This window comes from Phacochoerus africanus, chromosome 13, assembly GCF_016906955.1.
Source record: "Phacochoerus africanus isolate WHEZ1 chromosome 13, ROS_Pafr_v1, whole genome shotgun sequence".
In the NCBI taxonomy this organism is placed as follows: Eukaryota; Metazoa; Chordata; class Mammalia; order Artiodactyla; family Suidae; genus Phacochoerus; species Phacochoerus africanus.
The window spans coordinates 76,939,744-77,010,013 of record NC_062556.1 but is presented as its reverse complement, the minus strand read 5'-3'; the positions used below and the strand labels follow the sequence as shown (position 1 = coordinate 77,010,013).

The 70,270-nt window shown below is 50.7% G+C and overlaps 1 protein-coding gene across 3 annotated transcripts; it reads left to right on the top strand.

Moving 5' to 3' along the window:
• Positions 1–31,487: 31,487 nt before the first annotated feature.
• Positions 31,488–64,146, top strand: ANKRD10 (ankyrin repeat domain 10). 3 transcript variants are annotated; one of them, XM_047756329.1, is made up of 6 exons: positions 31,489–31,847; positions 35,083–35,235; positions 38,911–39,002; positions 49,749–49,984; positions 59,271–59,366; positions 62,580–64,146. In XM_047756329.1, exons 1-6 carry the CDS (start codon positions 31,638–31,640, stop codon positions 63,053–63,055), a joined length of 1,263 nt encoding a protein of 420 aa, XP_047612285.1. In that variant the 5' UTR covers positions 31,489–31,637; the 3' UTR covers positions 63,056–64,146. The 3 variants fall into 3 exon arrangements, with proteins under 3 accessions (XP_047612286.1, XP_047612285.1, XP_047612287.1); XM_047756331.1 differs by lacking the exon at positions 31,489–31,847 and adding an exon at positions 32,166–34,184; XM_047756330.1 differs by lacking the exon at positions 35,083–35,235 and having other exon boundaries at positions 31,488–31,847.
• Positions 64,147–70,270: the final 6,124 nt, after the last annotated feature.

Here is a 70,270-nt window from a genome sequence, read left to right as displayed (position 1 = left end):
GGCGGGTGTGCGTGTGTGTGTCCACATAGGTGGGTATGTGTGGGCTCACGTGTACACATGTGTGTGCCCAGCGGCAGGCCCCATGCGTGTGCGCTGGATCGTCAGGAAGAGCCGGACTGTGTCGCTCACGTGCCATCAGTCCCCTTTGTCAGCGGGCGTGTGGCTGAATGCCACGAGCTGTATGACCACAGGGAAGAGGTGTCTCGGTTTGCTTTCCGGTGACATATCTAATCTTTGGAGCGCAATCAAAATCCTTCACGGGTTACCTGATGTTCTTTTTGAAAATTAAGACTTCTGCAGGGTACGTTCGTCAAAAACTATTGCGACATGCAGCTAGTGACTGCTTTGAAGAATAAACACACCTGCTGGAATGAGGCCATCGTCATGTCCGTATCTAATTAACTGATTGCTGACGGAAACCACAGCATTTCAGTGTGTAACACGCCCGATGCTGAAAGGTTACCCAGACCAGGCCAAGCCTCATCATTCTAACATCGTCACTCAACAGATTAGATTCGTCGCATGGATATAGGGGGTTTTTGGTTGTTGTGGGGGTTTCTTTGCGTTTTTTGGTTGTTTTTTTGTTTTTTGTTTTTTTGTCTCACCCAAAATATGTGGAGGTTTTCAGGCCAGGGATCAAACCTCCATCACAGTGGTGACAACACTGGGTCCTTAACCCACTGAGCCACCAGGGAACTCTGCATATATAGTTTTTATCTGCTTTTCACTGAAACAGAAGAGCTGATTTCTACAGACAACACAATAATTTATCCTAATACTTGGAATGCAGCCAAATTTTTATTAGTATGAACAAGAAAATTTAATTTACTTAATATCAAAAACTCAGGCATTCAGTGACCTTTAGACGTTATGGCAGGGTCCCTGCGAGGCAAAGCAGCACGCAGTCACCCTGCTACCAAACATCTAGAAGCGACACCAAGAGGCCTGAGCACACATTATAATATGCAATTAATCTTGCGAGAAATACAGTTACAGAGGAAACGAATCAACGTCAGAACATAACTGCAAACGCTTTTATCTTATCGACGCATTTTCCACTCCAGGCTCTTTAGTTTTCAGCATGTGTCAAACACAGAGAGAAGTGAGGCGGAAAAACAAAGCACAGTTGAGCCGTGATTTCGCGCTGAGCATTGGACCAAAGGGCCCCCGACCAAAACCAGAAATGAAGAGGGTAATTTCCTTAGCAAGCGACTTGTTGTCTAAGAACCAGATCCATTAATTCTGCACAAAGGACCCCACCTTCCACGGGTCAACAGGCAGGCCACCCCCAAGAGAGCCCACCCCGGCCACACCTAGAGGAGCCGGAGGCCCTGGACCAGAGGAAGGCGAGAGGGAGCCGGCTGGGCAGCCGGCCAGACGGCAGGTCTCAGGGGCAGGCACGGAAGACAGGTAAACTTTTAAATCCAGTGATTCCTGGCCTACGGGTAAAAGGGACGACACAGCAGGAGTGCTGAGTGGTCCAGAGACATCCCCAAAGGTGTCACCTGCCTGCCGGCTCTAGTTAGTTCACTGACCTTCCAATCCAAGGATGCAGGTGTGAGAGCGTTGCTAGAGCGTTTCAGGAACTGCTGGCTCCCGTCCCCTCTACCACCGAGACCGCCTCGCAGCCTCGGCACGCAGATTTGTTCACCCGGTCGGTTTAGGGGGCCAGGAGCCCTGTGAGCCACACAGAAGCATAAGGTACAGCTTTTCTAGGTGTTTTAGTAACAAACAAATAAGAGAAAATGTGGTTTTCTTACACAGCTTTGATTTTCCTTCCCAAAATAGCGAGAAACTTCTTCCCAAATGTGCAGGTACCTTCGACGTCAATCACTCAGCATGGCCGTAAGTTCTTACGGGCGTTGCTCCTGCCTGCCTTTGCCCTTCACCCCATGCAAGATAAACGAGTAAGGCTGGATGCCCGCGCTGCTGGGCTAGAGGATGGTATCCCCTACCAGTTAGAAGGCGAATCCCAGCTGGTGGACCCAGGGGCCGTTTTAAGGAGGCCACAGAAAGAGCAAAGCTCAGAGGCCACTGGGAAGTCTCTCACTCAGTCAAAGGACTGCAAACTCGTCCTCAGGTTGCAAATCTGCCAAACCCAGAGGCGGCCAAGTTGGGGCCTGCATATCGCGCAGCAGAGGGAGGTGGAGGGAAAAGCCTCCGGAAGGACCAGGGGTGAAGCCGCATTTCACAGAAAGTGAGCTCTGAGCAGCCGCCAGTGCAGGAACGCTGCTGAGGAGCAGTGGACGGCAGGTCCGAGAAAGCAGGTGCAAGAACCCCACCAGGCAGACAGGACAGCGATGGCCTGGGTCCCACGCTGCCTACCCTCGACCAGTGCCCTGGAGGACCCTAGACGCTGTGCACGTTCGCACCACGCTGACCTGCCCAGAGCCCGCCGCCCGCCCGGCCCGTCGTGGAAGGGCCAGGGCCTCAGTCGACTTGTGCGTTTTGTCCTCACTGGGGGTCTCCTGACCTGGAGTCCAAGGGCACAGCATGGAGAGGGGGCTGTGAACGTGGAACCTCTATTTTCGCTAACCTCTCCCTGAAAGGTAGCTTTTCGTTCTATTATCAATGCCAACAGGAGTTCCCTTTGTGGCTCAGCAGTAACAAATCCGACTAGTATCCATGAGGACGTGGGGTCAATCCCTGGCCTCATTCAGTGGGTTAAGGATGCCACTGCCGTGAGCGATGGGTGTAGGTTGCAGACGCGTCTCGGAGTCAGTGTTGCTGTGGCTGTGATGCAGGCCGGCAGCTGCAGCTCCGATTCGACCCCTAGCCTGGGAACTTCCATGTGCAGCAGGCACGGCCCTAAAAAAAAAAATTTAAAATAAAATAAATGCCAACTAACCTCAATACTGTGACTTTGTCACCAACAGGAGTCACGTATTTTCACATCTCCGCATATGACATCACCAGGAAGCAAGGCTGGAGGGCTGAGGCGTTCTCAGGCCCGTGGACCAGACCGGGGTCGGTAATGAGAAGGCTGCACGCTGCGGAGCCAGGACCCACGTGCGGGAAGGGAAGGGGCTGTGCCTCTGGGGACCAAACATCAAGAGTCCAAGGTGAGACCAGAACACCTGCAACTCCACCAAAAGTTTTTCCTCTCCCCAAAGACATCACAGCTCAGCCAATACCACAGCCCCTGACCTCGCTCAGCCACACGCCCAGAGGGGCATGATGGGTCCTTTGCTCACCTGTCACTCCAGGACACTGAGCAAAGGGACATTTCCTGATCTGGAGGTTGCAACTCATAGGTCCTATTGCAACCAGCCAGGGAAAGTTGCACAAATAGAGATATGTTGTGCGTTATCTATCAGGGAGGGAGAGCATTTCTCTGTCTGGGAGGTTCAGTACCTGGAGCCGGCAAATAAAACTGACTGAAGACGGGTTCACGGAGAAAAGGCACACAAATTCTACCAATGTTTTTAATTTTACATGCACGAGGGCTCCGCAGAGAAGAAGTGAAAAAGCCCGCTGCAGTGGTTAGACTTGGGAGCTTCCGTACCATTTGAGCCGGGAGGTAAATTGTGGAGAAGAGTCGAGATGTGTGGGGAACAAACGGAAGATAAGGTGAGAGCTTTCGAAAGATCTGCTTCCGAGGACCCCTCCCACGGCTGCCTCTCTGCCTCTGGCGACAGGGCTGCCCCTCCTGCTGGTGCAGGGGCGGGAGGGGTGTTGTGCCAGCTTCACCAAGGGAGACTTCGGCCCTGCTTCTAGGCAGGAAGGGGGAGGGCAGAGAACTTTTCCTGTGTGGCCTGATTCTCAGGTGCCTCTAATTGAAATCATCCTCATGCCACAGTGGCACAGGGGCATCTTTGGGGTGGCAAATTCTGGACCCTCTTCTGCATCTTCTCCTGCCTAAGACTGCAGGTTCTTTACGCCCAGCTGAAGACATTGGCCTGTGACCTGCTTTTGGTACAAACTTGATCTCAGAATAGAAGGAGGCCTCAATCCTCATCCCTTGGAAATTGTGTGGCCGTCCCTCCCCTTTGTTTTCCTTTTAGGGCCACAACTGCAGCTTATGAAAGTCCCCTGGCTAGGGGTTGAATCAGAGCTACAGCTGCGGGCCTGCATCCCAGCCACAGCAACACCAAATCTGAGCCACATCTGCGACCTACCCGACAGCTCACAGCAACACCGGATCCTTAACCCGCTGTGTGAGGCCAGGGATCAAACCCGCATCCTCATGGATACTAGTCAGGTTCATTACCACTGAGCCACGATGGGAACGCCCCAATTTTTTTGAAGAATTAAAAATCACAGTGCTTGTCTTACTGGCTACGTCTTTTCAAAGCAGGACTGTGGCTCTAGCAGTAACCCAAAGGCCCACCTTCCTTCTCACCTGAGTCAAGGTGCCTGCAGGTGCGACAGAAAGTCAGATACTGACAGGAACTGTCCTGCCCGTGGGACAAAGAGAAAGGTTGAAGCAGTAGGTTTGCCCTGGTTCTCTGATAATAGGGGAACTCGATCTGCTTTGTGAAAGGAAAGCCAAAAGGGCGCCAGTATTGCCCACGGGGAGCCTCTGAGATGAAGCCGGAGCCTGGAGGAGGCGAGGCTTCTGTGTGTCTCAGCCCAGGCGGAACCCAAACTCTGACCACTTGCTGTCTTGACGCAGCACCCAAAGATCTGCACAGTGTCCCAGAAACCAAGATACTTATCGGCCCTCTGCCCTGAATAACTTGTGACAGCCTCTCCCTTACGGACAAATGCTGCTTCTCTTCCGTCAGAGTCAATTACGATTCTTGCCAGACCACTTTAACAACCTCGTGGCTTTCTGCCTTTAGACGCCCCTGATGTTCTCTTCCCTGGAACAGTCTTTCGGTTTTACGCGGATCTGTTTCTCCTAAGCAAAGGTCTTTGCTCTGGCCCGCCTCGGAGCTGATCACTGTCGGACGGCGTCTGTGTGTTTGTGTATGTTGTGCTTGTCTCGAGATGATACTGTCAAAATTATAAAATCTCTTGGAGAGCTCTATGTGAACTGGCTTAGAGAGAAATAATCATTTCTACAAATTACATGTTCTTAAAATCCTTAGAAATCTGGGAACGGACCCAAGTGTCTGTCAAGTCCACGTGGTCTGGGACAGCGGTGTCCTGGCTCACCAGGCTGCGCCTAGTCAGACACTGCGAAGGCCTTGCTTAACCTTGGGGCTGTGCCGCCTGGGGAACAAAGGTTCTGTGAACTTCACGTTCTCTTTATCATGTCTTTGGTTATTACAGGAAGAAGCTGAGTCTTCCCAATATTGAAAAGGCAAAGGCTTTTTGTGTGATCACATGATCGCCTATATTTGCTTTGGAAACCTTTTATTGTCACTTTAGTTAAATAAATAACTATTGATTCACATTGATCTGTGATCCTATTTAAACCAAGTATTCAAATTTTTGACATTTTGGGCAACTTCCCCAAATCGAATTCCAAATAACATCTTCCTGACCTTGGAGATCCCGTCATGGCCCAGCAGTTAATGAAACCGACTAGCATCCATGAGGTCACGGGTTCGATTCCCTGGCCTTTTCCTCTTTTCTCTCAAGCTGTCTACAACTTAAAGCACTTTGATGAATCCTGTCTTTGCAAACAAAATAGAATCATGTATCTTTTCTTCCTATCTGATATCTCCAGGATTGGAAACTCTTCGTGAGTATTCTTATTTTCATGGCACTCTGGTTACTTGCAGAAGTTCAATAAATATCTGTTCTCCTTGTAACAGACACAATAGGAAACCTTGGTTATAAGCCCAAAGCCTTGACTGGATGTCCTATCTGAGAATGTAAATTGTAGGGTAAGTTCCTGGCAGTAAGTGTCTTCGTTTGTCCTGTAAGTGCATGACCCTCGGATTTTGATTGCCAAGGCGTCCACTTCAAAGTCATCCATCTCAGATAAACATATCACCAGCCACATGACACAGTTACCAGCTAAACAGCCAGAGAAGGGGCCAGGCCGCCCCACCCATGAAGCTTCCCTATTAGAAAGTCCTGGGTAACCTGGAGAGCTGACCTTTTTTTTTTTCTTTTTCCTTTTAGGGCCGCACCCGGCACGTGGAAGCTCCTGGGCTAGGGGTCAAATGGGAGCTCCAGCTGCCGGCCTACGCCACAAAAATTTTATTTATTAATTCATTTATTTTTTGTCTTTTTAGGGCGACACCCGCAGCGTATGGAGGTTCCCAGGCTAGGGGTCCAATCGGAGCTGCAGCTGCCAGCCGACAGCACAGCCATAGCCACACCAGATCTGAGCCACATCTGCGACCTACAACACAGCTCACAGCAACGCTGTATTCTTAACCCGCTGAATGAAGCCAGGGATCGAACCTGCGTGCTCATGGATGCCAGTCAGATTCATTTCCACTGTGCACAACAGGAACTCCTTGGGTAGCTGACCATTTGAGGCACTTGCTTGTCCCGTCTCGAGCCCTAACCCCACTCTTGTGTTTGAAGTCACCAGTAAAGCATAAACACAGGAAACCTTGGCCCCTAGCAAAGGCAGAGCCCCAGGTTTGTCTGTGCTCAATTTCTCCCCCTTTCTACCCACGACTTCACTGAGTGGCCCTGGGGACCACATGTGGCCATGTAGCCTCCAGGACCCACAAGCAACAAACCTCGTTTTTCCAAGTTCCCTGATGGGTTTTGCTGAAATGCATCCCGCAACTGTAAGACCCACAAGGGCCGGTCTAGCTCTGACACTGGCTCCAGTCGGGGGAAAAGGTCTGTCTGTGGGAGTTTTGCCAAGGGGGGCGTGGGCCCAGGTGAGTGCTCCAGGCATTCGTAGCCAAGAGCACCACTTTCAATAGGCAGAGACTCACACGAAACATATGTAGACGCAGACACAGCGAGACAGCAATAAGGAACGAAGGCTTGTTTTATGGAGCCGTTAAAGGTCCTTGGAAAATGAACCCTGTCTTTCTTACAGGGTTTCCAGCAGCCTGACTAGGTGACTAACGAAGGTCACTTCCTCGCAGGCCCAAGAACTTTTACAAAGTGGGGAACCTCTGGAAGAGAGGTTCACCTAAATTACGGGAACTGCGGGCAAAATCCGAAGGCGAGCCTTGGCTTGGCTTCTGACCCTCAGGAAGCTTTACTGATTTATTTATTTGTTTTGCTTTTTAGGGCCACACCCACGGCATATGGAGGTTCCTGGGCTAGGAGTCTAATTGGAGCAACAGCTGCCGGCCTATGCCAAAGTCACAGCAACACAGGATCCGAGCCCCGTCCACAGCTCACGGCAACGCTGGATCCTTAACCCACTGAGCAAGGCCAGGGATCGAACCCAAGTCCTCATGGATACTAGTCAGATTCGTTTCTGCTGCACCACGACGGGAACTCCATCAGGAAGCTTTTAAAAGTCCAATCTGAGATCCTTTTTGAAAAGTTCCAACAAAATGAATCCCTATTCCTACCGCACTTCTGCCAATAATCAGGCCAAGATTAATGAGACTAGACTTACCTTACAAACAAATTAGGCTCACTTTGATTTCTTTGATAGACACGGGAGTGATTATGGAAATGAAAATTACGTTTCAATGGAGACCAATAGCACGTTGCTATGTGTATTGACGTCTGGTCCTTCACTGTCCTTAAGGATTTTTTACCCACTTGCAAACTGCGCTGCATGCATATATAAAATCTAAACTTACACAGTGCTGTACGTTAGCAACACCCCAACAGAGCTGGAAAAAAGGAAAGCTGCATAGCCCTGGGAACTCTACCTAGTCACTCATGATGGAGCAGGATAATGTGAGAAAAAGAATGTATATACGTATGTGTGACTGGTCACCTTGCTGTAGAAAATCAACACAACACTGTAAACCAGCTGTGATGGAAAAAGTAAAAATCGGAGTTCCCTCTGTGGCGCAGCAGTTAACGAGCCAACGAGGATCCATGAAGATGCGGGTTGGATCCCTGGCGTGGCTGTGGCTGTGGTGGCGGTGGCAGCTACGGCTCTGATCTGACCCCTAGCCTAGGAACCACCATATGCCACAAGTGCGGCCCTAAAAAGCAAAAAGAGAGAGAAAGAGAATAAAAACCATTTTAAAATAAATACGTAAAAATAAAAAATAAATTTAAAAGAGGAAAAAAACAACGGGACTGGATCCTGAATTTTTCTCATTTCCTCCAGTATCTGGCTGCAACCCTCCAAACGAATGCTTCCATTCTCTTCCTGTACGTCTGACTGGAATCCCTAAAAACGGAAACCCTGGCGGACCCAGCGTCTTCCGCTGAGGAGTCTGAGGAAAAGGCCTCTGGCCCCCTCGCCCTTCTGCTCTGCACCACGGCTCGAATCTCCAGCGAGAGAGGCCCCCCCACCCCACCCAGCCCAGAGGAAAGGAGATTGTCATCTCTGGAGACAAAGGCACCGAAAGGACCCGAAGGACAGGCCTGTGGCGTTTCCCTGTTGCGGACACGCACCTCCTGCGCCCTGAGCATCCGCCGTCCTCCGGGCTGTCCGTCTGCATCGAACCCGCAGCGCAAACGCTCCGTCTCTCCCGTCCGCTCTTCGCGGCCTTGGCGAGGCTTCCGGGTCAGGCCGAGCTTGTGTGAAATGTGTGCCCGCGCCCCTCCTGTCCGTCTGGCTCCGGGGGTCTAACCCGCCGACTCAGCCAGGCCCCGAGGAGCTGGAAGGAAACTCCTTCCTCCCCCAGAAGGGCCACTGTGGCCCCAGAAAGGGTGCCCTGTCGCCACCGCACACGCGGATCGGGGGAGGAGGCCGAGTCCGGTTCCGGAGGCCCGGGCTGGTGCTGGGTTCTGGACTCTGCGTCTTGACAGGTTTCCAGGTGGCCGTGGGAACAGCCGGAGGGTCTCCAGGACGAGCAGGGAACCGGAACAGGAAACAGGCTGGGAAGAGGCGGTTCCACCGCAGCGAGGCCACGGCCAGCGCCTCCCTCCCAGGCACAGGCCCTGGGCACGACCCCCACGGGCGGGACCCGGCGGGCTTCCGGCCGTGATGTCACAGACCCTGGTCGTTCCCGTGTCCTGGAGACCAGGGAGAAGCCCAGGGGCCCCCTCCTTCGGCCGGAGGAACATGGCAGCCCACACAGCAGCCACCCTCTTGGTCCTGCTGCTCTGCTGCTGGCAGGGAGCGGACCTCCAGCCCATAAGACTGCTTCCAGGTCAGTCACGGGGTGGTGTGGCCGCCCCCCTGGGCTGAGTCGGGGGGCCCGGCCTTCCCCAGGGTCTCTCGTGTTTGTGCCTCCCCGAATTCACCATTTATTCCCGGGGAATGGAGCAAGTGTGAAGAACGTTTCAGATCCAATACTCCATGGGAGCGTAGCATGCATTACATGTTTTAACTTTTAATTATGGAAAAGTTCCAACTTACATGGTTCGGTCCCTGCCCTTGCTCAGTGGGTTAACGATCCGGCATTGCCGTGAGCTGTGGTGCAGGTTGCAGACGCGGCTCGGATCCCGCGTTGCTGTGGCTCTGGCGTAGGCTGGTGGCTACAGCTCCGATTCGACCCCTAGCCTGGGAACCTCCATATGCCGCGGGAGCAGCCCAAGAAATGACAAAAAGACAAAAAAAAAAAAAACTTACAGGGAATAGTGGAAAGAACTCCATCCCCCCATTTCAATCATAAACCTTTCCCACCCTGTTTTTTCTACACACACACACACACACACAATCTCACACACACACACATTACACAGGCACACACAATCACATGTGCACACACACCTGGGTTTTTTTGGAGTATTTTAGCATCGTCCAAGATATCCTATCATTTCACATAAACGCTGTCTTGCTAAGATAGGGGCATTTTTCTTCGACATATCTACTGCGTCCTTAAAACACCAACAAAATCAACACAGAGCCCGTGCAGGGCTCACAGCGGCCCAGGCTCAGCTCGCCCCCAGCTCTCAGAATGTCCGTAACTGGTGGCCAGGTCCAGGGGAACTGATCAGCAGCCCAGGGCCCCCTGAGGAAGGAGGTCACAGTCCTGTTTCCCCAGACTAAGCAGAGCACAGGCGCAGAACTCAGTGCGAGCCTGTCCTGGTGGCCAGGAAGCGCACTGTGCAAATCCCAAGAAAGACCCGTCAGTTATCACAACGCGGACGCGGGGCAGGTGGGAAACTGAGTCGGGAAGAGGCGACCACAGGCAAAGCCCGGCGCAGCAGCTACACTCGACGACGTGCTTCAGAAACCGGGCGGATGTCACAAAACAGATCAGCAAACATAAATATTTTTCTGCACACGCTCCCTGGCGGGCTCCTGCACAATGCCTCCATCATAATTAGGGACAGACACAAATGAAGGGAACATTTTTAACAAAGTGCTTGCGCCAGCAGCTGTATCCATTCGTAATGACTCATTAATGTCGCCTGGAAGAGAACTGTACTTTTGTTTGCTGCGTTTACGAAGGGCAGCACACTGGGAGGCGATTGTCATCGCAGCGCAGGCCTTCTGGCGCGGCTTCCCCGCATTGTTCTAAGCCCCGCGCCGCAGATGAGGCGATTGGTATGCAGATTGTCCATCATTAAAACCATTTGAAAATCAGCGCCGTCATTGGTTTAGTGCTGGAACTTGAGCGTCTGCAGACGCCACCTGAATGCTCTGCCTGCAGCGAGGGGAAGGTGGCCCTGCCCGCAGGTCACGGGGCGGCTGTCCGCTCCCTGGTCGGCCTGCTGCTCCCCAGGGGCTTCAGGAAGGGACTGACCTTGACCTGGAGAGGAGGAGATGGACCCGGACACCCAGCCCGAAGAGTGGGAGGAGCCCTGAGGGGTGCTGCCTGGGTGGGGGACCAGCGCTCAGAGGCCCCCCACGCCGCCGGCCCAGGCGCACGGCCGGCGCACATCTGCGAGGCCAGGAAGGTTTGAGGCCGGGGTCAGGGATCCACGGAGGACGGACGTCTGGCGGCCGGCTCGCCACCCCCTCTCCCGGGGACTCGGACCGCCCGGCACCGCTCTGCTGGTGGAGAGGAGCCAGTGGGCGGCCCGACTGGGTGCCCCCGGTCCGCTCACTCGCTCTCCGAGCACGTGCAGGGACCCAGCGGTCCTGGGAGCCGCGCGCTTCCTACCCTCCCCGCGGCCGGCAGTGCAGGGTCACTCTGTCCTCCTCTTCCCCCGTCTCTGTATTTGAGCCCAGAGTCCCCGGAGCCCCGTGCAGGGTTCCTGCCCCTGCAGCAGGCAGGTGGGCCCCCCAAACCGAGTCTGCTTAGAGAGAAGTAGGTGCAAATTCAATGACCATTACTAAACTATTAAGGTTCTTTTTTTTTGTCTTTTTGCTATTTCTTTGGGCTGCTCCCGCGGCATATGGAGGTTCCCAGGCTAGGGGTCAAATCGGAGCTGTAGCCACTGGCCTACGCCAGAGCCACAGCAACTCGGGATCCGAGCCGCGTCTGCGACCTACACCACAGCTCACGGCAACGCCGGATCGTTAACCCACTGAGCAAGGCCAGGGACCGAACCCGCAACCTCATGGTTCCTAGTCGGGTTCGTTAACCACTGTGCCACGACGGGAACTCCACTATTAAGGTTCTTTATTCCTCCCCTAGTTTCAAGTATTGAATTGCCAGCAAAGTTAAGAAAACTGAATGACAATGCCCACCTAGTTTCAAGCACTGAATTGCCAGCAAATTTGAGAAATCTGAATGATGATGTGGCTACAGTATTTGGTAAGGAACCTTGTCTTATCAAACATTTGGTCAGGATCTGGAGGAGGGCGGGCGACTGTCCCTGGGGGTCTCCCTGGTGACCTAGCTCAAGTCGCACAAGGTGGAAGGAAGTGGTTTGGTTTGAGGCTAGAATCACACTCCTGGGCCCCGCGCAGATGTGAGCTGAGTGGTCTTAGACCCTTAGCACTGCTGCGTGAGGATAGTCAGTCAGAGGTGCAGGAACTCCAGGGCCCGCTGGAGGTCAGGTGGGCGGTCCAGGAAGAATCCAGCTCCTCCCGGCCAAGGTCAAGGACTCACACACTCCCGGCGGGTCTGACAGCCCCCACAGCGCAGAATTATAGCCCCCACTCCAGCACCTCCTCCATCAGGGCCACCACCCCAAGCGCCAGCCACCTATGGGAAAAGGTCAGGAAGGAGGGAGTCACTGGGACTTGTGATGATTTTCTGGGTTCAGCAAGCTGACCCTGCAGGGGAACTGCACCCGCACCCCCCAGGGAGAAAGCAGAAACCTAAAAGTGAGAAATACGTGCATCTGGGTATAAGCCCCCACGAGAACAGCAGAGACTGTTGATTCAGAGCTTCAGAGCTCCATGCACAGGGTTCAGCCACTGTCACTGCATGTGACAGAAACTCAGAGAGGCGGGGAGGGGAGAGCTCATGGTGGGAGAGGGGGTTCCCCGGTGTCCTGGGGTGGGCAGCTCAGGTGCCCTGGGAGAGGTGCTACGGGGGGCAAGGGGGACACCTCAGACGTCCTGGGGGAAGTGGTCGCCCAGCTGGGGATCAAGTCAGCACAAACCCGTTTCGTGTACAGGCTGGTCAGCATGACCACTGGGCGGCAAAGGTGGGACTCATTGCCACGGGGTATTCATTGAGCCCTGGCCAGGGTCCCAGACGTGCTAAGTGCCTCCTACATTCACTGTTTCATTTGAGCTTGTAAAAACCCTGGGGAGTTAGACACTGGCCCCATTTTACAGATGGGAACACCCAGGTCCAAGGAGAAGCCCTGCAAGACCGCATCTGGCAAGAGCAGAACCAGAGTATGGTCCTGGCTCCTGTGCAGAAAGCTCCCAGGGGGTCAGAGGGTATAAGGGAGAAAGCGCTGCCGCGTGAGGGAGCCATCAGGAAGGATCCTGGTGCCTGGGGACAGCTGGGGGCTGAGGGGGGGAGCCCAGAGACGGGACAGGAGGCAGTGGGACCGGAAGGGAGTTGTGACCTGCCCGGGGCCAGGCTCCAGGTCCTGTCTCTGGGGACAGTGTTGGCTGTGCCAGGAGCTGATGAGCTCAGGCCTCAGAAACTAGTAGGGGCAGCGGTCGCCCCTCCCCAGACCAGGGTCTTTAGAAACCAAGTCCCATCTCCACGGAGTTCCGGGAGCCCCTGTTTCCATCCTGCATCCACCGGGGGCCTTAGGGGAGCAGCAGGGCTGGGTCCTGCAGGGCTGCTTTAACTGTGCTGTGTGCTTTTTCCCAAGATGAAATCCTAGTCCAAGAGATTCTGGAACCCAATAAATCAACATTTCTTGAAACACAAAGACCACTAGCAAAATCAGCAATGACCACAACGAAGGAAAAAAGCAAGTACACATTTTTTTGTTTAGTGCGTGTCCGTGTGTAAGGAGCATGCCTTTTACTTTTTATTATGTACTTATTTATTTTGATCTGGACAATTTACCTTTTTTTAATTAAAGTGTAATTGGTTTAAAGAAATCAAAGTATACGCTTGGAAAGCCTTCATCGCACGTGTCCCCAGAGTCTGCGCGTATGCGCACAGGCCCGTCCCGGCAGCTTTCTCGGAGGCCAGCTCTTCTGGGACAGCGGCAGGGACGTGGGAAGGAAACGGCATCCCAGAGGTTTCTGTGCTCTCCGGAGACTCGGGGAGTCAAACCTGGAGATGCAGAGCCAAGCTCCCTGGATTCCGTGGGGTCTCTGGGTGCAGGTGCAGGAGAGGGGGATGCAGGGGTCGGGGTTTAGCCTCCGCAGGCCCGGGGCCCCCAGAGACGGGTGCATCCAGCTGCCCAGCCTGTCTGGTTCTCACCCAAGCCTTCGGAGGGCCCCCCCCGTGACCGCCACCCCATCTGACGGGGTACACGAAGGTCTGAAGAGGCCTGGCCCCAGGCCACAGAGCTGGCGGCCACCACAGCGAGCTTTCCCGGGGCAGCCCCCTGTGGCCCAAAGATACACAGATACTACAACAGCCCCTGAGACGCAGGACAGGACGCTCCGTGGGCCTCGATAGGGAGAGAGCCGCGGGTGGGCATCACCAGGCAGCGCCTGAGCCTGCGTTCAGCAGCGGGGAAGGTCCGCATTTTCTCCACGTTTTGCGTCCAGATGTAAATTCCAGTTCTTAGGAGGAGCTCGAGCAACGTCTGGCGAGGCCCAGACAGCGGGGTTCGAGGAGGTCAGCGGACTGTTCAGACGCCGCAGCACGTGTTCCGGAGCCGCTGAGACGCGTTGGCGCCCAGCCTAGTGCGTTAGTCACGGCGGGGGTGGATCACAGTGTCCCTAAGCTGTCCGCTTATGGTCCCTCGTCTCTTCCATGCTCTTCCTCAAAGAAGCCCGTATTGAAACGAATTATCGGACTGACGCTAAGACGACGAAATATGAAGTTCAATTCTCTGCTGAGAAAGAAAACAGACTCTTTGTAAATGGTAATTGCAACCCGGCAGGTCCCGGCCTGAGCTCAGACCTGGTGGGAGGACAGGGGACGACGCAGGGGACACAGGGGCACCTCCCACCTCCCGTTGGGCAGATTTCCGGCCTCTATCCGGGCTCAGGGACCCAGCTCCTGCCCCTACTGATGGGTCTGACCCTGACGGCAGGCTCCAGGAGGAGCACTGCAGGGGTGCTGTCGCACAGTCAGGCGGCCTTCCTGGCAGAGGAGGATGCCGCCGTGGCGCTGTTCGGTCCCTCCTACTCTTTCCGTTAAGTCATTGCTCCCCCTGGGGCGGGCAGGCTGGGGGGAGCCCACGGTAACCCCAAGGGTGCCCCCAAGGAGTAGAGAAAAGCGTCGTGCTGGAAGAAAGACCTGTGTGCCAAGGCCCTGCCACCGAGGACCCAGCATCCTGCCCTAAACACCCAGCAAAAGACAAGGGGCTCCTCCGAGCTCCTGGGGCTCCTGAGTGAGACCCCAGCTGGGTCCTGGAAGTGGGGCCCGGGGCCGGGTCCCAGGGGAGCGGCACTGACTCAGATCACATCCCCCAGCCCCACCAAACATCTCTGCAGGCCGGGCCCGGGAACCTGCATCTCAGGCAGTTCCCAGTCTCTCCAGCGAGCCGGCCTCCGGTATCTGGAAGGTTCCAGTTGCAGTTGGTGTTTTCAGCACCTCTGGGTGTGTCTCTCTCCTTGACTTCCACACGGAGCCTGATGGTTTTCAGTTAAATACAGCTGGACGTCTCTCATGTCTTCATGGATACTAGTCAAGTTCCTAACCGCAGAGCCACAACGGGAACTCCTGCACTTTCGTTTTTTTTTTTTTTTGGCTTTTTGCCTTTTCTAGGGCCGCTCCCACAGCATATGGAGCTTCCCAGGCTAGGGGTCAAATCGGAGCTGTAGCCACCAGCCTACACCACAGCCACAGCAACGTGGGATCCAAGCTGCGTCTGCATCCTACACCACAGCTCACGGCAACGCCAGATCCTTAACCCACTGAGCAAGGCCAGGGACCGAACCTGCAACCTCATGGTTCCTAGTTGGATTCATTAACCACTGAGCCACGACGGGAACTACGGGAACTCCTATACTTTCCTTTTTTTTAACCTAACAGCATATATAGTAAATCACTCCTTGTCAGTTAGGAGAAAGCTTCCTCATTAGTTTATTTTTACAGCTATACTGTTCTCCAGGGTGTAGACATAATAGAGTTTATTCAACCACCTTATGCATATGGGCATTCAGCTAATTTCCAATATTTTGCAAACGATGTTGAGATGGAAGACATTGTTGAAGTGTATCCTCAGGGTAGGTAGCACCAGTGAATTGTTGAGCCAAGAGATGAGTGCACATGTGGTTGCATTTGAATGGAATAACCCCCCAGAGGCTGCATCTGCTTGAATTCCCGCCTGCAGTGTGGCCAGTGTGACTCCACGGGGCCTTGGCTGCAGGAGAGGCTATTAAACTCTTCCATCTTTGCCAACCTCCCGAGCAAAAGTAACAGTATTTCAGAGTCGTTGAAGTTCACATTTCTCTCAGTATGAATGAGCCGGAACAGCTCATATGTTTTCGGGTCATTTTTATACATTTTTGTGAATTATCTGTTGACAACTTTTTCTTGTTTTTCCATACCTTGATTTTTAAGAATTCTTTATACAAGAGGGACATTGGTCTTTGGTCTGTGATGTGTGTTGCAAATGCTTTTCTCCCAGTGGGGCACTTGTCTTGATGTTGCCTGAAAATTTAGGAACGCAGGCTGGCGGGGTTTCGAGTCTGAATTGGTCCTTTCTGCGTGTTCTGGTCAAGGGGAGACACAAACACAGCTTTAGAACCCTGGCATTGACACGGCTGAGGCAGCTGGTCGAAGCAAAGGCAAAACCACTTTGAAGGAACATAGCCTCACCCAGGCTACACATGATTTCCAGCCAAAAGCCCCGCCAAAGAGGAGCCTGTAATTCACATACAAAGCGCTTAAGGAGACAACGCACCACGAGATGGAATAAAAACAGCAGGGGTAGGTGAGAAACTCAAACAATGGAGCAAGCTCCCAGTCTAGAATAAGCATGCTTCAGAACTTTTTCTGCCCATCCGAAGTGGGTCTTTGTCACATAACCAGGTGATATTTGGCTGGTTCCCTATAAGCTGAGTAATTTTGTATCACGTCCTAGACACTGTAAATGCTGCGTTGTTCCGATTTAACCCTCTGGGGAATGTTGGCGTTTCTATTTCAGCAGCCATCAACCTGCTTCAGTTCACAGGGTCATTTCGTCCTGCCTTTCAGAGGCGGGGGTACAAATCTGCCTCTTTTCAGCATGTTGGTTCTGCTGGTTTGAGTTTCCAGTGTATAAACCGGTTCCGGGGTGAGGCTGGGACTCCTGGCGTTTCGTACCTAGAATTGGGGCATTCATTACTACTTGCCATAAAAAAGAACAGAGTCATGCCATTCGCAGCAACACGGATACAGCTAGAGATTGTCATATTAAGTGAAGTAAGTCAGAACGAGAAAGAAATACCGTATGAGATCATTTACATGTGGAATCTAAAGTATGGCACAGATGAACCTGTCTACAGAACAGAAACAGACTCACAGACACAGAAAACAGACTCGTGGTTGCCCAGGGGGAGGGGGAGGGAGTGGGACGGACTGGGAGTTTGGGGTTAGTAGATGAAACTGTTACATTTAGACTGGATCAGCCATGAGGTCCAGCTCTACAGCGCAGGGAAGCCTATCCAGTCACTTGCTACGGAGCAGGATGGAAGACGGTGTGAGAAAAAGAACGTACATATGTGCATGACTAGGTCACTTTGATGTACAGCGGAAATTGACAGAACATTGTAAATCAACTGTACTTAAAAGGGTTTTTTCGGTCTTTTTTTTTTTTTGTCATTTTAGGGCTGCACCCTCGGCATATGGAGGTTCTCAGGCTAAGGGGTCGAATCGGAGCTGCAGCTGCCGGCCTGCACCACAGCCACAGCAACGCGGAATCCGAGCCGTGTCTGCGACCTACACCACAGCTCACGGCAACGCCAGATCCTTAACCCACTGAGCAAGGTCCGGGGTCAAACCCACAACCTCATGGACCTCATGGTTCCTAGTCGGATTTGCTTCTTCTGTGCCACAACGGGAACTCCAAAATTTTTTAACGAAATAAAAAAAGAGTCAGGACATTTGTTTCTTCAACATTCTCCCCTCCTGAATTCCCACATGCACGCTCCTATTCTGCCTCCTACAGCCAGAAAGATGCAGTTTCTATTAGAGTTTTGTTTTTGTTTTTGTTTTTTTGTCTTTTTGCCTTTTCTAGGGCCATTCCCACGGCATATGGAGGTTCCCAGGCTAGGAGTCGAATCGGAGCTGTAGCCGACGGCCTACACCAGAGCCACAACAATGCAGGATCCAAGCTGTGTCTGCGACCTACACCACAGCTCACGGCAACGCCAGATCCTTAACCCACTGAGCAAGGCCAGGGACCGAACCCACAACATCAGGGTTCCTAGTCGGATTCATTAACCGCTGAGCCACGACGGGAACTCCTCTGTTAGAGTTTGGGTTCCCATGCATCTCAGCACCACTGAGGCTGAGCCCTGGGCAAAGCCAGACAGAAACACGCACAGACAGGTGCCCTTCATCCCGCCGTGGATGACATTCCCACACCTGTTCTCCTTTCCAAAGTCTCGGGTGGTCCCCGCGTGAATTCTGCGGAGTTTGGTTGTGATCAGCGGGAGAGATGACGTTGGACTTGCACAGAGCTTACACCACCGAGAAGACACAAGAATTCCCTCCTGGGCTTTTTTGAAGTTTCCCAAACTGCAGACCTCCCACCCATGAGCGAGTGCTAACAAAGCAGAACCTGAGCCATGATCGCCCCTTAACCTGGTCTTTTGAGCCAAAGCTCGGAGTTATGAGGCCAAGAGCTTCCAAAGCAGGGCCCCCAGGCTGGCCCTCTGCAGTGGAATCCAGGCCCAGCATGAGGAACCTCTTAGAGACTCAGCCACTCTGCTTCCCTGGCTGGAACTCTTTCCTCATCCGCTAAGGGGCGTGATGGAACTTCCAGTGAAATTTCTCCTCTTCCTCGTGTTTGATCTGTTTTAAAGGGCTGTGTCGTATTTGGCTTCTTAATGCTGCCTGTCGTACTCTGACAGATATCACCGGGGATGGGGGGGGAGGAGAAGGACCTGGAACACCAGATGACTCACCAGAGGATGTGCTGACCAAGGAAGCCCAGCTGAGGCTGAACCGACGGGGAGGGGACTGAAGGGCTTCCATGGGACCTGGGGACTCGGGGGACAGTGAGAGCTTGGGTGCAGCGCCAGACAGCCTGGAGTTTGGAATTAAACCACATTTTGATCATTGTGCTTAATTTTTTCCTACAGAAGAGGACAGAGAAATACTTTATCAGATTAAAAGCCTGGCGGCTCTGGAAAGAATCATTGAGAGTCTTCAAAGGGCTTTAGGTAAAGAGAACTTGGGGCGGCCTTGGCCATGGGCCATGGATAAGTGTGGAGGGCGGGTCCTCGTGCTGGACCGTCCTCCTGCGGGGAGGGAGGTAAAGCATCCACTCCAGGGGCTCTTCCGTTGCCTGCTCCTCCGAGTCCCCGTCCTCCCCAAATCAGCAAGACCGCCCTCTGGTCCTGGGTTTAACCACAATGAGGACGGGTCCCAGGCTCGGCGCTTCGACCCCCCATGGTTCTGATGTCATCCAGTACAGGCCAGGAGCCGCTCTGAAGGGGGGCCTCCCAGCCTCGGACTTTGGGGCCAGAGCCCGTCCTGGGGCCCCTCCCCCACTGCAGCCGAGGCTTTGCTCCCCAAAGCTGCTGGGTCCCTCTCCTCCCCTGAACCCACACCCCGCTCTCCCTCTGTGCAAACACGCCGGGCAGCCCTGACCGCTGGGACTCTGACCTGCGTCTGTGACATCCCCTGAGCCTGACTGGCACCTGAGCTCAGGACGCCCCCAGCTGGACTCTCTCTTCTCCCGTCTCCCTCCTGTCACCTGGCTCCTCTGGTGACACTGGGAAGGACACTGACACTCACCGAGGTGCTGGTCTGGCTCCTGGCTGGAGCAGGGTGGGGCAGGTCGGAGCTGAGAGTGCAGGATTTGGAGCACCAAGACCCTGGTTCAAATCTCCACAGGTCGCCAGTGAGTTATGTGACCTTGGGGTGGCCTTGGGCAAGGGACAGCACACCCTAAGGCTCAGATTCCTGGTCCTTGAAGGGAGGTCCTCACTGCGTGCAGGGGATTGAATGACGTGAGGTTGCTGAGCACTTTGTCCCTGGGCTGCGCCCATTTCCGGCCAACCTGACCTGTCAGAGCCACACCTCATGCGACCCCAGGAAGGCGTGTGTGCTGGGTCAGGGACCACAGAGGAGCCAGTCCAGCACCGCCCTGGTCCCTGTCCCAACCTCCCGGCCCCATCGCTCAGCTCGGGGTCACTTGAGGGAGTAAACCGTGGGAGGCTCTGAAACACAGGCTCATTCAACACCACAAATTTCTCAAGAAAATCTCCTCTTTCCCGACAGGAAACTCTCTCGAGGAAAGAAGAAAGAAGAATAAAAATGTGTTTAAGGGAGGCAGACACTACAAGGGGAAACAGAGCCTAAACTGAGAAACCAGGACTGCCTGGAGGCTGCTCACCCACCCCTGCTGCTCGGAGGAAAAACAAAATAGAATTTCTAACCATTCTGTATAAAGAAGAATCGATTTATTCAAGGAGTGCCAAATAAAATGAACCTATTTAAATATTGAGTTAGAGGCAATGTGGTTTTTTCCCTTAAACAACAACAAAAAAAAGAAATGAAAATTTAATTGAACCTAACAGTTTTTTTAATTGAAAAATAACAGTGTCGATTGTCTACCAGGATGAGCTTGGGAAAAAATGCAACCTCAGAGGCTGTGCAGTCATCAGGGTGCCTCCGGAGAAACAAAACCAACAGGATTTATCTAAACATAGAAAGATTGGTTGTAAAGAATTGTAAGGAATTGGGTCACACGATTGAGAAGGCTGACACGTCCCAGGAGCTGCAGTTGATGCTGTGATTCCAGTCTGAGTCAAGCCTGAAGGCAGGGGACCCAGGAAGAGCCCACTCCAAAGAAGAAAAGGCTGATGTCCTGGTCAGAAGGTCGCCTGGCTGGAGGAATTCCTCCTTGCCTGGAGGAAGGTCAGACATCCATGCTAGTCAGAACTTCGACTGATCAGACGAGGCCCACCCACCTTGGGGAGGGCAGTCTGCAGATTTCTCTGTTCCTCTCATCCAGAAACAACCTCATAAAAAGGCCCAGAATAATGTTTGACCAAGGATCTGGGCACCCCATGGGCCGGTCAAGGTGATGCATAAAATTGACCGTGACTTCTGTCCCTGAAGAGCCAGAGCCCAGGCAGCCTTGCCAGCCAGCCCTTCCATGCCTCCCTCCTGCTGCAGCACCGTGCAAGGGACACAAGGCACACAAGGCACACAAGCGCTTGTGCCAGGAAAGCCCGCACGCACCCAAGAACGTTTCATCCGCGTGGGGGCTCGGGAAACGCGCCCTGGCATTCACCGTGTGGAGACGTACCAGCATCCCAGGGAGCCGTGCGGCTCCAAACCACCTGGATCCCTGCCTGACACCCTGCCTCGGCGTGGCCAGGCTGGTTGACTGCCGCTGTCCAACCCCAAGGATGCTTAAGTATTTTAAATCTCATCCCCGCGTGAAGCCAAGATCACCACGGAGAAAAAAAGCTCTGGAAGAAACCCCCAGAGTGACCCAATTTCGGCTGCTTTTCAATGCCTTGGCGTTCCGGTTTATCAGAACAGAGTCAGCCTGGCTCAGAGAGAAGGGAGGCTCCCTGGGAGCCAGCCCCGCCTTCCCACCGGGGAGTCTGGTCCCAACCGGCCCTGTAGCCGCAAGGGACCTGGCCCAGCGGCATTTCCGGGAGAGGACAAAACCTTTCTTTCATCAGCTGTCAAAGCGGCTTCCGTGGCTTCTCATCCACACGGGTTCTGGCTGTGGATGAGCTCTGCACATTGAGGTGAGCAGCCTGGAAAGAGATGCTCAGGTTCCCACGCGAGACGGTCCCATTTCTCAAGAGCGGCTGGCCGGGGAAGGTCGTGATCTTGCCCGAGAAACACGTTCTGTCCCGAGGCACCGACGTGGCAGTGGCTGGAGTTGGCTCTGAAACAGCCCTTCTCGGGGCGGCTGCAGAGTGAGTCGGGCGGAAGCCTCTCCTTTGTACCTGCCCGCCCACCGGGCGCTCTTCTCACAACAGACAAAAGCCCAGCCTCCCTCCCTGACGTCAAGTTGACCGGAGAGCAGAGGACGGGGTTGGTTGGACTCCGAGAAGGAGGCCCTTGACCCACCCTCAAGATCGCAGCTGAGGCAGAGAGGGGCCCGGGGCTCACCGCCACCAGGCGAGCCGGGGACAGGGAGACCGCGCAGGAGGCAGAGCTCTCGTCTCCAGCCCCTCCTTCTTCGAGGACAGCAGCCCCCTCAACAAAGGCATGTGTCAGTGTCGTTATTTCTGGTTCTGTTTCTTTCTTGACTTGTGTTAAGTTTGCTCAGACTACAGTAAACCCCTGATGAGGTGCCTGAAACAGCAGAAATTAATTTCTCCCAACCTGGAGACCGGAAGCCCAAGGTCAAGGGCCACATAGGTTCCTTCTTTTTTTTTCCTCTTGCTTCTTAGGGCCACACTTGCGGCAAATAGAAGTTCCCAGGTTAGGGGGCAAGTCGGAGCAGCAGCTGCCGGCCTACACCACAGCCACAGCCACGCCAGATCCGAGCCACGTCTGCAAACTACACTGAAGCTCACGGCAACGCCAGATCCTTAACCCACTGAGCGAGGCCAGGGATCGAACCCTTGTCCTCACAGATACTAGGTGGGTTCATAACCGCTGAGCCACAACAGGAACTCCCACATGGGCTCCTCCTGGGTCCTCTCTCCTGGGCGCAGACAGCCGACTTCTCCCCGTGTCCTCATGCGGTCCCTCCTCGGGGGCATCCCTGGCATTTCGGGGTGTGTCCAAATATCTTCTCAGAGGGCACCAGTCAGGATGCCTTCGGGCCCGCCCTGCCGGCCTCGCCGTACGTGAACCTCCCTCGGAGAGCCTGTCCTCAAACACAACCACATTCTGAGGTCTTGGGGACCAGGGCTTCGACCTGGGGGTTTTGAGGGGGCACAGCTCTGCCCAGTGTGTTTCTCCAACATCTTGGGGTACTTTGTGATGCCAGAGAGCTGGGGAGGGAGGTGTGACCTCCACTGGGGTTATGAAGTGACTTTCTCATTGTCACACCATCACATGGCCTGTGGTGGACCTGATACCCCAGCAGACCTTCCAATCCAGGGCCCTGGTCTTCTCACCAAATGCTCTAAATTCATGGCCATTCGGTTCCCCAGTGAGGATGTACTGATGTACTCAATTCACACCGCAGCGCTGCCCCCAGGTGAGATGAGATATTACAAAGGCCCTTTCAAGACCTGCTGTAGGTTGAATAGATGCTCGACCTTGACCTACACCTGGTCCAGCTCTGAACCTTACAGCGCTTCTCAGTACAGCAGTCTGCACATCTTGAAAGGATGATGGTTTAACACTCTGACCACACAAACGGGTTCCTGGTTGAAGGGACAGCGTACAAAACGGCTGAGTGAGTGCAGAGGGTCTAGCAGAGAGGAAGCCTCTGTTCTCCGGAAATCTGCTGTCCAACAAAGAAAATTCACTTAGCACCATGGAGCTGTACACTTAAAAACAGTTACTGCGGTAAAGTCAGTGTTTCAGGTTTTCTAACCACAATTTTATTTATTTACTTATTTTAGGGGCCACACCCATGACATATGGAGGTTCCCAGGCTATGGGTTGAATTGAAGCTGCAGCTGCCGGCCTACCCCACAGCCACAGCAATGCCAGATCAGAGCTGCATCTGTGACCTACCCCACAGCTCACGGCACAACGGGAACTCCTCTAACCACAATTTTGAAAAGAATACCTTAAGTCGACAGCTACACCATGAAGAAAATGAAAGGAGAACCCACACAATAGGAGACTTTTTTGGTAATCATACTCTGATAAGGAACTTGTATCTAAAATATAAAAAGATCTATTACAACTCAATAGTAAAGACACAAATAACCCAATAAAAATGGGCAAAGGATCTGAACAAATGGTTCCCAAAGAAGAAAATGGGTCTTTTAGTCAAGCCTGGTACTCAACCAAAGAAACCACTAGTCTTCCCTCAATAGGGGAAAAAACCTCAACTAGTTATGCTGATTGACTGATATATGATATATTCGCTTCCAAACTGCTAGAGTTGACCTTCAGATATGAAATATGGGGTATATGTGTGGAATTTAAAGGTTTCCACTAGCCACACTAAAAATAAATAAACACATTAAACCAATTTGAATAATGTATTTTATTTAACCCAAAGAATCTAAAATATTATAAATTTAATATGTGCTCAATATTAAAAATTATTGGCGAGATATTTTATACTCTTTGACTCTTACTAAGTTTTGATAATTCAGTGTGTTTGTATTTACTGCACGTCTCAGTCAGAGCATTCAGTTTGCATTGGGAATATTTGTTCTGTATTTACATTTCAGAATAGTTCTAGTAGAAAGTGAAGCTACTCAAGTTTTCCCTTGTGGCTCAGCAGGTAAGGGAGCTGGTGTGGTCACTACTGCAGCATGGGTTCAATCCTTTTTTTTTTTTGGCTGTGCCTGTGGCATGGCACAGCCAAAAAAAAAAAAATAGAAAGAAAGAGTAGCTACTCATGCCCAAGTTTTTTTTTTAGGTTGTTCTAAAATATTTAATATTTTCCCAATAACTGAATCGAGTTAAGTTTTTACACTCAAATTTAAATAAATCAAACTTAAATAAAACGTACCTTTTCAAGTCTGTAGCATTTGCATTTTAACTTCAATGGAAACACATCAGCAGGTTTTTAAGGCAGGGCTGTTGCTGGATTTCCATCTAGACAGGATCCGCTGAGGGCTGGGCAGGGAGCGTTGCGAGGTCGTGACATTGGTTTAGGTGGGAGAGAGTGGGTCGGCCGTGGGAGGGGAGCGGACGGACATGGGCCCCAGGACCGCGTGGGGGCCTGTGTGGGAGTGGAGCATTGACCCTGGTACAGGATGTCAGCCACAGGTCCTTCCCAGGGACAGAGAATCCTGTGGGGGGCAAGTGGGGGCAGTGGGCGTGGGGGACCCCAGCGTTCCATCTTAGGCATAAGAGGAGACGCCTGGCAGAGGTGGCAAGGGGATGTATGTGTTGGGCACGGGAGGGGTCAGGGCTGGTGACGTGAGTTTAGGGACCATCAGAATGGGCATAGTGTTGGACAGCTTGAGATGCAACGACCGTCTAGGAAGAAAGTACCATAAGAACAGAGGATCTGGGGCCCTGGAGCATCTGAAGTTTGAACAGAAGAGCTGTCACCAAAGCCAGGAGATCAGGGCGAGGGAAAAAGGCCCTGATGGAGGTAAGGTCGGGATGGGGAATCGATCCGGGGCTTGGCGGACATGAAGGTCTGTGCTCAGCTTGGCCAGAGTCCAGGGGGTGCTGGGGGCGAAGGAATGTGGGGTGGTGACCATGCAAATTCTCTGAAGTTAAGCTCTGAAGGGACAGAGGGCCAGCAGCTGGAAAGGTACCTGTAGGGAAGAGGGCGGCGATGCTGCAGCCAGTTTCAGCGCGCCTGTGGTTCTTCCGACGCCGGGCTGGGCAAATCCCTGACTCGCTGTTTATTGGGTATGGACACTTCCCACCAGTGAATTGCCCATTCATGTCCTTCGCCTGTTTTCCCTTGCTGTTCGTCTTTCTCTCATTAGTTTGTGGGCTTCGTATGTGCTATATAGAAACCCTTTATTTGTTGAATGACTTGCAAGCTCTTTCCTGCCGTCTGCAGTTTACCTTTTGCTCTGTCCCTGGTATCTTTGAGCAAAATGAAATGATCAATTCTAATGTAGTCGTATCTGCCCTTTTTTAATGGGTTGCTTCCTGAATCTTGTTAAGACATCCTTCACTACTCCAATGCCCTAAGGTAATCTGCTGTTTTCTCGCAGGTCATTTTCACTTCTGCTTTCCCATGCCTGTCTAACCCGCAAGGAGCAGAGGTTTGAGCGCCCATGAGCGCTGACTGATCTCTCTTCTTGCCGCTCATCCGGAATGACGGGGACAACGGCCCTGGGTCTCCAGCTGCTCTTGGGAGGGTAGCAGGTCCTTGCTAGCACCCCCAGGCCGCAAGCCAGTAAGTGCCCCTCGGAGTGACGGTCTTGCTCTGCCGCGCTTTGAGGAACGCAGGGGAAGGGCCTCCCTCCATGGGGACGAAGGGCCGGCGGAGGGCAGCGCCTCCCTGCCACAGGACAGCACGCTGTCACAGCAGCAGCCCTGAGGACTGCAGTGCCCAGGGAGGGGACCTCCACAGGGCCCTCCCTCCGAGAGCACGGCCCGCTCCCAGGGGACACTCACAGCAGCTGGCAGGCACTCTTGAGGGGTGCCAGTTTCTGACAACAAGGGCCCCGGGGGTGGAGGGGCCTCTCATCTTTAAGAGAAACAGAACATCAAACAGCAACACCTCTTGCCAGGAAGAATGGGTCGCTGACATTGGCATGAATTGCTGCTGGTGGGAAAACAGTAGAGGTACTTTGGGGCACACCCTGGAACCTGGACTTTCTCGATCTGAAAGCCCTTTGCTGTCCACGACCGGTCTTTCCCTGACGGGGCCGTTCGCTGAGCCAGGGCAACGTTTATCCTCTATGATAAACAAGGAGACTAAGCTGGAGAGGCTGAGAAACGCTCCCCCAGCAACAGGACCTGGCCCAACTCACCGGCCCACAGACACGGAGAAGGGGGCACAGCGACGGTGTCCTGGGCCACCGTTGCTCTGGCCTGGCGCCCACTTTCTGGTCGCTTCCCCACCAGGGGGTGCAGGGCCCCAGTCGAGCTGGATGAAAGAGGACCCCCAGCCTCGGTCTGCCAGGTAAAGACACCTCGGGAACAAGCGACAGGAGCTTTCTGCTCCCACCTCGCTTCGTGGGAGAACTTTTCATTTTATGACCTAATTCCTTTCCATTTTAATTTAATTAATTTACTTTAACTTAATTTTAATTTAATTTGATGACCCAATTCCTGTTATTTCATCAGCTGGTTAGGATTAAACTCTTCTCCGTAACAGATCCCTGTCTGGCTACAGGCTCCTGCTTCTGGAACATTCTTAAAGAACAAAGTTCACAGTGGGAGTGTCGGGAAAGCGAGGAAGATGTGCTAACCGCAGGCGCCTGGGTCCTGTCCAGGGAGCAGCTGTCAGCAGCCTCCCCCCAGAGACTGTGACTCTGCCTGCAGGGCCGGCCTCAGGGTGGCCACTTGGGGACTTCCTGGCTTGCTCAGCAGAGGGGCCACCAACTCCGCCCACGGGGACAGCCAGGAACACTTAATAATAGCCGTGACTCCCTGGGGAGTTTCTCTCCAGTGATAACATTGGGGAAGTAAGGCATCCGCTAAACCAAATCTAAAGGACTGGGCAGTTGCCTACTTACAGGTCAAGCGGCCAGAAGGCATGTGTGGCCATTCTTAGCATCCAGCAGGACCCAGCTCAGGAGCAGCCCAAGTCTGCTGCCCCAGCTCTGGGCGCCGGCCGGCCAGCCTGCCGCTTCCCTTCTGCAGCCCCTCCTGCAGCCCCTCCGGCCCCACGATTCTGCTTTCACAGCACGTCCCTGAGCACACACTTGCTGTTTCTCTCTCATTTTAAGGGCATTCGTGCTGATCACTTTTCTAACAAGATGTAAATAAGACAGGACAACTATTAAGATTCCAGAATCGTAATGTTTACAGGCAAGACCCCTGGCCCTCAACACGTCTCCCTTTCTGGAAAGGAGCAGCCAGCTGACCTGACTCCCAGCTTGCGTCTCCTGCTGTCACTTAGCAAATTTGTACTTAGGGTTTAATATGGACAAGGCACTGTCGCGGTGAGAGGGACACAGTAGTCGTGGAGAGATGCAGAGACAGAGATGACTCTCCTTTCAGAAGGACACAAGTCCCACCGGATCAGGGGCCAGCCTCCTCCCTCCTGACAACGAGTTCCATCGGCAATGACCCCGTTTCCAAATAGGTCATGTCCTGAGGTACAGGGGTTAGGATTGCAACACACGAATTGAGGGGCGCAATTCAACCCACGACAGAGGGAGTTGGGTGCTGGAGATGACGGAGGTGAAGCCCTCTGGGCAGAGGCAAACCGCAGTTGGTTTTAAGGGCTGAGCAGGGCAGCCCGTGCTGGAACCCGGGGACTTGGCTCTGAGGACATTTCCAAAGCACAGTGTGAGCTCCACTAAAGGACAGAAGCGGACTTGGGAAGCACTCAGATTTTATTTGGCTGTGTATTTGCTTAGCTGTAGGGGGAAATGTAGCCAGCACCACAAACTCATTGCTGTTTTGCTCATGAAGAGGATGTGAATGAAGTTGGTAAATCTCAAAAAGTAAAAGCCTGTTTTTTTTAAGGGCCACACCCACGGCATAGGGAACTTCCTGGGCCAGGGGTGGACCTATAGCAGCGGCAGCAACACCAGATCCTTTCAACCCACTGCACGGGGGGCGTGGATGGAACCCGCCCCTTTGCCTCCACGGCAGCCTGAGCCCCTGCAGTCAGGTTCTTAACCTGCTGAGCCGCAGCGGGAACTCCAAAAGTAAACTGGTTTTAAGAAAAGTATTAACAGCACAGATCCAACGTGGCCAGAAAAGTCCGCACAGAGGTGCTGAAAATCCACACGGAGGAGGCGTGAGAATGATTAAATCGGGGACGCTGCTGGCCCCAGACTGAATGTCCGTCCCCCCCCCCCGCCCCCCCGTTGTGGGAGGTGGTGAGGTCGTGAGGGTGAATGGAGCGAGTGGCCTAACTCAGACGAGACCTGAGAGAGGGCTCTCTGGCATCGGCGTGCACACAGCCCAGACGCGACGAGCCAGCGCGCTGAACGCGCCTACAGAGCTGCTGAGTCTAGCAGTCCGTGGCACTCCGGATGGCAGCCCAGAGGCCGCGACTCTGCTGCCCAAGTGTAAGCAGATGCCCTTCTTCAAAGAGGGACCTGGCAGCGTGTGGGAGGTGCAGCGCCGGGAACAAGGGGCAGCAGAGAGGACAGAACAGGGAGGCCCTGGTCTCGCCTTCCTCGGGTCTCAGGTCCCAAGACACGTGGTTCAGTGGGTCCCGTTTCTCAGTGTGACCGCAGGGCTCAGCAGGGGCCCGCCCTCTACGGAGCGGAGCGTGTGACCCTGCATCTCAGGGCACGTTCCTCCCACGAGCCCTGCCCCTTCGAGCAATTCCTCACACACTATCCCTTTTTGGAAACGCAATGCCAATCCCAAAGGCAGGGTTTGGGTTGGTTTTTAATCCATGTACTGAGTTTTGAGTCTTCCTGTTTCTCATCACGTATTTGAGTCATATCTTCAAATACTCCAGTTTGCTCAGGTTAAAGAAAAAAGTTACTTCAAACTGTTAAAGAAAATATTTTTCAGGGACACTCGTTAAAGCATGGAAAGGCAGACTTTATTCAAGGGGTGCCTTCGGATGGGTACAGGGGCCACTGCAGTGGGATCATGAGACCCCCGTTTGTCCCCGCAGACGAGGGGAGAACTCAGACTGACCTCTGAACACGACATGGACAAGTGGGAACCTCCAACCCAGGAGCAGGGGGGCGTCAGGAGTTGGAGAGTCCCTAAAAGGAGCTGCAGGGGCTCTGGCTAAAGTGACGTCCTGGCAGGATTCTTGCTGAAGGCAGATGCCTCCCGGCAGGGGGGAGGGAGTAGTGGAGGGTGGAGAATCCGGTGAGATGTGGAGGTTATCAGATATGGGGGGTGGGGGAGCCTGAATAGAGTCTGGTAAAGAAGGGAACCTTTGTCACTTATGTATGGTTGCTCTGTCAAATAAAAGACAAAGAATGTGTTATGAATCCACGCTTCTTTCTCTTTTCTCTACAGCTTTTTGGAAAGCTAAAGAGCTCCTAAGAAAACCTGTCATTAGCCGTCATTCGACACGTTGGGCAAAACCCGCAACCAAGCACTTGGAAGAGTGGCTTTAGGAACACTCACCAGACCTCCTTTCTCATTCTCATACCCGGCGACCGCGTGGCCCGACTCAGGGAGCCACCATCACGTTGGTCTATCTCTGCACAGCTGCTCAAGTACGGCTTCCATCCCAGGAAGCCTGAGGAAGCAGGAAGTCATCTTAGCTGAGGAAACAGACACTCTGAGCATCCATTCCCTGTAACCTGCTTCGTTTCCTAGGCCTTCATACAAAATCAATGCCGAGGTTAAAAAAATCTAACCATGGGTTGGGAACAAGGCCTGGATATTATTCCAAGCTCTGGCACAGGCATGCAGTTTGTCCCTGGGCAAATTCCTCAGCCTGTCTCTGCCTCAGTCTCATCATTCACAGAATGCTGGGTAAGGAAGGGCACTTCCTTCTCGTTATTATGAAAGACAAGCTGTGCTTACGTCCTTCTGCAAAATGGGACGCCTCTTTCCTAGGAAGGGTACCAGTCAATACCAGGGTATGTATCTTAAAGAGATAATCAGATTAAAAGCAGCATGGAATATACAAAGAAAAATGATTGAATTCCCTAGTGGACCAGGCATATTGCTGCCCTTTGGGTCCAAACGAAAAAGTATATCTTGAATTACTGAAATTTTCTCTTTTTTTAATTTTTTTTTTTGTCTTTTGTCTTTGTTGTTGTTGTTGTTGTTGTTGCTATTTCTTGGGCCGCTCCCTCGGCATATGGAGGTTCCCAGGCTAGGGGTTGAATCGGAGCTGTAGCCACCGGCCTACGCCAGAGCCACAGCAACGCGGGATCCGAGCCGCTTCTGCAACCTACACCACAGCTCACGGCAACGCCGGATCGTTAACCCACTGAGCAAGGGCAGGGATCAAACCCGCAACCTCATGGTTCCTAGTCGGATTCGTGAACCACTGCGCCACGACGGGAACTCCTTTTTTAAATTTTTTTACTTTATTTTTTGTCTTTTTGCCATTTCTTGGGCCGCTCCCGTGGCATATGGAGGTTCCCAGGCTAGGGGTCAAATCAGAGCTGTAGCCGACAGCCTACACCAGAGCCAGAGCAATGCCAGATCCGAGCCGCGTCTGCGACCTATACCACAGCTCACGGCGACGCCAGATCCTTAAGCCTTTGAGCAAGGGCAGGGATCGAACCAGCAACCTCATGGTTCCTAGTCGGATTCGTTAACCATTGCTCCACGACAGAAACTCCCTGAAATTTTCTTTCTTGCCTCATCTAATACATGACAGATTCTAAGTGTCATTCTTACACCTCATCCATTAGTAATTGCTCACTAAATCAAAATACTTGCTACTTTTTCTGGTTGACTGTATCTAGAACATTTCCCAGTGTGTTTCATTCATTATTGTACTCAACTCATTTGCTGCATGAATAGATGACTGTGTTGCATGCTTATACCGCAAATTAACATTTTTCCTTCGTTAGGCATTATGTTTCTAATTTCTTGTTTTATTAAGTAATGCTGCAATGTACTATCTTATGCATCAATATCTTCCCAGAAATCTGGTTACCTACTTAAAGCTCAATCACTGTGATTTAGAATTTTGTAGAAAAAAAAAGGAAAGCAGTAAATACAAAGAAAAAGAATATATACAAGTGAAACAAACCATATAGTTAGAAAACCACAATAAAAAATCTGTAAATGTTAACACTGGTTATTTCTTGATAGTGAAATTATTGATGATTTTCACGTAGAAGTCATAATCAGAAAAGAATCTATTTAAAAAATCTGTGATCCTCGGTCAGTGAAAGACAATTTAGTATTTCCTTGCATGCTACAATGTTTCTCGCGTTTTGGCCGTGGGTTCTCAAAAACGTGCAGCCCAGCTCAGAAAAGTACAGCAGGTCAGGAGGGGCAGGAGCCGCCCCCAGGTGCTCGCAGACGCAGCACCAGATTAATTGGTCGAATAAAAGGCGTTCGGCCGAAACCTCAGGGGATCGGGCCCAAAGCCCAAACCTGATTCTCCAGGAGCTTTTTATTAACGGAGGTCAGGACACTGACGCGCCTGGAGTCTGGACCGGAGTCCAGAACCCGGAGTCTAGAACCCGGAGTCTAGAACCCACGCGGCCCACAGGGCCTGGGCCCCGCCCCCTGATCCCGCCCCGCCCCCTGCTCCAAGCCCCGCCCCGACGCTCCAGGCCCCGCCCCCAGGCCCCGCGGCTCCGAGCGCCGGCCCCAGTCCCCGCCGACGCAGGCCCCGCCCCGCCCCGCCTCGCCCCGCCCCCGTGCGCGCTCGGCTCGGCTGCCGGCTGGACGCAGCCGCGGCGCTGCTCTAGATCCTTTGTGCTCCGGTGGCGGCGACGGCGGCGGCCTCTCGGGTCTTCACCGGCTCGTCTTCTCCGCTCGCCAGCTCGCGCTCCCTGGTGACGGACCATGTCGGCGGCGGGAGCGGGTGCGGGTGTGGAGGCGGGCTTCTCCAGCGAAGAGCTGTTGTCGCTCCGCTTCCCGCTGCACCGCGCCTGCCGCGATGGGGACCTGGCCGCGCTCTGCTCGCTGCTACAGCAGACGCCGCGCGCCCACCTGGCTGCCGAGGATTCCTTCTACGGCTGGACGCCGGTGCACTGGGCCGCGCACTTCGGCAAGGTGGGCGCGGGCGCTTTAAGGCGCCATCTTCCGCGGCTTTCCTGTGGGGGTCGGGAGGACGGTGGGCGCGGGGCGTGCCGGGAGCGCGGGGCGGAAGCGGAGTCGGCGGCGAAGGCGCGCCAAGGGGCCCGGGGCGCATGTGCGGCGGCGCGGGGGTCGGCGCCCCAGCGGCGCGCGGGGCCTTCCGGGAGACAGGCGGAAGCGGACCCGGCGGCGGCGCCGGGAGGCCGGGAGGCCGCGAGGCCCGGGGCGCAAGTGCGGCGGCGCAGAGTTCGAACGCGGGCGGCCTCCCGAGGCGCCGGCTTCCCGGAGGCGCCGCCCCTGCGGGTGGAGGCCCGGGCGCCCCAGGGCGGCGCGCGGGAGCCGGGGCCGCTCTGAGGGAGGGGCGGGCGCCGGGGGGAAGCGCCCTTAGCTCCCCGGGCCCAGGGGTCGCGGCCGAAGGCGTGTTGGGTGATGGTGCTGCCAGCTCAGAGCTGGGGGGTTGTGTAAACTGTCGCCCGAGTGACCGTCGGCGACGTTTATCTTAAAATCGGGAAGAGCGAGGTGCTGATTTAAATCTCGGAAAGATAAGGCAGCATTTCCTCCTCTGCGCAGGGAGAGGGGTCATTCGATCGGAGAAGTGGTCGCAAAGTGAGATTCACGATGCTTTTCCAAAGTGACTTTAACGGTTAAGGTTCATGCCCCCCAGTTCTGGGACATTGCAAAATGTTTTCCCTCTGAAATGGTGATAAGGTTGGGTTGAAGTAAATGGTTTTGCGGAAATACGTGCGGGATAATGTGTATTTCCGTCTTGAAATGGAATTAATCTTAGATTTATTTTTGCCCGGCTGACGAGTGGCTTTACTTGGCTCAAGGTGCTACATTCGCAGCACTTTTGGGAAACAGTTTCTGAGTCCCCTGGTCAAATGAAGTCAGATTTATTTTAGTGAAAGCAATGAGACGGCGTTAGGACGGCGGGGGTGAGGCAGGCCCGCCGGCCCCGGGCCTGAGCTCCTGGGACGCGCGCTGGCGGAGCCCGGCTGCCTCTGCGGAGCCCGAGCGCCCCTGGGAGATCCGGCTCCGCAAACAACAGGCTAAGTGAGGGCCCTCCTGCCTGCTCTCCCTGAACGTAGATTTCCCCAGGCGGGCAGGCCGCTGAGGAAGGAGCTCCCTGCTGAGTGCGTCTTGCTCTATTTTTACGTGAAACTGTAGGTAGCTGGCAACATCTATTGTCCCTTGTGTTATAGGCAAAAACATCCTTTTAATAGGCAAGGACAGCTTTTTTTTTTTTTTTAAGCTCCCCTGTTGATTCCGATCCTCCCTATCCTGGTTGAGAAGGACACAGTATGACTGTCTCGTACATTCTGCTTAAAGCCCCATTACAAGTGGTCATTTAAAATATTTACTCATCCCAGGGTACCTCTAGGTATTTCTAAGGATTAAAAACAGCCATCACTGCTTTAAAATGTTTAAAATGTAAGTTTCATGCAGGTGTGTTTTACCACGCGAAACAAAGCCAACTGAATTCCCTTCTTGAGCCTCTGGAACATGAGTAGTAAATAAACGTTGGAGACCAAGCAGTAGCTTAACCTCAGAGATCAAAGGTTGTAACTGGAGGCAGTTAACCTCCGTGCTTTCAGTTGTGTTTAACCCTGAAGGCCACGGAGTCGCAGGCACTGAAGGGGCCAAAGGAAGTGTCGTTCAGCCTGGGAGGAAAGGCGGTTGGGGCAGAAGAGAGGCCAGGACTCCTGACTAAAGTTCCTGGTCCCCAGCTGCCCACTCTTCCCTCCTCTGTATGCACTTAAGCCTTCGCTCTGCTCGGCCATCCAGGGGCTGGCGGAGATTGAGCATGTTGTGGGCTCTTCCCAAGTCTCAAGCTGTGTTCCTAGAAATGTGCCAACTGCACAAGTTACCGAACCTTTTTATGAGGCTCATTTGCTCCCAAAGGACTAAATGTTATTTAAAAACTAATTACACCTTGCTGTTTACAAGCAATCGTATTGAACAATACCTTCGCAGGGTTCTAAGCCTGGTTTCCTACATCCAACCCACGGGTAGCAAATTTGAGTCCAGGGAGCTCTCGGTTGATGTGCAGATTAATGGCCGTTTGGCATACTAAGCGATTTTCATCGGTTTCATTTTGGTTGTACTTGAGACCTGCCATCTTATCACTGGCCGTGGTTTCTTGCTCGGTACATTAGTAAAGGCAGTATTTGAAAACACGCCGAGGAAGCATCTCTTTGTCAGCCAGCATCCCAGTGCCCCCGACAGTCAGAGTTCACCTCTCAGGTGTGTTGATTGCAGCGGTCTGTCCTTTGCAAGGACAGGCTTAAAATCGCGGAGGAGAAGAGACACCAGGTGAGACCCGAGTGTAGCTGCTTACCTTTCACTAGAGGTCAGTCCTTAGGAGGATTGTTGGCTGGTTCACTCACCGCATTGTGCACCGGGAGGGGAACCGGGGCGGCCCTGGGAGCCGGAGTCTGGGGACACCCTGGGTGGAGCCGTGTGCCTGGCACCCTGTAGGCACTTGCCAAGTTTTTGTGGAGTGTGATAGATTTTTGTACCTAGAGGCCAGTGTGATCCTGGGGCTTGGCTGCAGTCTCCACTCCCATGTGTCTTTGTTTCGTCACCTGCTGGACCAGAGCTCTGCCTGCTCTAGGCCCTTGGGGCCAGGGGTTCTCTACAAACAGTTTGAAAAGCTGAGGTGCTGCCCCCTCCCTGTGCTCCACACCCTTCCCCGAGGACACAGCTCCAGCTGCGCCTGAAGTAAGCACTCTTGGCTGCACTGGCAGCAGAAAACCCTCTACCTGGGAAGGGTTTATCTACCAATCACTGTAACGTCTTTATTGATTAGAGTAGTGTGTGCATGTGGCATAGCCCAGCTCTGATAAAAGTCTTTGAAGGTGCAATCTGGCCTTTTCTGATTTGGGCTTTTTTAAACAATCGTGATTGACAATGTTACATTGATTTTAGCCTTTTCTGTTATAGGAAAAACAAAATATTTATATTTGTATAGTGTCAATCATTTTGACTTTATTTCTGTGTGTGTACACCAACTCTTTTAAGGACAAAAAAAAGTTCTCTTAAATAAGCCTTTTAAAATCTGTATAATACTGGGAAGGAATGCGTGTTTTCTTACACAGACAAAAAGGTAACGAAAACGTGCCGCTCATCTTGTTTCTAGAATGATGGCTTGTGTAACATTTAATAATGTACTGACGTTTGTGCCTGTTTCATTCACCTGCTGCTCTCGAAGTTGGAGTGCTTGATGCAGTTGGTGCGAGCTGGAGCCACGCTGGATGTCTCCACCACGCGTTACGCACAGACCCCAGCCCACATTGCCGCCTTCGGGGGCCATCCCCAGTGCCTCGTCTGGCTGATCCAAGCAGGAGCCAGCATTAACAAACCGGTGAGGGACTGTCCCTGGGACGGGGTTTCTTCTGTTTTCTTTCTCCAGTTATAATTACATGGTGTTGAGTTTTAAATCGAGGCCTTAATTAGAGTTTGATATCTTTACCTGTAGGCTAACTGGAATCTGTGTTTATTGAGTTATTTGTGGATAATTGGCCCTTCACGTAGCAGTGCTTTCGCCGGTTCTGTGACTTACTGGGATCCACAGGGAGTGCCCAGGGTCACAGCCGGTAACAGGGAAGTCTGGCCTTCAGCTTGGGCTTCCTGGCGCCTCTGCTCACGGCTGCCTTAGCTTCATTTCCGCAGATAATTGGGAGAAGGCAACTGTTCCAGCAAGAGCACGACTTTGAAATCCTTTGTGACCATCTGTGTGGTTGAAGTTAGCATTAGCAGTTGGCCAGCGGGAGGCCGTGTGGCTTCAGGTTGGGGCGGACGACCAGACGCAGAGAAGTGGCCGGGTGTCCTGTAGCACACCGAGGAAAGGCGCTGAAGCAGCGGCTCACAACGTGGCAGAGGGGAGTGAGGGACAGGAGGGCAGAGGTGGAGTGGAAAGGACGGCCCGGGGAGCGCCCAGGGCTTTGGTCCTGGTTTGGGTGCTGAACTGGCGTCGGGAGGTGGGCTCACCCCCTCCACTCTCCTGGCTCCAGGCACAGAGCCGCCTGCTCCTTGGCTCTGGTGCCTGTGGATTCCCCTCTCCCTCTTTCTCCCGCTGGGAGGGGCAGTCCTGCGCCTGGTCTCTGACCTCCGGCGGGTCCTTGACTTGGCTGAGGGTCAGTCTCCTCATCAGTGAAATAGGAGTGGCCGTGAGTGGGAGGGGCTAGCATTCGGCACTGACGGGGGTTTAGGTATAGAATGTCTATATGGTAGTTTTCCTTAAATTGTTACGTGACACCTAATTTAGAGAGATCTAAAGATCTCGCAGTGTCTAGGGCTGCTTTTCGATCTCTTTAAATCTAGAAGCCCCTCTTCCATGTAGTGATTTAAAGCAGCTCCCTGTTTTCCGTAGATGAAAGGTCCGAGCCCCCACCCCAGCTGCCCTGGATCGGGCCCTGCGGCGTCCCTCCTCCCGAGTCCCAGGTCCCGCTCTCCGCACAGCCCCCCTCGTGCTTAAACAGCCCGCTGGCTCGCGCCCCACGTCTGAGGGTCCCGGCCTTGCTTCTGCAAGGGCCTCCGTTGGCCGGGGCCTCCCGTGGGGCGTGCTGGCTGTCACGTGGACCGCGGCGACGGGCACCGGGGACCCCGAGGCCCCAGTAGGCTTTCTGTTGGCTCACCTTGAGCTGGGCGGTTTTGCTCGTTTGCCACATAAGCCGGGTCCAGGTTTTTCGTGCTCTGTGTGCGCACACAGTTTTTCGAACCTGGCATAGCTTTTCTTGAAGACATTTGTTTTGATGCCCTTCTAGTCTTGATCTTTCGGCGTGTTCATCACGGCCCGTTCTGAGTTCAGGCTTCTCTTACACGAGGGCTTAGTGCAGCTCCCATGTGCTCTCTGGGGCTCCGTGTTCTAAGTTTATCCGAAGAGGAAGTTTTTAGTGCTTTATTTTTATGTCTAAAGTGGCTGCCGTGGGCGTCACTCTTGGTAAGTCATCTCTTTCCTACCCTTCCACAGTGGTGCTGGCATTTGACACTGCCTTTAGTTTCTTGTGACTAGATTAGAAATAAGATTTTTCTTCATTAAAACTCAAGGTGACTGCTCTGTCTTCAGATTTCTGGCTCCTCTCCCACTTTCCTTTATGACTCAGAGTTTGCCAACGGTAGTTCTAGAATCATATTACAAATTCTTTGGTATTTTTGAAATAGGGCTGGTGTGAGCTTGAGATCTGTGAGTCACCTTAAAATGGCTCTTTCCTCTCACCGTCTTGGTTACAGTTTTCTTTAAATAGTGTGTGTTCTGCCCTCGCCAGCTTAGACCATCTCCTGTCGAACCCAAACAGGAGGGTGGTTTTTTGCTTTTTCCCTCTGACATCTGTTGCTATCCCACCGTCTTCCTGAAATAGGATAGAAAGCCTTTTTTCTTTTGTTCCAAAGATGACTTTGAAAGTCCTTTATTGTTTTCTTGAGTTTTTTTGGTGGTTTGTTTGGCAAACCTCATCTAATTCTCAGTTCTGCTTTTCCTGGCAGCTGGTGTGTGTGTTTTCATTTGTCCTTGTAATGTACCCCCTCTCTCCACTTCCTCTCCTTCTGAGAGACGAGGGTTGGGTGTAAGTCTGAGTTCACTAGTTTCCCTGGATAGCCTCATGATTTTGGGTTTCTTTCTTCAAAAATGGGGCTGTTCTGTTTGGAACTGTACCTCACTTTTGAGCTTATGTTTAAATATGCCTATTTTTCCCTCTAGGAAGCAGTTGGATCTTTCATATTATATCTTAGGTATTAGATCACCTGCCACTCTTTACCCCTAACCTCAGTGTCTCTCCCCTGTGAGTGTATGCATTGCTAAAGGAGCAAATCCTGAATTGATGTATTGATTGATTTATTGTCCTTTTTTTTTTTTTTTTTTTGTCTCTCTAGGGCTGCACTCACGGCATATGGAGGTTCCCCGGCTAGGGGTCGATTCAGAGGTATAGCCGCCGGCCTACGCCAGAGCCACAGCAACACGGGATCCGAGCCACGTCTGCGACCTACACCACAGCTCACGGCAACGCCAGGTCCTCTAACCCATGGAGCAGGGCCAGAGATCGAACCTGCAGCCTCCTGGTTCCTAGTCAGATTCGTTTCTTCTGCACCACGGCCAGAACTCCTCACATCCTGAGTTTATGAATGACCTGTTTTACAGGTGCCACACACTTGCACTCGGGCTTCGTGCCTTTATCCCTTAATTGTGTGTCGATCTTCTACCGTCAGGTCCACGTCCAGCGACGCCAGGGTGTTGATGGACGGACTCAGGAACCGCGCCATGTAGCCTGTCACCGTTTCTCGGGCAGAAAGTCCGCAATCAGTTTTTTTCACAGAAGCGAGTTTCTCCTGATCCATATGTGTCTTTCTTGACCTTCTCTTTGCCAGCGCGCTTATGGATGAAATTGTACTCAAGATTCTTTTGCCCACTGGTCCAGGGTAAAGGGATTCTTTTTTCACGACAGCATCGGTCCTCACGGGGGCCCCTGGGTCCACTCCCGTCTCCCGTCCTGCAGCCTGTTTCCCGGGGCCCCAGCTGGGCTCTGGAGTTGGTGCTGAAAGCCGGAGACCGGGTCGCCCGTCTGCGAAGCTGGCTGCGTGTGGCGCTGGTATTCGCCCTCCCGGTTTCTGGGCCCTTTGACTTCAGCGGTCCTGTGTAGGGTGTGGTTCCGATCCAAGTTGAAGAGGAACGTCCGGGGGGGGGGGAGGCCTGCCAGGCCTTAGGTGTTAGGGTTCGATTTCTCTTTCTTGTCCGAGGGTAATCGCTGGTGCTAAAATGCGTTCAGAAACATGCTTTCTACATTGCCCTAGAGTGGACGGTGCTGTCCCTGCTGGAAGGGCCCCAGGGGCTTTGTGTTGTAAACCTACGAATTCAGGAGAGCACGCTCCTTGCTTGGCCTCAGCTTTAGTTTCTCCTCACGGCTCCCTTTCTCTGTTGGGCTGCGAGTTCGGCTCCCCTTGTTTCTGTCAAAGAGGGTGGGGTGGCACGTGGTCTTTGCGAGGCCCTCCCAATGCACAGGTCTGTGGGATCTGACTGGTGTGTGTGTCGTTTGTGTCTTCGCAGGACTGTGAGGGCGAGACTCCCATTCACAAGGCGGCTCGCTCTGGGAGCCTGGACTGCGTCAGTGCCCTGGTGGCTAACGGGGCTCACGTCGAGTAAGTACCTTCATTTATTCTTGCCAACCAAAGACGAGTCACGGGTGTTGTGTCTAGCGACAGGATTTAGAGCGAGCAAACGTTCTGAGCTTTGTTTTTACTGTTAGTAATATGACTGTGCTTTTTAGAGCAGTTGGCGTTAGCAAATTGTTGTGTGGGTTGAGTTAGCACCAGCAGGAGGGGGCTTAATCACAGCAGCCCTCACAACACTTGCCATGAGAGAGAGAAAAAGTGTGTTCGTGTAGAAAGAGTAGGTCACTAATTAAACTTGACACCTGGCATTGTTGACTTGGCCACGAAGTAGTTGTGTCACTGTGGGCAAGTCTTCAAACTTTCTTGCCGAGTTTTAATTTCAAAACGAGTGCCTTTAACTGGATTAGAATATCTTTTCAGGCCTCTCTGGCACAAAAAATTCTTGCAATTAGCTTTTCTAAATTTTGAATTCCTTATCTTTTAGCAGATGTGAGGAGATCTTAGGTTTTAAAGCCTATGACTTAATGATTTTATAATTCATTGTAAAATGAAACTATGGCTTCAAACTCACTGAGTTTTTGATACTGATGGCATTATTTTAGAATATCCTTGTTTTAGCTCATTTTATATCAACTGGCTTGTTTATGGTTTGATAGAGCAGTGTTAACGTTTAAGTATATTAATCATATATAAATGTGATCTTGTATGCAAATCATTAGCCATGGCATTATACATTTAGTTTAGGTTTTAAGTTCATTTGTATTAACTTTCTCTTAAAGATTTACTATAAAAATTTTTCTTCTGCAGTTCACAGCATTAACAAAATGGATGCGGTTTTCACCCTTAAATGTTGAGTGTAAGCTATAGAGCTATAATAACCAAAATAATACCAGCTTTTTTGTTTTACTTTGACTGTCTTGAATATTTCATAAAAATTAATTATAAACCACTTTATTCTAATTGGAAATGTGAAACTTTAGACTTTGGGAGAAATAAAACCCACAAAACTAACTTAGTTTAACCCTTTGGTTTCCACTTCATTGTTTGGACTCTGTATTGTAATAAATATTGAAAATAAATCCTGGTCAGCAGAAGCATGTAAGTTAATGCAAGGCCTAACACCAGGGGCAGTCATTAGTTTCTTGGTATCTTAGCTTCTGTTTCATTAAATATTACTAAGATTAGACATTAGTTTGGGCTTGGATCATTTACTTATATAGCAATTTAGTGTTACGAATATGACCTGTATTAACTGTTACATTGCAGGGACTTCACATGTAGTTATGACTTAATGGTAATGTGAAAATAAGATGACTATATTAGACACTTGAAAAAAATTGAGATGATTTTCAATGGATTGCTTTAAAGCAAAGTTATAGATGCCATTTTCTTAGCTGTTTTTAAATTAAAAACTCTAATTTTAAAAACAGAAGCTTTGGTTATAAAATACAGAGTCATAAAATAATTGGTTTGGTCCCTCAACTGTCATTTATTGAAGTAACGAATAATTAAAGGTGGGTCTTTTCAGGGCCTTGTTTTTCTGCACAGTGCTCTCCTCGATGCTGAGCGTCCTGGTGCTGAGGGTTGGTTTTGTTCACGTTAACGGGTAGCGTAGTCCTTTGAGCCAGTCAATCTTTCTTTGACCTTGTCCTTTTTTTAATAGGTGTCTTTTCACAATGGGATCATTTTATTTACGATTCTGTCCTTGTTACAGGACCCTCGAGTGTCTCTTTGCCACCAAGTGTGACTGAGCATGGCCTCGAGTGCCAGTTTGTTTTCCCTTCTCAGTATAGGAGCCACTCCCTCGAGACCCTGCACATGGCGATCTCCCTTGACTGGACCTTGAGATAGTTTTAGGAGGAATACTTGGCCTGAGCCGGCTAGCCAAAAGTTACGCGTCTTTGGCCCGGAGATAACACGAGTCATCGTTGTTATTGCTGTTGCGTATGTGGTTATTTCGCCCTAACGGCTAGATGAAATGTCACTTTTGCCAGTAAGCTAAAGTGCAAATCGCTTTTTAATGCTGCACACTTTCGTAGTTTAACGTTTTTAGTTTGAGTCCCCCAAATTATATACTTCGATCTCCTTTGCTTCCTGTAATGCTGCTCCTGCGGTAAAGTGTAGTCCTAGCACATAAAATGCCTTTTCCTCAAAGGGCATAGAATTAATTAAAGTTACTTATTTTTCTTCCAGTTGAGAGTGAGCCAGATTATTAATTCTACTCTGACATGCTGTAGCATTTAGGACATAGTAGAAGTTTTCCCTTTTCCTGTGAATGGATTGAACACTCTTGGATCGTATTTTATCACACTTGGTGGTAATTAATAATTTGTTACTAATTCCTACTTTGCTTTTTACATATATTTGCTACATAAGTGGTCAGAATCTGAAATCACTGCTCTTTCGGTCACGGGGTAGATATCGGTGAGGGCAGGCGTGCCAGGGGTCTGGCTAGAACGGTCTGTTACATAACCAACTTGTCAATGTAGGCTCCGTCTGTAAGATAACGCATGTCAGCTGCTGTGCGCCCGTAGCGCTTTTTCTAGCACCGCACGTGAGTATGTTGATGCCGAGTTTATTTTTCTTCTCTCATTTTACATCCTGAGTTTTGGTGCCAAGTTTTCTTTTTCATGTGAGGTTCTGTTTCTGCTCAAATTATTGTCATTGTCACTTGCCCTTGTTTACATCTAAAACTAAAAACACATGGGGTTAAGTGTCCATTCTGTGACCACACTCAACGTTTATATACTTTAAATGATCTAAAGCTCTGCAGACCTTCTCATCCTCATTTTTTCCAAGTATGAGGTTTTCATGAGTTAAGCGTCGTCATTCTTAACTTTGCTCAGGTGGCGGTTGAGCTCTTCACGACACCCAGGACGTGAACGCTGCTTGCTGCACAGATGGGATTTTTGATTGGAGGGAGGGTGTACACTAGAAAGTGGTTACTGTGTTTTTTCTTCCGGATGATCAAATAAGTGCACTATAAAATAGTCTTCACGTGGCTTTTGGAGAAAGATTTTTGAGAATTTGTTACCTGCTGCTGATTAGGTAAGACGACCTTTCACAGATGACTCTGTAAGCGCACGATTCCAGCCTTGCATTATCTTTACGTTCAGTATTTTGGCACTGATTGATTTTGGCTAATTTTCTCTTTTATTTTCTTGGGAAATAAAGAGAGTGTTTCCATATCACCCAGATGTCACAGTAAGTTTTTTTTGTGCCTCAGAGTAGAAAGAAAAGGAATTTGTGGGATTTAGCCATGCAGGATTGCTTCCATCTAAGGCCAGGTTGCTGGTCCATTTTAATACCACACCATACAGGTGCAGTGTTTAATTACCCTGTAACAAAGTCCCATGGCTTTCTGTAGGAGAGCATTTCTGCAGAATTCCTTGATTCTGTGGTAACCAGATCTTCAGTGGGCTAATGTATTTTAACTTAATTGTTTTGATCCCAAGAGGAGCTTAACTCTCATCACCGGTTAGCTGGAGAAGCACCTCAGCCTTACATAAGCAAGTTCAGTGACTCACTCTCAAAAAATTCTTGCCTGATTTAGAAAACAGACGCAGTTGGCTGTAGCAAAAAAAAAAAAAAAAGTCTTAAAATGTGATCTTAATAAACTTTTTTAATGTTGACAAAAAGTGTTTTGCTGCACTTTGAGAAATTCCGAATTCACACGGAATTGTTTCCTTAGGTCTGTGTTTACGACCAACCGTTTAGAACTCTCCCTGGAAGCAGAATTTTCACCGGGGCAGGTCCTGAGATGAGCATATTTACTCTTAGAGGTTGGCTCGTACCTCTTGCCCTTGGCAGAACGTGCCAGTTTACTCTAGTACACGGTTGTTCGTGCTTGAAATTGGGAGTCTGTTTTCATTTGCTCACCTGTTTGCCCTTCAGAATAGCAGTTCCAACCATGAAGCTGATCGGAAGCGCAGCTCTGGAGATTAGTCGTTTCTGATCTCGGGTCCTGCGCGTCCTGGTCCCGCCCGCCCGCCCGCCTCGTGTGGCCTGCCTGCCTGCCTTGTCCTGACAGGTTGAGTAGTAGATGGGTTTTAATATAATATTTTTTAATCACTGCTTTTCTGTATAGTGCTTTCAAATAAAACCAGAGATCTTTAAATTCAAATTATCTTTTTCCCTTTGCCAAATTACGGTAGAAGCATGTTAAGTATTTCAGGCCATTGAACGATGCTGTTATGTTTTGATGTATGCAAACATAGTTGGGGTTCAGTTGGAACATAAAAAACTATTCTCAGAAATGTTGAACTTGAAATGAAAACTTGGCACCAAATGTATTCAAGTAGAAACTTTTTAAGATAGTTTCTTCCTCTTATTACCTGAACAATATATTTAAGAAAGTCTTCATAATTATGTATGTAAGAGTTTGGATACCAAAGGGTTAAAAATACACGGTTTTCTTTTACTGAAGAAATTTTGATGTTTGTAATGTTTTGTCTGTACAAATGGACATTTAGTAATGTTTTTTTAATCTTTTTTTTTTTTTTTAATGATTCCATGTATTTGCTTATTTCCATCTAGGAATAGTTACTAATGTATTTGAGATACAGCATACCAAATTTTAAAGTAACCAGAATCGTGAGTTAATGGTTTTCAGTCCATACTGTTAAACTTTTGTTGAAATACTGACCTAATTAAATTGGCTTCATGCTACAAATGATCAGAGGTACTTGAAGAGGCAGCGTTTTAGCGCAGTAGCTCTTGGTCAGGGTGGTCACATGACAATGGCTTACGCTCAGTAAATGTGCTTCTGCACCTCATGTGTGTATATGTATTTTAATCCAAATGTTGCCTGCAAATATGTGATCCCTTATTATTAAGTTTCCTGTTTTATGAACCATTGCCCGTTTTAAATCACACAGAAGATTCTGAATCTGTAAAAACTACACATGTCAATGTTTTACAGCTACGTAATTCGAATTGACTTGATTTTTTCAAGTAATCCTAGAAAGGGGGAGCACTCCATATAGAAACTGCTGAAACTGCCACAGGTGCTTCTCCGAAAACCTTACGGTTGTGGCATTGAATGTTCAGTATGGCTTCCTTTCTCCACACGAGGCATACTGTTGAGGTATTTGTTGCGGTGATTGGTTTTAATGCTAATCTAGGAATTCAGATATAGATTCTTTAGATTTGCATGCTTTGCTTACCCTAATTTATGATATCTACCTTTTTATTTGTAAACTAACAATAGTTGAGATCAGAATTTTAACAGAAATATTATTTATATAAAACTGTGGTTATCTTTTATTGTCACATGGCATTGACCAAAAGAAAACATCCGAAGGTGATGTGACAACGCAGATCCTAAAAAGTATGTTTCAGCTGTTGCCCGATCCGTGGTTTTTCAAATTAAAAAGAAAAAGAAAAACGTGCTAGACTGGCTTCTCAGATCCTGATGTTGTGACCCTCTAAGTGGAAAATAGACGGGGGATTAGTTGGCAGCAGAATAGGGGTTTGTTCCAGAGTTACTTGAGGAGTCATTCTTGGGTAGAGTAAGTTTTTACATTCTATTCAGAATTTTACTACAGAAAATATATAAGCACTTATGTTGGAAGTTTAGTACAGATTTTTAAAAGTTTGATTTATTTTGCCAGGTATTCAGCAGAATAAATAATTCGCAGTAAATATCATTCTCTGTCTTCCCCTGTTCTCATTCCCATTTTGGAAGAACAGCAGGGGAGTCCTGTTGTGGCTCGGTGGTAACAAACACGACTAGCGTCCGTGAGGATGCGGGGTCCGTCCTCTGCTTCGCTCGGTGGGTTAGGGATCCGGCGTTGCCGTAAGCTGGGGTGTAGGTCGCAGACGCGGCTTGGATCCTGTGTTGCTGTGGCTGGGGTGTTGGCCGGCAGCTGGAGCTCTGATTTGACCCCTAGCCTGGGAACCTCCACATGCTGCAGGTGCGGCCCTAAAAAGCGAAAAAGAAAGAAGGAACCATGGGAGCTATTGGGAGAAAATGGGTAGCCTGCCCAAAATGACTCTTCGTAGTTTCAGTGGACATTACAGGAACCAGAGTCTCCAGATACAAGCACAGTTGTCACAGCTTCCATAGCACGTTGTAGCAAATTGATTTTACCAGCCTAAATAAGAATCTGGTGGTGTCCGCTTTCATCTGAAGAAAGTCAGTTGTGAAACGTCAACAGCCAAGCTCAATTTGAACATCAAGTTGACCAAAGTCCAATTTTTAAAACTTCTGCCCATTTCGAAGACTTTTCGAACGGCTGTCACAGGGACCAGAAAGGGTGAACGAGAGCTGTATTCGCTGGCCTCGGGGCACCTCCCGCATGGAGCCTCTCACTTTCCAACATGGACAGAGGTAAATTTTAGATCAGGCAGAATCTGTTTAGCCGAGTACAGAACTGAAGACACTACATTCAGGTCTATGTTTTTTCAAAGCTTGAGCTTGAAATGTGTACGCTTTGATTGCTGTCCCAGTTTTCCTGCAGAATCCATTTGGCGAGAGGAGTTTTGAAGGGTGTCTTCCAGGTGCTGTAAATTACCCTTTGGACAGTCGCGTAGAGACTGCAGTTGGGACGAGCTCTGTCTCTAGCAGCCCCTCTCCTGGGGCGATAGGGACGGCCAGGGCTGGTGCCGAGCGGCCAGGTCACCGGCCGTGACACCTGGGGGCTGAAGAGCAAGGCTGGGCTCAGAAAGTCCTGTGATAGCTGCGTGAACTGGGGACACTGAAGAGAGCTTGGCAGGGTAATAGGTTGGTAGGACGTTTTAATCCGTGTAACTGTTTCAGCTCTTAAAACATCAGCATCGAAGCATGCTTAGCAAATAGGAAAGTGTATATTAAAAAATGAATTGGAAGACCTGAACCTCTTGTTAATATTGAAGTGTTTTGAGAACTGTACCATTTATTCGAGTCTCTACCTAGACGCCCACATGATTTTCAGCCTCTATATAGTGCACTTGAAAGCCTCTCTGCCTATTAAACATTGAGGAGTTCAGACTGTAAGATAGTTTTCACCTTACTCACGTTAAGCACATTGCCTAATTCAATGTTAAGACACTTAGAACATTAACCAGAAAACATTCAAATAAAATGGGAGTGATTGTATTACTTCCACACGCTCTAAGTCTTTTATTTTACATTCGCCTGAAGTTTATTTACCTGTAGATGTTTTTCTTGCTATTTAACTTTTTATGATTTAATGGATTTGGCAGCTTTTAAAAAGTTAATTTTTTGAAGTCCCCACTGCTGCTCAGCAGTGAGTGTCCATGAGGATGCGGGTTTGGTCCCTGGCCCTGCTCAGGCACCCGGTGTTGCTGTGAGCTGCACTGTGGCATAGGTCGCAGATGCGGCTGGGATCTGGCGTTGCTGTGGCTGTATCGTAGGCCAGCAGCTGCAGCTCTGATTTGTCCCCTAGCCTAGGAAGTTTCATATGCTACAGGCGTGGCCCAAAAAAGCAAAAAAAGAAAAAAATAGTTAACTTTTGGTTTGAGTTGGAGAATGTGTAAAACTCCCAGCAAGGCAGCTGTTCCGTGTGGAGGATGAGTTAGCGGTGGCACCTGTGGCTCAATGTCACTCAGCTCATCTGGCCCAGTGCTTGTTTTTTTGTGGCCCGTACACTAGGAATGGTTTTTACATTTTTAAATGGTTGAACAAAAATCAAAAGAATATTATTCCTTGGCATGTAAAATATGTGAAATTCACATTTCAGAGCCCACACCTAGAGGTTTCCTAGAACATAGGCTGCCCTGTGTGGTGCACGTGCCACCTGCAGCTGCTTCCAGGCCACGAGGAAAGGACAGGGCCTGGCCTGGGCTCACTGTCCTTGCTGTCCAGCCCTCTGCAGGAAAAGCACCTGCCCCTGGCTTGGGGGCCCCAGCCCTTCCTTTCCACCAGCTTTTGTGCGCCACACAGTGGAGCAGCCACTTGCAGGTGTTTGAATGGGAGCAGAGCAGGATTAGCGTGTTCAGCCAGGGCCAGGGAGGGAGGGCGTGAATGTGGGACCACAGGACGGGTGTGGGGGAGGAAGAGCTGGGAGAGGGGAGTGGCAGGTTTTGTCCTGCGCCAGAGTCGGGCTTACAGACCCTTTCGCCTTAGAGGAGCATGAACGCCGAAGTCGCCTGTTGCTTTCTGTCCCCGCAACGGGAGGACGAAGGCAGCGAAGTCTCCCGTAGCTGAGGCCCAGGTGGGGGGTGGGGTGCTGTCCGTCCGTTTCTGGTGATTCCTAGGGACGCTGTCCCGTGAGCTGTCCAGGTTCTGACCGCTGCCCGTGTGCGGGCGGGATGGCTTGCTCTCCTTTTGGATCCCCTGACTGCCAGTCCCTCCGCGTAACGGGGGAGCCGCTGAGGTTCAGCCCGGCTGGGGCCTGCTTTCCTGCTTGCCTCGTCCACACGCGAGGAGCACATCCCGTGGGCTGGCGCTAGTGACCCTTCTTTGAGTCTGGAAGACGATACCTCACGCCACCCAGAAACTTGGTTGGCTCTGCCCCGCCGCGGGATGTGCGATGTTGGGCCGCTCCTGCTGGGAGGCGGTGGGCAGGAGACCCTGCCTGTGCAGGTACCCCGCTCCGTCTCCGTGGCGTCCAGACTGGCACTGGTTTGTTGCTTGTGTTTCTTTAAGGTTAGATTTTTCCTTGAGGAACGGTCACCTCGCTCTTCCGCCCCTGACTCAGTCCGCTGCTCAATTTCTGAACTGTGAGTGAAGGAATTGAGTGTGTCTGGGGTGTTCTTCTTTTCGGTGGCTGAAAAGTGGGCCCGCTCCTTGAGGCAGCTGGCGTCAGTGAACTGGCCTTTGCGGTGGGCAGTGCCGCTTTAAAAGTCTCTGTGCGGTTCTTTTCAAGTTTATCATCCACTGGAGAGTCGTCTTTATTGTCAACTTTCTTTGTCCTGATTTGAAGCAGTACTTCTCATTTCTGTATTCTTTGATTTTGGAGAGCAAGTTCATATTTATCTAAAGAAATGATCATTTTATAAACTTGGCTCATGTTCCAGGTCTTTTCTTCTTTTCAAATTTTGAAGAGTTAAGTTTTTTTCACATTTTCATGTGTCAACTTTTTCTGTTCACATTCTTGAAAGAGTAGACCTTTTTGGACCATTTGCTTGTGATACCGACTGAAAATAAAATACACCGTTTTAAACAATTAACCTCTTACACACTTACTTGAATATTAAGCTTCTGTAACATGTTGACATTAAAAATCAAGTATATGATCCTTTTGAATACATGTAACTGATGGACTTCACTCTGTCCAAACTTCGGTATTTCCTTACCATTTAGTTCACATACTGACGTTAAAGTATTACGAGATTTTAGATAATATCCGTCAGGAGTCACAGCCATGAAGTCAAACTGAAACATCCGTTTTAGTTCCCAGTGGTCCTTCCTGCACACAGCTCTCTTACATTTTTAAGAAAATGCTATTGATCTGGGGGTTTCTCAAGACTTACCAAGCTGCGTTTGAACTTTGCCTTTCTTCAAAATGTATGCTACATCCCTTTACCTCATGCTTATAAAAGTGGAAACACAGTGATTGTCCAGAAGTGTGTAGGTTTTCCATGCCTGAGGACGGAGCCTCTGAGTGTGACGACTGGAAATGCGGGTGGAGGGCATCTGGCCCTGACTGTGTAGCTTTCTCTCAGAAATCGTTTTGTTCATGAGCCTTAACCCAGGAAGCAGACATCAGGGGTTGTGCATTGTTCTCAAGGACAAGGGGAGGCCTGTGTGGTCCCAGCGGTGCCGCTGGCAGAGCCAGCTGAGAGGTGAGGGCTGTCTTGGCCCTTCGGTGCTTCTCCAGTTTCGGTGTATCAGCCTGCAGCTAACAGGCTGGTTGGCTTTTTGCAGATTTAGTTCACTGAGCAGTGTATTTTCTTGTCTTCCAGGGAAGCCTCAGTTGCTTTTGTTCCCCCGTTTTTATTGTTTCCTAATTAAGGTCATGATTTCAACTGCTTCTGTCCTGTGCGTCGTATTCGGGTATTTCCTTTGTGTTCTGCCACCACTTCCTGATTTAATCTGAGCTTAGCTAATGCAGAGGACATCAGACCTCTCTTGTCTGTGGTGTCAGCCCGTGGGATGAGGTTGATTCTCTTTGGCGGTGGGACTCTTGGCCTGTGGGGTGAGTTCTAGGTCAGTGTTGGAAGGCTTTCCACAGGATCCATGTGCTCCGGTGCTCCTGAATGTCAGAACCTGAGCCTGCACGTTTTCCCGAGCAAGGCCACACGCAAAACACTCAACTTTTCAGATCTCCAGTCTGGTGAGAAATTATTTCACTAGTTTCAGGACACCCTTCTAAACTTCCACTTAGAGTGTCACATGTTAGCGCAAATTCTGGCTTGTCTCTGAGCCAGCTGCCTTTGTTTTCAGGAAGCCAGTTGTTAATGAATATGCCATGGACAATTCATTACATGTTGTTTGTTATGATTTTACTCAAGCTTAAGGAATGGATTATTAAAATTAAGTGCAGATAATATAGAATTCAGTTTCAGGTTAAGTCTGAAGTTAGCGTAAATTTACATTCTTCAGACTAACATAAAAAATGGTTTTGAGAAGTTAAATAGGAAAATGCCTTTTTAAAAGTTTAGTATATTGATTTTTAAATTACTTTCTCCCAAATCTTGCCTAGTAATCAAATGTGCATAGAAGAGAAGTTAGTTTCAGAGCAGGGACGAGTAACCTTTCTGTAATGAAGACTTGTGTAAATCTGTATGCTCTTTCGTGTCACCTGCAGATAGATAGTCAGTGCGGCAGGAGCAGAGACCAGGTGAAAACGCTAATGGGGTGTAATTCAGTGTTTTTGTGTTGTACAGCCTGAGAAATGCCAGTGGCCTGACGGCGGCAGACATTGCTCAAACCCAGGGTTTCCAAGAGTGTACCCAGTTTCTCTTGAACCTCCAGAACTGTCATCTGAACCGTTTCTATAACAATGGCACCTTAAACGGGGGCCATCCGAGTGTATTTCCCAACCACATTAGTGTGGGAACAAATCGCAAGAGATGCTTGGAAGATCCGGAGCCCTTTGGAGTGAAGAAAGCTAGAACCGCAGGTGAGACATTTTGGGTGGGAACCAGCAGGCTCGTTTCCTTCCTTTTAACGTGTTTTCTTTTTTGCGGCTGAAAGCGCCTTCGTGATGACTCCTTCTCGTAAGGGGCACTGTGCCCGGAGGACTCTGGTGCAGTGACGGAGGCGTTTTTCCCGTGTGGCCACCTGGAAGATTGGCCATTTAACCCAGGGGGAGAATGGGAGAGGGCAGTTGACGGCTCACATGTAAATGTGTGTCTCTGACTTTGCGCACACCCAGGTTTACTGGCCTTGAAGGAGCGTTTTCATTTGTTGTACCTGTTTGAAATATAACTATTAAAAAAATCTGCCCCGTGCCTGATTTTTTTTTTTTTTCCTGTGAATCTTCCTGGGCTTATAACTCTTGTTGGTCTGATAGTAAATCGTAAGTTCGCACCTGGGAGGGTAGACGTTGGCCCTTGTGCTGGGCAGTGGCCTCAGCTGGTGGGCACACCCCGAAGGGTAGCCTGTGTGTCACAGCAGGGCCTGGTGTGCGCTTTGACTCGACCTGTGTTGCTACGGTAAGTTATTGTAGTTTTAAGTATTTTTCCACTTTTTGGTCTTCAGATAATTTCAGGGTTTGCAAATAAATCAGCAGAGTCGGCTGGTCCCTCTGCTTTTGTTTTGGCCTCAGCGCAGCATGTGGAAGTTCCCGGGCCATCCATCCATCTCACCCGAGCTGCTGCAGTGACACCACCAGATCCTTAACGCGCTGGGCCGCAAGAGGACTCCTAGTCAACTCTCTAAAGTTGGAAAAAAATCTCCCTTTCATACACGGAAAAAAGTTAAGTATATAATCAGAAGACAGATTAATAGCTTAGAGGAATATTGAGCAAACTTGACGCCCTTCCCAGGTGATGAGGAACGTAACCCCACTGCGCTTAGGTGCTCAGGTGAGATTTGCCAAAGGACGAATTCAAGGTCTACCTTTGGCTTAAAATAAAATCAGCTAGACCCTTAGTCTGAGAAAAACCTGAGCGGCCAGTGGTGGCTGACTTGCAGTTTGCTGTGTGTCAGCTTAGTCTTCCTTCCAGTGCTGTGCCTTTTTAATGCAGCCAGAGGGTATCCAAACAAAAACGTTTTCCCTACGGAGTCAATAAAATTGTATCATTTGCTTCACACCTTTTAAAATGCTGGTCACTGTAAAAGCCTGGATGATGGGACTTCTCAGTAGGGGTGAATGTGTGAACTTCAATGGCTTCTAAAATGCACAACCTTTGTGAGTTGTGGACCGCCTGGTTTCTAGGAAATGTTATAAGAATCATATTCTCAATGTGAACGTGTGTCTGTAAACTTCAGAACGTGCTCCTTGTTGTTGAACGCCTGGATGCTATTCTGGAATGGTCCCGTTTGCTTCACTGAGCCTTCGTGCAAGAATTCCACGTGTGTCCACGTCGTGTTAGTTTGTGGGAAAAGTCTTAGTGTTTTTTTTTTTAAGGTGTCACTTCTAAAAAGACTCAGATGTACCCGAAGAATTTTAAATGAGTGTCTTCAGGTTTTAAGGTCGGTTAAATTGGCCAGCATCTGGTTACTAGAGCGTCTGGAAGAGCCTTTCCAAGGGTTCCTGAAACTTTAGGACTCCGTGACTGGGCAGAACCAGGCAGGGTTCGGGGGCTTTTTGCTTCTTCCTCCAGACAAGCGTTCCTCTTGTGACCGCGTCAGAGGCTCTGGTTTTGTGCGGTGACGTTCCTGTTCACTCGCCCCAACTGCCCAGCCCTGCCGCCTCGCTCCTGGATGCCCCTGGATGCCCGTTGAGAAGAAGATGGGGGTGGAGCCTGGCGTTTTCATTTGCAGAAAAGGATCACGCACCCCGGGGCTTGTTTGAGTTTGCAGATAAGGATCTCGAACCCAGGGGCGAGGGTGGCGAGATCCTGGCCTGGCAGCTGACACACCTGACGTCCTGACACACCTGAAATCCCGGCTGCTCCCAGGGCCCTCACTGTCTCCCCTCCCCGGAGAAAGTGCTAGTGCTGAGGTTCGGCCCTCCCGCCGCCCGTCTTCGGGCGTCCGCGGGCGCGAAGGCGTGTGCCTGTCAGGTGCCTTCTCCCCGTGCCTGCACACTTCTCCCCGTGCGGAAAGATTTCCCTTTTTCCTTTCCTGTGGCACACACACCACTGCGAGTGGCGGGGGCAGCAGTTCTTCGTCAGCAGCTGGATAGTTGTTTACATTCTTGGGGGGCGGGGGGGGGGTACATTGCTTTAGTTCATTTTCACTTTAGTATCTGGCATCTTGTTTTGATTTGCTGTGTAAATGTATGAGCTTAAGGCTTTGCTCATTTGAATTACTCATTTTGTAGATAAGGTTTTAGTTCTCATGGCAGACTTTAAAAAAAATTATTTTCCCCCTTGTATAACGTATGCATATAAAAGTTTTCTTTTTTTTTAATGTAAAAGTAGAGAAATTTTAAATCTTTTTTTTTCACCTTTTTTAAATAGGTGCCTGGAATAAATATTCTGGCCACATAAAAATGCATAGCCTGAACCTGAACTTAGTCTAGTTTGTCTTCCCAGAATTTAATGTTACACATATTGGTGATTTTAGTGTGGGTTACATATGCACAAAAGCAGTTCTCCTGTGCAGCAGAAATTGATACAACTTTGTACATCAGCTGTAAGGGTGAAAAATCATTCTGGAAGGTTTTCTGGCTTAGCTAACTTAAAGGTGGGTGTGTCCTATAAAATTGACTCAAACTTTTTAAACGTTGGAGTGTGAAAATTATCTGCTCTTCTCCATAGAGTAGTATTTCTCTGCTCTTAATGTTTTCAGACATTTTAGGATAACTGGAGTGGTTTTTTCCCTTGGAAGCCATACAGATGTAAAAACTTGGGGCAGTGACTGATCATTTGTATGGCTCAAAGAAACTCCTTTGGAAGCAAGTTGTATGACGTTCATACTTTAAAATGCCTTTGGAGTTCCCTTCTTGGCCCAGCGGTTAACCAACCCGACTAGGATCCATGAGGATGTGGGTTCGATCCCTGGCTTCGCTCAGTGGGTTAAGGATCTGGCGTTGCCATGAGCTGGGTGTAGGTCGCAGACGTGGCTCAGATCCCACGTTGCTGTGGGGTAGGCTGGGCGGTTACAGCTCCAATTCAACCCCTAGCCTGGGAACCTCCGTGTGCCACGGGGTGCGGTCCTAAAGTCACAATAAAATAAAATAAAATTAAAACGCCTTTGATGCAGTCATTCACGTCAGCATCTAACACAGACCTGAGAGACATGGCCGTGGCCTCTGGAGGCGAAACAAAACCCAAGGCTGTTGGTGTGACTGATGCTGATGAAAAGTACCCCAGGGTAGTGCTTTCCCCAGGATGGGATTTTGTCCGTGTAGGACAGCGCGAGGAAGTATCAGTGCATAACTAGGGTTGGGCGGAGGGTGGCTTCCCTCCCCACCTACCAACCGTTTGCTCGGCATGGAACAGCAGGTGGCCCTCGAGCCTTCGGCTGCAGCTGCTCAGTAAGATTTTCACTTGGCATCTTGGCATCCTGGTGATTGGGAGCAGCACCTGAGACGGTTCCTCACAGATGCATTCCTTGAAAGCTTGTCCAAATCATTAATGGTCCAGGGTAGAAAAGAATTCCAGGCCCATCCATGAGAAACTTTGCAGTTTCTAGTCTTTAATTGTTTTGGCTACATCACCCGGCTTGACAGGGGAGGCACGTGAGTACAGACCAGTAAGTTGCAGTTCTTTGGGTTGACAGTTGCTGTTGGTAGGCGGTGGTGAGACCAGATCTTGGAAGCTCAGTTGACGTCACTGTATATTTTTTATCAAATAGGTAAATTATGGATCTTAGCATCTCATATATCACGTTAGGTGGTTAATACAAAAACACCTTTTGGGAACAGTATCTACATTATGACTTAGCTTAAAATGAGCAGTAAGAAGTTGCTCGGCACACTTTCCCCAGGATGAACTTGAAGACTCTATTTCCTGGTTTTAATCTTAATTACTCATGTTCACCAGGCTTTAAAAAGACCAGGAGAAAGGGGGGTGGATGTGACTTAATGAGCTTGGTGAGTGGTACGTGTTAGCTGATTACTCACACCCTTAGGTGAGAGGAATTGCATCCGTAATGTAGTTCCTTTTAGTTCAGTTCCATGTGTGTTACGTTCACAGAAGACTTGAACTTTGGGTGTGTCCCTAGTGTTCTCGGACTTGCAGTAAATGGTTAACATTTGCTTTTTTAAAAAAATTTTGACCAGAGAGAACATTCCTAATTGTGTTCTAATAATAAGTGATTGTTTTGTTTTAATCCCTCAAGATACAGCATTTTGTACGTATAATCGGATGAACTGCACTTGAGAACCAAGTGATTGTCTTGAGTCCAGCAGACCTCCTGCACCTGGTTCGGCGTCTGCGCTGGGTGGTGGCTGCAGCGGGAGTCACTGGGGCTGGGCCCTAGCACGCTCTGTCCCAGGCACTCTGTCTCAGAAGCACCTTCCCTTCCCCGTCCTTTAAACAAAAGCCCAGATCCCTCCCTGGTGTTTTCCACAGGTGTCCCTGCTTCTTCATGTCCTTGGCACCTTCACTGACCTGCTCTCTTGAATCTCCCCAGCCACTGGCCTGCGCGGCTGAGGCCTTGGCAGGAGTCCCTGGCAAGGTCACTGTGGTGGGAAGGTTGTGGCTTTAACAGGACCTCCACTCGTCTGGGTAAAATGCTCTGTGGTAGCAGAGAGCAGCTCTAGTTCATGATGGAGGGAAGCCCCCAAGGAGGCCCCCCCCGCCCCCCGTCCCCTTTCACAGGGACAGCGTTTCCCTGGTGATCAGAGTCCCAGATCAGCGGGAAGGCCAAGGGGTGTGAGGTGTCTTTGGTTGTGGGTCGGTACTGAGGCCCTCCCGCACTGGCCCCTTAAGGAGGCCCAGGGGAAGAGAGCCCACCCGTCCGTCTCAGGACCCCAGGCTTCACTCAGATCCACTGTGTGAAAGTCCTTGGCAGTGATCACACATCAGATGATGTTTACTGCATGGGTCTTACTAGGAAGTGACCCCTGTTAGCTCGCCAAAGCACCTACCGCATGGCGCTGTGTGGGTTCTTTTTCCCCATTAAGAGATTTCTCTGCCTGCAAAGCTAAAATAAGCCTCATGAGGCAGCTTCCATAAGCTCCAGGTGTCTTTGTAATTGTGCCCGGCACTTAAAACCCTGTGTGTGTGTACGAGTCCTGCCTTTCTGTGGGCAGGGCAGGCTCATGCTCCACAGTTGACCCCTTGGTGGCACAGTTTCTGTAAAGCTGCAGACCTCTGCCAGAGGCGAAGGAAGGCCCTTCTGGCGGTTTCAAGCTTGATCAGAAATAGTTTATTTTTAGAGTCTCACTGAGAACCAACTAGGGGCTTTATTCAGTTCTCAAGTTTTCAGTGAAATTTCATGTGCAGATTTCTGTGTGGTCCGGGCACTTTCCCGAATGAAGCCTCTTCCCTGGTCCCCCAAGGTTGGGCATGGGGGGCTTCTTGGGCCGTGGCCACACCTGGCCGGCACTCCTCCTGTGGGGAGGGAGAGCTGGGAGGGCTTCCTCTGAGCCAGTCCTAGATGATTTTGTCGCAAGTATCCACTGACAGGTCCTGGAGTCTTGCCTCATCAGCCCATACCTGCTTGGCAGCCAGAGTAAAAGGCAGGACATGTACAAGTGTCCAGTAATTATCTCTTCAGCTGGGACAGGGAGGAAGGGAAAGAGCTGCTTTTCTAAAACAAATGGAATCAAGATGGGTGATTTTAGAAGAAAAATGTTCTGGAACGTCTACCTTCTCAGGTGCAACGTGGAATATTTAAACAGTCCCTTGGCGATGGCAGTAGGTGTGTGAGACAGACGCCGCAGGTGCACGATCTGTGGTGACAGGAAAAGAATTCAAGTCCAGACGCTCTGTCCTTAGGATTCAAGAAGCCAGGTCTCAGTCGTGGCTTGTGGTGCGGTCTTCAGGGCGTCTGGTTACACGCTCAGTGTCCCCATCCAGCTGTCTGAGCCCTTTTCCAGGTGCTGGGAGGAGTGACATGAAGGCGTCCGTGTCAGGTGCGTTGCTCAAGCAAGGCTGTGGGCAGCTGGGTCTGCCGCCAGGTGGTTGGATGCCCTGGCAGTCAGGTCCTCTGGGAGCCGCGCTGCCAAGACTGCAGGGAAAGCCTGCAGAGAGCGCGGTTAAATTCCCGGCTGTCTGCGTTAGCGCGTGCCTCCCCGTTAAGGTTTCTCTACTCAAATCTGAAAGCCTTTGGTCTGTTCATTTTTACCTTGTGTTGGTGAGGAACTGTATAAACAAAAGACACATCTAAAAATGTTTAAAACAACTTTTGAATATAAGAAGGGACATGTCTACAAGGAAGCGCATCCAAGTTGAGCCCCTAGTGCCCCAGGTCCTGGATAAGGGATCACTTTCTGTCCTTAGAGTGGTATTGAGCCTTTCCCTTTGTTTTAAACGTCCCCAAAGGGGCTCTGCCACCAGCTCTTCGGGCCCCCTAGCGGCGGGTCCACCCTCACATCCAGCTTCATTTTAGAGCTGGTCTCATCTGAGATGGTGAGTTACTTTTAGTCGTCGTTGCTTGCTCTCTGTGTGTGTGCCCTTTGCGGCTAGAGCCTGGACTTCACTCATTGATGAAACGCTGCTGGGCACGGCTGGAGGGAGCCAGGAGACAAAGTCCCTGCTTTTATGAAGCCAGTTTTGTTGGGTTTGGGGGGAGGAGGGAGGGCCTCATGGTTTGGCATGGTTTTGTTTTCTTTTCTTTTCTTTTTAGGGCCACACCTGCGGCATATGGAGGTTCCCAGGCTAGGGGTCGAATCGGAGCTGTAGCCGACGGCCTACACCACAGCCACAGCAACTTGGGATCCGAGCCGCGTCTGCAACTACACCACAGCTCACGGCAACGCCGGATCCTTAACCCCCTGAGCGAGGCCAGGGATCGAACCCGCAGCCTCAGGGTTCCTATAGTCTCATTCATTAACCACTGAACCACAATGGGAACTCCATGGCACCTTTTTAAAAACTTGCTCTTCAGGGGTCTGAAATTGCAGCTGTAACCTGAATATCACTCTCCCCAAAGAACACTGGCCCTCAGTTCCAAACCAAAACCAGGCATCGAGGGCATGGATGCATAGAGCTCTCTCTGCTTGCAGCCCCAGGGCCGTCTTTTCTGTCAAGAGTTTGTGGCTTTGCCCCAAGAAGCTGCACTGGTTCTCAGTGCACCGCTTTAGCCCCTCTGGTGCTGCGGGGCAGGAGGCAGGAGGCGTGGCCCGTGCCGCCTTGGGCCTGGCTGAGAGAGCTCATCAGCCGGTTCCTGGACCATCCCTCCCTCCCCCGTTTCAAAGGCGTCCTCTTGACCCCTGCCTTCTCAGAAGTGCCTTCTTTCGTGGTGAGGATGGGGCCTCACCTGTCCCTGATTTGGGGCCTGTGGAGGATTAAGAGAAATGTCGCCAGAGACCGACGTCCTTAGATTGCTGCCTCCGGTTTAAAGCGTCTCTGTTGGGGGATGTCTTGGGCCTCATACCTGCACACATCTGGTCTTTCTCGGACACACAGACCACTCCTCTGTTTCTTCCACATACTAATCATGGAGAAGGCGTGTTTCTCTTTTATTAAGACTTTTTCATTTAAAACTGTTTCAACAGTTTGGGGAGTACTCTAGAACCAACATTCACGTTCCAGTGTTGAAAATGACTCGTGTGCTGCTGATTGGGAGTCATCGAAGCTGCAAAGCTCAGTTGTTTATCTGAGTAAAGAACCAGAAGTGGGAGTTCCCATCGTGGCGCAGCGGAAAAGAATCCGACTGGGAACCACGAGGTTGCGCGTTCGATCCCTGGCCTCGCTCAGTGGGTTAAGGATCCAGCGTTGCCTGAGCTGTGGCATAAGTTGCAGACGCAGCTGAGATCTGGTGTTGGCCGTGGCTGTGGTGTAGGCCGGTGGCTACAGCTGTGATTAGACCTCTAGCCAGGGAACCTCCATATGCCGTGCGAGTGGCCCTAGAAAAAAAACAGAACCAGAAATACATGCAAAGGTATAGGGATGTCAGGATGTTCAGAATAGGAGAGAAAGGAAGCTGCTGAGGCAGTGGGGGGTGAGCTGTATTCCAGCCGCACAGTGGATCATTACTCAGCTTTCAAGATTTTTTGAATTTAGTTGATGGGATGCATTCATTAACCATGAATAAAAAGCAGGGCATGGAAATGACTTTTTCAGGACCACTTTTGTTAAAAACACGCTTGTTAAGACTAGAGAGTTAAGACTAGAACCTCCATATGCCGCGGGTGCGGCCCTAAAAGAAGAGAAAGAAAAAAAGGACCAGAGAGCCACACGCTGCATGGGAGTGGCTGCTGCTGACGGGTTGCCCTGGGGTTTGCAAGAGAGGTTTCTGCAGTGTGACCTCACAAGGGGGAGAGGCCAGGGGTGCCCGAGATGCTCTCCGAGGTACGGAGAGGGTGCCCACCTTTAGCGCGAAATGTCTTGGAACCCAGGCAACTAGAGCGTGCTCCCAGTCTTGTCGCGTCCTGGCGCACGGGGCCGGAGCCGCGTTCGGGCGGTGTTGGGCAAGCCTGACTTGATCTTGGCTCTTACTTTCTGTCAGTGAAATAAGTGAATTTTTTTAAATTTGAGGATTATTTTAGAGGTTTTTATGTTCAAGAATTGTCATTTTTTAATGAAAAACGACTTTGAGGGCATAACTACAGCGTCTTGAATCTTAAAAAGTACTTGGAGTCGGAGTTCCCGTCGTGGCGCAGCGGTTAACGAATCCGACTAGGAACCATGAGGTTGCGGGTTCGGTCCCTGGCCTCGCTCAGCGGGTTAACGATCCGGCGTTGCCGTGAGCTGTGGTGTAGGTCGCAGAGGCGGCTCGGATCCCGAGTTGCTGTGGCTGTGGCGTAGGCCGGTGGCTACAGCTCTGATTCGACCCCTAGCCTGGGAACCTCCACATGCCACGGGAGCGGCCTCAGAAAAGGCAAAAAGACCCCCCCCCCAAAAAAAAAGTGCTTAGAGTGAATTGAACCTTAAAAAGTATTTAGAAATGTTTGGGTTGTGTAACTGTTGTCCAGATAACAGCCTTAAATGAAAATTTGTGTCAACAAGCGAGTCTAGAGCAGGAGTTTGAAATGCATGACCTTTCATCGGAACAAAATAAATGACTTTTTACTGTGGGAGGGTGTCTCGGTGGTGTGCCGAGTTCCTCAGTCATCGGTAGGTGATGAAGTTGTTTGGCTCTTGTGGAGCAGGCAGTGCTCGGACACCAAGGCATGAGAAGCATTTGTCTGAATGTCTCTGCTAGGTGCAGGGAACCTGAAATTGCCTCTGTTTTCTGTGCAGCTCAAAGCTCGGATGACTCCATGCCGCTCCTGAACGGCGAGGTAGAAGACGAGGCTGACAAGATGCACGTGGATAGAGAGTTTGCCGTCCTAACAGGTGGGAGTGGACCGTGTCCTGTTGGCCGCAGCCCTGGTCCAATGGTCGAAGACACCAAACAGCAGGAGGGTGGTTCCGTTGGACCAAAAGAAATAGAGATTTATACTGTGTCAGCAATGCAGACCCCCTGTCGTTGCAAGAACCCGTATGCGTGTTATTTCTGACAGGAGTTCTCTCAAACAGGTTTTGCACTTTGCCCAGCGTTCTAAAGAATGTTATGCTGTGGTTTGCGTATCTTGGACAAGTTTGTAGCACAAGGATAAGTGGGTTTGGTGCATCTTACAGATATGAAAGATATAAGTGCAATCTTCTTTTGATTTGAAGCTTTTGCTTAATGTGCCTTGTGTAATAAGATTTCCCATTTTTCATTTTCTGACATAGGACCTTGGGGGGGGACTATCCTGGACAGACATCTATTGCTGGGCACTTCCAAGCGATAAACAGCAAAAGAGAATGGCTGGCTGTAAACTCTGAGACCTAGTAGGTGTGGCTCTGACGTGTGACCAGCCAGGCCTTTGGCTCGGCGCTCTCGGCTGCCTTGGGCTGTACGACGACACTCACTCCAAGTCGACTCAAGTGCCACGCGCCGTGTCGCACAAGATACAGTTTTAGTGTCTTGGGATTTTTAGCATATGAAGGGAGTTGTTAGTCATTTTCAGTTTTTAGGAAGTAAGGGCTCCGTTTCTTTTAATATGTAAAGATTCATCCATTTCGCTAATGCTTTTTCCTACCGCTCTTTTGTTTAGGTAATCATGGCCACACTTTAGCCATTCTCTTAACGTGTTAATATATTTGGAAATAGATACTGGTTTTCTTAAAGGTTTATTATTATGTCTGTATCCTAAATTCTTCACTGGGGATAAAAGATCATGTGTTTTGTTTCCCAGACGTCCATGAAAAAAAATCATTTCTGTTCACTAAAATGAAAATGTGTACATCTTTCTAGAAGCCACAGAATATGGATAGGTGAAGTCACCATTTTGCCAAATAATTGAAATGGGTAGATTTTCAGGGAAATTCTGATTGGATAATACATTTAAAGACCCTGCTAAAGATAAATAACAAAACTCAAAGCCAGCTTTTTAAAAAATGGCATCGCTGCCTGCTTTTGAAAAGAAGTAATCACTCTTACATCTTCAAACATTAATTCCCTGGGTTTTAGGTAAGATTTAGTGCCATGCTTGAACCTAACATTAAAAAGGCCATTCTTTATTAAAGCCCAGCTCATCCCATATAACAGGTGCCACGTAAGCGTCCCCACATGTTCCATCATTTCACTTGTGACACTCTCTGACTGCGTGCACACAGTGCGTTAAAACGCTGGAGGTTCCTTGCAGTCACTGGGCGAGGGGAGAGCGAGGCCGCGTCCAGGCAGGTGGATGGGACGGGGTCAAAGGCGGCATTGGAGACAGTCGCGGGGTGCGGCCCCGTCTCTGGGATGTCTGTTTTTGTGCTCACTTTTATTAGATGTCCGTAATGATAGGAGGTTACACCTGCCTTGACGGTGAGATTGCATAATGGAGCTCACTCACTCTAACTGGGCACCGGACAGCAGTGGTAAATACACACACACACACACAGAGTGAGCGTCAAACGACAAAGTCTAGTGAACTGGCGCTTCTGAGGCCCAGTCAACTGAAAATGCAATTTCTCTCCTTGTTGGTCTCGTTGTCTTTGTTACTGTCAGGGTCACCATCCTGCGCACGGGTTTGTCACCCAGGGAAAGTTACTTATTTTTGAAAAAAATCACACAAGATATTTCCCTGGGAACAACTTGTTTTTACTTTTACCTCATGTTTAGTCCTTGAAGTGCTTGTTCTCTAGCCTTGAGTTTAACTAAATAGAAGGGCTGTCCTTTAATTTGAAGAGAATCCAAGATCCTCTGAAGAATTGACAGCAGCTCTTAAACGGTGTCACTTAAACTGCCAGAAAATTGATGAGTCACGGAGTGTTTAGAAGATGGTTTTGTTCGCTGAACACGCAATGATTTTTGTTAGCAGGAAGATTAGCAGGACGCACAGAAACCTGTGTCCGAGTGCAGGTCTGAGGTGTAGACAAGGTGGCGTGCAAGCCCTCCAGGCGAAGGGTCACGCTGCGTGGGTGTCTCAGGGCCACGGGGACAGACACAGCTGTGTCCGCACTCCAGAGGTGGAGAATCAGTGCTTCACTACCTAAGGTCACACCTTACGCTGATAGGGCAGCACACTGGGCTAAAACTTGACGTTATCCAGCAAGTCGTAATTTTAGAGCATTCTCTGTACTCTTCCGTGAATTCCTGTGAACGTGGATATTAATCCTCGAATTTCCTTATGCACAAGCATACCTTGTAATTGCCTGGTCCCGTGTGCCCAGACGTTTTGTGATGACATTTTTTCTCGTAAGACATCCTCCTCTAGTGGATGTTGATATATGCAGATTAAACTGCCAGCGGTTTTCCAACCTGAGTGGTTTTTGGACGTGGAGCCTGGGATGTCACAGTCACTGTAATTGCTGAAGGCAGAAAGAACTCTCCAGAACTGTGCTCTTGGCCCAAGACTGGATGCTCGCGATCCTTGGGCTCACGGTTTTTCCTGTGGTCGCCGTTCCCCGCCCTCTGCCAGTGCTGCCACGCGGCGTCGCCCAGCGGGACGGTGTGGTCTGAGCGTGGCCAGGGAACCGGCGCTGTCCTGCCCGAGTCCCCCCTGACTCCTGGGAGGCCCTCTGAGGAGCCCCTGGGGCCCTCCTGGCTCCCCTCGCCGGCCCAGAGCTTCCTTTATTCACAGGCTTCATCAGCTGCCTTTCTTGTTTTCATTTCTCAGAAGCTGGAGGCACTTTTTGGTTTTATTTTAACCCTTTGGGGGAACCCTTGCATTTGGTTCTCATGGACTTTTTCACGGGTGGTGAGTTTTAAAACTGCCCTCCAGGAGTAGTCTTAAACCGAGAGCGGGTTCGGTGCCGTTGGAATTGTCCATGCAGTACGTTTGTCAGCTGAAATTTTTTCACATGACGCCCCAGCGCTCACGAAATTTATAAATGTCTCCTCTCTTACTAGGCAAGTGCTGCTGTTGTGTTTATTTGTGAATCTACTCAGGCACCACATTTTGCCTTGCAAAAGAAACTGGTTTGTTTAAAGAAAAGAAAGTAAATCCTTTAAAATGGTGGCAGCAACGAAGCGTTTATACCCTCCCCTCCCCCGGTTCTGAATTCTGGTGACAGGTGTATTTCTTGATGCAGATGTGAAAAGCAGTAGCTCCGTATCGAGCACATTGACAAATGGAGGTGTCCGCAATGGCCATTTGGACTTCCCCTCCACGACACAGCTCAGTGGGACGGAAAGCAGGAGTGACCAGTGCTTAGCAGGACCTGGTGGCATTGACAGTGGATTGGCTCCAGCACCGCCATTCCCAAGTAGCCAGGGTTCTCTCTGTGTTCGCGGGACCGAAGAGCCAGCAAAGAGCTCGGGCGTGAACCCCGAGATGTGCGGGTCCCTGCACCTGAACGGGAGCCCGAGCAGCTGCGTGGCCAGCAGGCCTTCCTGGGCGGAGGACCTCGGGGAGAACCTGCGCTACGGCCACTACCACGGCTTCGGGGACACGGCCGAAAGCCTCCCCGAGCTGAGCAGCGTGGTCGAGCACTCCAGCTCCGTGAAGGTGGAGCAGGGGTACGACAGCGCCGTCCTGGGCGCCATGCACCTCTTCCACGGCTCCTAGGGCCCGGGCCGCCTCCCGGGACGCAGCAGCCCTGCCGCCGACCCGGTCCCAGTCGGAACACTAAGCAGCGGTGCCCTGCGGGGTCGCCAGGCCCTGCGCTGTGCTGACGCTTGAGCCCCGCCCTGGCCCTTCTCTCTCGGGAGCCCGGGCGGGGGGCCTCTTTCAGGGTGCCCCTGGGACCTCATCTCTCCCCTGCCAGTCTCGATGAGTCTTTCGAATACTGTCACCATGAAGGACCACGCTTCCTTCCGTCAAAGTAAATGACATCGGATCAGGATAAACTGGAGACGGTCCACGAGGTGCCTGGAAGTTCACCCTTTTGCTCGCGGGCATCCTCTTGAAGAGCTTTGCGTTTCCTCTCCTGCAGGGTTTTGACAGACGCCAGCTCTGTCCCTGTGCAAGGTGCAGCCTTACAGAGGTGTCCTGCAGTGGCCTGTCTGGCGACAAGAACGGTCCTCCTCCTCAGTCCTCTCGTGGGGACTTTGCGCCCTGCCCGGTGGCGACGTCTTGGAGACGCGCAGTGCGTGGAGGGCAGAGGGCGCCCGGCTCCACGGTGCCCCCGCTGCCCTGGAGTTCCCTGCGAGCACCTGCAGCCTGGCACGGACTTCCGACGGGTGTGTTTTTATTCCGCCTTTCCTACCCGGTCTGCAGGATTTTTACCACAGATAACGGTTTCCTTTCTATGTAGTGGAAGTTACTCTTTGTAGGGACTGTCAGGTCAAGATATTTAAGACTCTTTTGACTTATATTTTCTTTTTTTCCTTGTTTTGTTTTTTGGGGTTTTCTGCTTTAAAACATATACCACTATACCTATATATATATATACATATATCCAGTTAACTGAGGGAATTTTGCGACTCTCTTAATAAAAAACTGCATTAAGTTCATGGTTTTATAGAAATTAGCTTTTGTTTAGGCGACTAGTGGTTACACTGTGCAGATATTGTCATGAATTTTTACTTTTCTGATTTTTGTAATAAAAACTGGTGACGATAGAGGAAATGGCGGTGAACATACCCGTGTTCTCAGCGTGTCACTAACGTCTGTTTTTAAACTGTCCTTTTCAAACTGAATAAAAGACTCACACTGGGTTTCTTTCTGGGTGTGCCTTCTTTCCTCGGCGGGGGGCGGGGGGGGTGTCCGTGGGAAGAACAGGAAGAGGGTCGGCTTTACTGCTGCCTCTCACTTTGCGTCTGTGACGTGGCTCGCCCTTCCAGGCCTCCGGTCGCCCCTGCACCACTTCCCGTTCGTGTGGTCTGGTTTTACAGACACCCTGTCCCCGTGGTAGGCACGTGGGGGATAAATCACTGCCAGCTAACAGTATTGTCCGTGTGTGCTTATCTTCGTCAAAGACCACAAGCATAGTTTCCTAAACTTCTTTGGGCCGGCACCTGTTAATAACTGTAAGCCTTTTCAGCACACAAATGACCGTTGATAAATGACCACAGAATAGCCATTCTGGCACGCTCAAGTACATTCTTTAAAAACTCCCATTGCTTTTTGTACATATGGAAAATCCTACTAGACCAAATGAAGAGGAAGCACAAGCCTCTGGGAGTGTCACAAAAATCACTCTGTGCCAAGAACAGAAGTCAGAACGTCTGCCGGGTCACCGCTGCTTTGCAGTGCCACTCCCGAACCCAGCTGACCTCGGAACCCTGATAGCAGCCCCTTGTTCCCTGCGTGTACTGTTTTTTCTTATTTTTATTTATTTGTGCCTTTTTAGGGCTGCACCCAGAGTATATGGAGGTTCCCAGGCTAGGGGTCGAATCGGAGCTGTAGCCACCAGCCTACGCCAGAGCCACAGCAACTCGGGATCTGAGCCATGTCTGCGACCTACACCACAGCTCACGGCAACGCCGGATCCTTAACCCACTGAGCAAGGCCAGGGATCGAACCCACAACCTCGTGGTTCCTAGTCAGATTCGTTAACCACTGCGCCACAACGGGAACTCCATGGACTATTTTTTAAAGCATCTCAGAGACTTCATGGTGAGTGAGTATTTGCTGGCAAACATTAAGTGAGTCTCTGAAATACACTAAAGGTCAGAGCATTTGGTCATTTGTGGAATCGGACAGAGTATGACTGCTCCTTGGGGGTAAGAACACGGGACAGAGTCTGTGCCTGAGCAGCATCTACCCTTCAGCGTGATTGAGGCATTGTGGCTCCAAGTCACTGGCGTGCACTGCTTAGAAGCTCCGACGGGAACTGTTTGCTGGGATTCTGTCTTTCCTGGAATGTGCCTCAGCGTAACCGGGGAGGGCAGGCCGAGCGGGCAGAACTCACAGGATCAGGGCTGAGGAGCCGTCAGCACCGCTACATTAGTCTGTCTTTGTATGCGTTTGGGGAAGTGTTTTTTGGGTTTTTTTTTTTTTTTTTTAGGGCCACATTCAAGGCTTTTGGAGGTTCCCAGGCTAGGGGTCGAACTGGAGCTGTAGCTGCCGGCCTACACCTCAGCTCATGGCAATGCCGGATCCTTAGCCCACTGAGCGAGGCCCGGGATCGAACCCATGTTAATCAGGTACGTTACCACTGAGCCAGGACAGGAACTCTTGTTTTATTTTTAGATGGGTACACATGAGGCACGTGGAAGTTCTCGGCCTGGGGATTGAATCCGAGCCGCAGCTGTGACAGTGCTGGCTCCTTTAACCACTGCAGCAGGCTGGGGTCGAACCCGTGCCTTTGCGGTGATTGAGCCACTGCAGTCAGATTGTTATCTCACGGCACCATGGCGGGAACGCCAGGCCCACTCGTTTTGTAAGAAATGTTTGGTGGGGGGGGGGGGCGTGCGGGGTTGGGAATGGAATTGTCCAGACGGTGATTTTGGTGGAAGTTGCAGATGGCTGTGATGGTAAGCCAGCCTGTGGGTGCTCATACGTGCTTCCGAGGTGATGGCTAATTCTTCCTGTCTCAGATACCCGTCACAGAGTACCTCACAGCCCCCTGGTTGCTGTTTGCCGTTGAAAATTAAGTGACACAGGTGATGTGTGTGTCCCGAATATTTAAGTCCTGCAAAGGGGCTGGGAACCCCCCTCACTCCCCACTCCAAAGGCTCCGCTGTCTGATGAAGGTGCACGCAGCCAAGTCTCCGAAGAGGCCTCCCACAAAGCAGCCAAAAACCGGCGCAGAGACGGCCAACGAGATGAGAGGAAAACTAGCATTTCATAGGAGGTCAGGGACCAGGTGGAGCCAAGCGTCATTCTGCTCCAAGGACAAGACCCGCTGTCGGGGGCAGCGAGCGGGCGTCGCTCCCCAGAAAGCCTTGGGGAAACGCCATCGCTCTGTTTACCCCAAGTTCCCACCTCGGCCCGGTCTGCCTTTAATGGCCTCTCTCCATCCCAATGACCTCCAGGTATCAGTCCTGGAAACCACCTCTAGTAGAGCTGGCTCCTTGACTTTGTGTGCATTTTTAAAGTTGGAATGGGGTATTTAAAATATTAGTGGCTGTTTGTTAAACCGGAGAAGGAGCAGTCTATTCACCTGGAAAGAGGCAGCTCATGGAAAAGAAGTTAGAAATAAAAAATAAATTAAAAAAAGAAGTTAGGAGTACACTAAAGAATTTAAAATGAGTTGAGCCGCGAGATTTGCTCAAGTTCCTTGTGGGTCACCCAGCAGCTGTCCCCCAGGCCCCACAGCCTCCTTTTAGTTTCTGAGTGGAAAGCTCAGAAACTTTCCCCTGAAACTGCTGTGTGGAATGCGACAGAATGTGTCTCTGCATAAGTCAGAGGACAGCTCAGTTGATGGATCCGTATAATGATTAAAGATTTACAAACAAAGCAACGTGGTCCAATGCCTGTCAGCCTTGATCCAAATAAGATCTGGTTGGAGTTCCCGTCGTGGCGCAGTGGAAGTGAACCCGACTAGGAACCATGCAGTTGCGGGTTCGACCCCTGGCCTTGCTTAGTGGATTAATAAGGGTCCAGTGTTGCTGTGAGCTGTGGTGTGGGTCACAGACGCACCTCGGGTCTGGCGTGGCTGTGGCTGTGGCGGAGGCCGGCAGCCAGCTCCGATTGGACCCCTAGCCTGGGAAGCTCCATGTGCTGCAGGTGCAGCCCTGAAAAGACCAAAAAGCTAAATAATTAAATAAATATGATCAGGTAGCAGTGGAGCCCAGCGCAAGAACGGCCTCGTGCACAGGAACATTTCCTTAAAACCGGTATTTTTTTATGGGATGAGACATTTTCAACTGAATTGAAGCAAAAGCGTGACTGTAATTTTAGGTCCGTTTCGGCGCAAGAAGGTCTCGCTTATGCTCTTCATAAGCTTGTGGATCGTCTGAGTTATTTTTTTCTGTGACTTGTGTCCTCTGTCCAGATTCCTACTGGAGTCTCTTCTTTCTTTCTTTGTCTCTTTTAGGACCGCACTAGTTCATGGCAATGTCACCGGATCCTTAACCCACTGAGCAAGGCCAGGGATTGAACCTGCATCCACATGGATGCTGGTCGGATTCATTTTCCGCTGGGCCACGATGGGAACTCCTCTGGTGTCTTTAAACTACAGAAGATTTTTGGTCAAATTTGTCCTCCTCTTCAGTGGTTTCTGATCTTAATTTTTTTTTTCTTTTTTGGCCACGTCCACAGCATGTGGAAGTTTCCTTGGCAAGGGGTCAAACCCTCACCACAGCCGTGACCCAAGCCACTGGAGCGACAATGCCAGATCCTTGACCCACTGCACCACAAGGGAACTCCGGTTCCCACCTTCAGTGCTTTCAGTGTTTCCTCATTGACGATCATACCAACTGCTGGTTTGGGGAAGATTCTTGTGTTATATTCTTTAAGCTCTCCTCTGCTTCTGTTCACACCAAGCTTGTGATTAGGAAGTCTGACAAAAATCACGATTCTCCGTCTCCTCTCGAGTACGTGGGGGGGGAGAGTTGTGTCGATGAGTCTCGGGGGGGGGAGCAGACCCCACCCCCACGTTCTGGAATAAAACCCTCTTGACCACAGGGTGTGTGTCCTTATTATGTCCAAGCCTCCAGTCTGCTCCTGATGGACTTGGTGTGTTTGCTTCTGTCCTGGGGAAGGACTGTCTCATGTGTCTGGGGGGGCCTTTATTAGGTTGTTTGTGAAGGTTTTATGAAGTGATCAGTACTCTCTTCTCTGTTCTAGAACGGTCTGTGTGTCTGGTCAAATCAGTCGTCGGGCTTTGGCAGCGTTTCACCTTGTTTTTGGTGAGGCTTGGCCAGGCCTGTTAACAGGCTTATGTGGTGCTGAGGCTCTCTGTGCAGCTCACGCTCACTCCGTGGGTGACTTTTTCCACAAGGTCATTCATTTCATCCGTATTTTCAAATGTACTGACAAGAAGTTGGGCAGATTGTTTTACAGTTTCATCTCCTGCGTCTCTGCCATCACGTCTCTGTTCTCATTCCTAAGTGGGAGTGTGTCTGTTCCCTCTCAGTTTTCCTAAAGGTCAGGCTTGCCGGGAACGTGTCTTTAAATAAGCAGCTTTTGGTATTTTTCATTAGTTCAGGGGGATTTTATCACCATTAGTTTTATCACTCTTGGTTTAATCCTTCTTATTCTTTTTTTATTATTTTTCTGGTTTCTTACAATGAATATGCTTAAATTGTTCATTTCAAACTAAAAGTAATTGTGGGTAAAACTATAAAACTTCCTCTGATTATGACTTCAACTTGATCCTAAAGGTTTTAAGATGAAATATATTCACTCTAAGAGTTTCTATATAACTAGTCACTTATAAGGTATTTATTTTTGATCTGGAAATCATTATTTAAAGTGTTGACATTAATTAACATTAAGAAGTGGCTTCTTAGTGTTAATTTCCAGGTCAGTGTGGTCTGTAAGACCTCTCCTCTTCACAATTTATGAAAAACTCCTGTGGTATTAAGAAGCTGGGAAATTGCCATTTCGTTAAACAGTATCACACACGCCCACTCACTCGTTGATTCTTATATGAATCCTGAGTGTCTCTGCATTTCCTTCTTGACTGCTCCAGTTCCAAGAGGGGGTATTACTGGGATTGAGATTTTACTGATTTTCCCTGGATTCTTGGTGGTTTTGCCTGATGCATGTGGTTTGGTGATTTGACCGTTTGCTGTTTTAAATGGAAACGCAGCCTGTTGCCCAGCACGGGCCTGGTGCTGCATCCCTCCATCCCAGCCCCCTCTCACTGCCCTGGAGGTGGCCCCACAGGCTCTGCACCGGCCTGGGTGGGCCTTGGGGAGGGGGCCCCCCTGCCTTGACCCCCAGCTCCCTCCCTGTGGGTTTGCCTCAGTTTGCCTCCTGCCACTGACCCTCTCCTGGGTCCCAGTGACCCGCCCTCCCCCACTCTTTTGAAACTTGGATGAGGAGTTCCCGTCGTGGCGCAGTGGTTAATGAGTCCGACTAGGAACCATGAGGTTGCGGGTTCGATCCCTGGCCTTGCTCAGTGGGTTAAGGATCCAGCGTTGCCTGAGCTGTGGTGGAGGTCGCAGACGCCGCTGGGATCCCACATTGGTGTGGCTGTGGCGTAGGCCAACGGCCGTACCTCTGATTAGACCCCCAGCCTGAGACCCTCCATATGCCGCGGGTGCGGCCCTAGGAAAGAAAAAAAAAAAAAAGAAACTTGGATGAGAAAACAGTCCCGTGGTCAGCAGCCACCAAGCGTCGCGTCCGGTGCCCGAGATGCGGCCCCACTGGTAAACAGCCCTGCCGCTGAGCCCGCGTCCAGCTGTCTGAATCCCGGCACCATCTGTGTCCTCGTCTCTCTCCTCGGGCCTCGGATTCCACTGCCTGCTCGTCTGTTGCTCTGCACTTGCCTGATCTTATTTCTTTACTACTTTTTGGACTGTCTCCTACAAATAAGACAGTTCAGCTTCAGTTCTCTTTGGTCTGCGTGACCGGGAGGCTGCACAGGGGTGCTCCTGGGTGACGTCTGTCTTGACCAGGACGATGGCGCCACAGGTGTGTCCCCAGTGACGGTTCTCAGGCCCTACAGTGACCCTGCCCTTTACATGTGCGATGACCCGGACCCAAGAGGGTGCAGGGCCTCTGGGACGCTGACACCCCCAGTCCCGGCAGCCAAAGCCCCGTCCTTCCCGGGGTGGAACGTGTCCCCTCCCCAGGAGAGGTCCAGACAGCGCCTGGGGACCGTCCTCACTTAGTCGCCTGGTCCAGGGCGAGCAGGCCCGACCCCTCCTGGCGCGAAGACTCCCGCTGGGCTGCGCCAGCCTTCCCCGCCCCCGGCCGGCGGCAGGTGGCCAGGCAGCCGGAAGC

Coding starts and splice junctions, on each gene's coding strand:
- ANKRD10 (XM_047756329.1), top strand. CDS start 31,638: ATGTCGGCGGCGGGAGCGGGTGCGGGTGTGGAGGCGGGCTTCTCCAGC. Junction 31,848..35,082: donor GGGCCGCGCACTTCGGCAAG/GTGGGCGCGGGC, acceptor CTGCTCTCGAAG/TTGGAGTGCTTGATGCAGTT. Junction 49,985..59,270: donor GAAGAAAGCTAGAACCGCAG/GTGAGACATTTT, acceptor TTTTCTGTGCAG/CTCAAAGCTCGGATGACTCC.